Here is a 72,089-nt window from a genome sequence, read left to right as displayed (position 1 = left end):
ATTTGAAACTTTAATTAATAAGCACATTGTTAAACATCCTGAATCCAACAACTTAATTAGTGATAGACAATATGGTTTTCGCCACGAAAGATCCACCATTGACATACTCAATCTCTTAATTCATACCATCCATCAATCAGTTGATCTTTTTGGAGAAACTCATGCAGTAGCTCTTGATATCTCTAAAGCTTTCGACAGAATATGGCACCGTTCCCTGCTGTCCAAATTCCCTTGCTATGGACTAACATCTTTTGTTCCTTTGATTTCTTCATATCTTAGTGACAGGAAAATAAGAGTAAAAGTAGATGATGTATATTCCAATTTCCACTCAATTAACGCCGGCTTGCCACAGGGATCAGTTCTGGTGCCAACCCTATTTCTGGTTCATATTAATGATCTCTTATCTGTCACCCACAATCCCATTCACTCATATGCAGATGACTCAACACTACATAGTTCATTCACACTCAGACATCCATTTACAAAGTCTAATATCTCTACCTCTCAACTCAGTACAGCCATCTCCATAAATCAAGACCTATCTACAATCAGTGACTGGGGACAAAACAACCTGGTCTCTTTTAATGCTAGTAAAACTAAATATATACAGTTTTCTAATAGACAGATATTGCCAGATTCGTCCGTTACCTTCAGTGCTACTAATATTCCCATCTCCAAAAGTATTGGAATTCTTGGTGTCTCACTTAACAGTCCCCTCAGCTGGACCTCTCATGTCAGATCACTTGCTAAAACCGCCTCAAAGAAACTTGGATTATTGTACAGAGTCCGTAACTTCTTCACTGATGAGCAGTTAGCTATAATTTAAAGAGTCATGTGCGCTCTCAGCTTGAATACTGCTCACCCTTGTGGAATGGTTGTGGAGAGGTTGCATTAAGACAACTAGACAAAATTCAGAACAAAGCTGTTTGAATGATTAACAACCCTGCCATTACAAATAAACTACCTCCCTAGCAAGTAAGAAGGAATGTTGCCTCCCTTGCATTATTTTACAGATATTTTTTTGGCAAATGCTCAGACGAAATTGCGTCCATGGTGCCACCTCTCCATGCCTTCCCTCGTGCTACACGGGCATCTGGTATCGCTCATGACTGGAATGTCACTCAGCCATATTGCAGAACTTCTGCCTAACAGAATTCTTTCATTCCCCGAACTGCATCTCTCTGGAACTCGCTTCCCCAGAGTTGTTTCCCTCCAAATTTCAACCCACAACTGTTCAAGTCTAATTGTTACAGTTATTTTACGAACAGAGGACTCCAGCAATCTCGTGTATGGATTATTATTTTTTTTTTACTCATTTGTTTTTCCTTCCTCCGTTCTGTTATCAAAAAAAAAAAAAAAAAAAATCTTCCGGTAAGGGAAGATCGCACCCACATTCAATACGCCTTAGATCTTGTACAAATTTTCTTGCACGGATGGTCACCGGCAATAATACTCCCAGAGAGTCAAACACACCTGCAGTTATGCTCAACACCTCGCGTTTAGTCACTGTTGTGGGTCTACTTTCGTGTCCCTTCACCTGCAACCTGTCCTTGTGTGTTAGCCAGCTAATGCCATGTACCTTCACCTTGGCCTGAGCTTCAGAGGCCAATCCCTTAAGGGGGAGTATCTCCCGCAATTTCACACTATTTGTTACCCACTTTCTGAAAGACAAATTGTCACTTGAAGATACTCTCAGGGCATTCCAACACAGTTGTTGTAAAGCATCCTCATCTTCTTCAGTTCCTTGTAAAATGTCAATATACAACCCTTTCCTTAATTTATCAATCAAGGCCTTATCCTCCTGAACCACTGATAAATGTTTTTGTATGGTGGCATTCAAGAGGAATTGGGAACAAGTGGCTCCAAACAACACTGCCTTGAACCTATATATCAAGTAAGGGCTATTTAGATATAAAGGTTCAACAGGCCAAAGAAATCTTGTGGCATCCCTATCTTTTTCATATAACCCCACCATAAGAAATGCCTTCTCAGTGTCACTCACCCAGGCAAAACGATGACACCGAAAGCACAACGATATCTGTGTGAGATCATTGACCAAAGATGGGCCTGTGTATCAGCAGTCATTCAGACTATATACCCTCTCATGCTTTGTAGCTGAACAATCGAACACCACTCTAACTAGTGTTGTTAAGCTATCTTTAGTGACACTATGATGAGCTAGATAGTGTACAGGATGACCAACCAGACTCTTGTCCTCCACATTTTCTATGAATGCTCTTTCTAGCTGATCCTGGATGACTTTACTATACTGTTTGCAGTAGTTGGGATCCTTTATGAATTTATGTTGCAAACCTCTTAATCTGCCCAAGGCTAACTTAAAATTATCAGGTAACTTATCAACGTTTTCTTTCCACTGTAATTCCACAACATATTGTCCCTGTTCTTTGGAATATTACACCGTTTCATAGAAGTTACCTAATACCTTCTCTCCCTTTTGATCGGTCTCACTGGGTCTAATACCTATGTGACCTAAGTCCCATAGAGCTGTCAGATCCTTGATTTCTGTTGTAGTATTCCTGCCATCAGTAATTGCTAACTCCATTATTGGATCTACTGCGAGTTTCAGAACAGTTACCAGCTCTACGTGAGTACCTTCTTCTTCTGACCGATAAGTGCCACTCAGTGTATAACCATAAATTGTGGGTAACAAAATTATGCCTCCTTCCCTTATATAGCCAGCGTGTACAAAGTAATAATAAAAGTCCGCCCCAGGCAGCAGTTCGACCATATCCCCGCTAGTGACACTTGGATCTGCTAATTTGTAGCCCCGAAATCCCGCACATTATGTTGCAGCCCCTTCCCGGGTTTGTAGTTAGGTAGATCGTCTGCAACCACCGCCCTCAATTTGCGCACTTTTCTACGATGGCAGTACAACAACTCCACTACCTCATACACATCACTATCCATAGAGCCAGTAAATCCTTGCAGTTGTAAACGTTCCTTTCTCATCTTGTTTATCTTCAAGTTCGCTAAACTTGATCTTAGAACAAAGATACGTTGTGAACATTGATCTAATAAAGCCCTAACCTTGTTCTGCTGGCCCTTTGAGTAACCAATGGAATCTGAATCATTGGCAACAACACTGCATTACGACTTGAAGCCACAGCCATTGTCACGGTTGGTTCTTGGGTTACTGTTTCTTCATGGGGTTCAGAACGAGAAGTCGGACACAAATAGTTGTAGTGTCTCTGTCGGCAATGTCGGCACGGCATTACTTTGGGATTTGTACAACCCTGACTACCATGATCTGCCGACAAACACCCGACACACAGCTTCAGTTGCTTTGCTCTCTTTAATTTTGCCTTCTTTGTTTTATACTTTGCACACTTAGCCCAAAAATGTCAATTTACATCCATTCCTCTGCCTGGGTTCAGCATGTTTCACTTGCTTTACTGCATATGCTGCTGTAGTGGTCACACCCAAATGTTCCAAGGGATTCTGTCTACTTTCAGTATTACACACTTCCGTCTTTAGCACACGAACGTAATCATCCACATCCTACCACTTTTCTTTAAGTTCACGTTTCATCACTTCCAAAAGTGTACTAGGGAGTTTATTATGAAAAAAAAAAAAAAAAAATCACACAGTCACTTCCATTGCACGTAGAGATTCTAAAGCACATTCAAAGGATGCAGAAAAGTCTTTTAGTTCATTCACCTCATGAGCTGGAGGAGGTAAATTACATAATTTTGCAATGTGAGCAGCCTTAATGCGATCTTCTTGACCGTAAGTATTCTTCAAAACTGTGACTGCTGATTCATAACTAGCTGCTACAAAACTGAATCCACTAATAATTACGAGTGCTTCACACCTTAATTGTCCCTTAAGATATGTAAATTCCTGGATGTCTGTCAGATCTGTTCGGGAGTGCACACTACAGTCAGATAGCTCCCAAAAACCCAGCCACTAAAGCAGATCACCATCAAATATTGGCGATTTCAGAGAAGGCAATTTAATAATCCAGATCAATACAGGAGAGAGGTACTGTCACCATTTAGATCCTCTGACCACAGTCTCATCAACACCTCATTAGTTAACCCCCCAAGAACCTCCCCTTTCTGAACCTGTCAGGGTGACCCGATGGCACTTTGATAGGGCAAACTGAGATAGATTTAGAAATTATCTTGCTGACATTCCATGTCAATCTCTCTTCTCTAGTGATCCCAGTTCTACCCAGTCCCACATTTGCGACTTAATATTAGCTGGTATGGATTTATTCATACCTAGTCAACAGTTCACTAAAAGATCGAACACTCCAAAATGGTTTGATGGCAACTGTGCCAGAGCAACAGCCCAAAAGTCATTAGCATATAACTCTTACTTAAAATCAAAAACATCTGAATCACTCTCTCATTTTAAAATTGCTAGAAATCATGCAAAAGTTGTAATAAATCTAGCTAAATTAAACTTTTTTCAAAAGCAAGCATCAAAACTACTTAACAGCACTAATGACAATAGAATATTCTGGTCAACTTTTAATTCTTTTAATAATAACTTTAACACGTCATCATCCATTCCCCCACTAAAATCTTCAGATGGCAACATTACAAATGACCCGCGTGGGAAAGATGATATTTTTGCCAGTGCATTTGCCAGAAATTCTACCATAGATGATACCAGCCAGAATGTCCCAGTACTAGAACTTGACTCTCCCGAAATTGCCCCACTTAAATTACAGACAAGATACATAAAATCCATCCTAGACAATTTACCTACCAACAAAGCTCCAGGCCCGGATGGAATTCCACCAATTGTTTTGAAAAAGTGTTCTCCTGAACTTGCCTCTGTTCTAGCTAAATTATTCAGAATATGCATACGTACTTCTTTATTCCCAAATTCATGGAAAGAAGCCAATATCCACCCAGTTCCGAAGAAAGGAAGTTCCTCTGACCCCTCTGATTTCAGACCAATAGCTGTCACATCTCTTGGTAAGGTATTTGAAACTTTAATTAATAAGCACATTGTTAAACATCTTGAATCCAACAACTTAATTAGAGATAGACAATATGGTTTTCGCCACGAAAGATCCACCACTAACATACTCAATCTCCTAACTCATACCATCCATCAATCAATTGATCTACATGGAGAAACTCATGCAGTAGCCCTTGATATTTCTAAAGCTTTCGACAGAGTATGGCACCGTTCCCTGCTGTCCAAATTCCCTAGCTGTGGACTAACATCTTTTGTTCCTTTGATTTCTTCATATCTTAGAGACAGGAAAATAAAAGTAAAAGTAGATGATGTATATTTCAGTTTTCACTCAATTAACACCAGAGTGCCGCAGGGATCAGTCCTGGCACCAACCCTATTCCTGATTCATATTAATGATCTCAATCTGTCACTCACAATCCCATTCACTCATATGCAGATGACTCAACACTACATAGTTCATTCACACTCAGACATCCATTTACAAAGTCTAATATCTCTACCTCTCAACTTAGTACAGCCATCTCCATAAATCAAGACCTATCTACAATCAGTGAATGGGGACAAAACAACCTTGTCTCTTAATGCTAGTAAAACTAAATATATACAATTTACTAATACACAGATATTGCCAGATTCGTACATTACCTTCAGTGCTACTAATATTCCCATCTCCAAAAGTATTGGAATTCTTGGCATCTCACTTAACAATGCCCTTGGCTGGACCTCATGTTAGATCACTTGCCAAAACCACCTAAAAAAAAAACTTGGATTACTGTACAGAGTCCGTAACTTCTTCACTGACGAGCAGTTAGCTATAATTTATAAGAGTCATGTGTGCTCTCAGCTTGAATACTGCTCACCCTTGTGGAGTGGATGTGGAGAGGTTGCATTAACCCCTTAACCGCAGGGCATCACTTTCGTGATGCTCGGGCGCAATGGATCATACCACGGGGTGTCACTTTTGCGATTCTGCATTATTTTGAATTCTCCTGGGCTTTCAAGTGGTGGCTTGTTTCATCTATCAGTACTGCCAGTGTCCAACAATAGTCAGCACTGCTAATGTCATCTGTATTCCCATCCATTGTTGACAGTTTAGCTATTTATCCCCGTTCTTGACTCCCCTCCCTACCTCCCCTCCATTACCCTCTCCTCTCGCCTGCCCATCTAAGCAAATCTTCCCCGGAATTTTCCACTGATTTCACCCATTGAAATAAGCCCTATGCCCTACTCTTATACAAAATAATATATACCAAAAAAAATAAGGTAACTGATAGTGCCATGCACCTGGAGTTAGCTAATTATCACCTGGCAACACCCCATGTACACTTGTTCGCTAATTTTCCCTGGTAATTTCCCCTTGAAATATGCCGTATAATCTATTCTCGTAATAAAAATATATATAAGAAAGGAAGGGAGAAGCCTAAGAGATATTAACATTCACCTGGAACTACCAAATTTCCTGCCAATCATTTCACAGCATATAAATTAGCAGCTGTCACCTCGCTGACGTTGTCAACCTTGGCGGCCCCATATCCGCCTCGTCATTTAGTTCAGTGTTGTTTCTTGAGATGAAAGCACGTAGCATTCGCGCCCCTCCATTTCCGCCGCTTCTAGAGGGCTCTGTGACCCCTACCCTACTAAACCTCGTGTGGGAAGGGGTAAAGGACTAAATGACTCTGCTGTGGAGCGTGAACTGGCTAATTTATCCATGATAATGATGGACAGTGACTAAATCTTTCTGGTGAATCGTGTGATGAGCCAGTGGAGGAAATGGTGGTAAACTACGAGTGTTTCAGTGCCCCAAGTTCATCCTGGCTCCAAGGGAAAGGAGCCCTTATTTACTGGAAGTGACAGTGTATAACATAGTGTAAAAAAATAGAAATGTAAATAATTACTACTATAAGAATATGAGTACAAATACTTGGAGTAATGACAGTCAAAGCTTTGCTCTCTACGCTAGTTTACTGAACGAGAAAGTTAATGCCTGGAGTGAAAATAAACTACTATTACTGAGGGAAACTTATGGATAAATACTGTATATATATATATATATATATATATATATATATATATATATATATATATATATATATATATATATAAGTGTAATAAAGTAATAGTAATATAAAATGTGAGTGTGTTTATGAATAATAAATGACAGAACACCAGCAGGGTACGAGCGCAAGTGGGAAGCTCGTACGCGCTCGTAATTTTCATTGCTTTCACAGTGTTTTTTTTTTTTTGGGTGTATGGATTCCAAACTACTTGAAAGACATAGAATAGTGTTTCTAGTGATAATATCAGGCTGTGGTAATCATATTACGGGGTGTCAGGAAGTGTAAAGTGGAGAATTCGTTACCCAACTTCAGAAGTCTCCACAAGTCCTACGGTACTCGACGAAGGCTCTGCAAACACCCAAGGAGAAAGCTGAAGGTATGTGCCATAGGCACATATAATTATAATATTCTAGAGCTAATAACTGATTTTTGGCAAATATTTTTAAAAAGTCAGTCGGAGTGTGAATATCCTTGTGGGATGCACAATGAGCGCAAAAACATGCCCGCACTTAAGGGGTTAAAACAACTAGACAAAATTCAGAACAAAGCTGTTAGAATTATTAACAACCCTGCCATTACAAATAAACTGCCTCCCCTACAAGTAAGAAGGAATTTTGCCTCCCTTGCATTATTTTACAGATATTTTTATGGCAAATGCTCAGACGAAGTTACGTCCATGGTGCCACCTCTCCATGCCTTCCCTCGTGCTACACAGGCATCTGGTAGCGCTCATGACTGGACTGTCATTCAGCCATAGTGCAGAACTTCTGCCTATCAGAATTCTTTCATTCCCAGAGTTGCATCTCTGGAACTCGCTTCCCCAGAGTTGTTTTCCTCCAAACTTCCCACAGCTGTTCAAGTCTAACTGTTACAGACATTTAATGAACAGAGGACACCAGTAATCTGGTGTATGGATTATTATTTTTTTTTTACTCATTTGTTTTTCCTTCAGAATGAAAGACTGACTAAGAGGGTGTATGTAGGTGAGGTGGAGGGAGGGAGAGGGAGGGGTAGACCGAGGATGAGGTGGAGGGATGGAGTTGAGAGGTATATGAGGGAGGGGGGGGTGAGTTGGGGGGAGGGGAGTCAAATGGTGGGTGACAGAGTGACTTGGAGGCGTTTTGTCTGCAGCCACCCTTTGCGGGATTAGGGCGTCGGGCTATAGATAGATAGATAGATTTTCCTTCCTCTGTTCTGTTATTTAAAAAAAAAAAAATCTCGTTGCTTTCTGACTCTTTTCTTTCTCTTGCACTACAGAGTCCTTGGCGGGCAATTCTGCAGCACTTCCTAATTCGATCAAGTGTCTGTTGACCTTAATAACACACTCCATGTCACTGACCACATCTTCTAGGTCTTCATCAGGATATAATTCATATAATTCCTGATTGTAAGACTCAGTGTCAGCGAGGATCTTCTCAACCGTCACTTTCATACCTTTGACGTCATGAACGGTTACCGCATGTTCTATAAATTCTGTCAAGTTAGTGGTCAGTTTAGTGATAGCTCCCTTTTTGGCTGCTCTAAGACTCCTTAAAGTTTTTATTTTATCCATTTTTAACAATAGGCCAATTAAATGACAGGAGATGACAGCAGTTGCAAAATTTTAAGTTAAATGTAGTCTTTCCTGGGCAAAATCCAAATATAATAAAATGAAATAAAACTAGGCCGAAATTCTAAATTAAAATTTTGACAAATAATTTTGTTAAGCTTCCGTGAGGGTAGTATGTTGGGCAGTCCTGGAGATCAAGCCCTAACCCCCTCACGAGCAGCTTGTTGGCTAAGAAAGCAACATGCTCTATCCAAAAGACCATCCATCACCCTTTTGCTGCCTGGCGCATCCAGGTGTATCCCATCCCATGACATGTCAGACTGATTCATCCCCATAAAGCTAAACCGAGCCTTTGGGAAGGGAAAATTTCTCTTCAGACGCAGGTTAACTCCGTCTCTGGCCCGGTTATACTCTTCATAGGTCATGCCTCGGGGGTCTGTCCTTTTCTCGAGGCCGAGAATGAAACAGTGGCCCCCCGTCTTATCCTTGATTTCCATAGCCATGGATTCTATATCGAGGGCCAACTGATTCAAGTCCATATCTTGGGACAATTTCTTCCCCCTGACGATCAGGATAGTCAAGTCTGGCCTATATGTTATGAGGTCCTGGTACTCTTTACTATTTCTTATTGTGCTGACCTTGGCACCAGGCATGCCAAACTTGCAGACATAAAAGGCTGGACCATCATCTGGATACTGCACCGGACGACCTAGTGGGAATATCTGGACATATGAATGCCCAAAGAAGGCTACTTTCTTTAAAGGGGACGGATAATCTACTGGGGAGGGTTCAGACCCTACCCCGACACCCCCCCCCAACCACGCGCAATCTCTCCGGGGTGCCCCACGCAGCATATGGTTGATCACTGGTACAGCAACAAACAATGTTCCCGCTCTTACACTCGCAATAATCCCCTATTAATTACCACTAGATATATCCATCCTGGTCATGGCACCAATTTATGTTACTTGTCATTGCAAGAGGTCTTAATTACTAACATAAAGCGGAATAACAACTCACCATTATGTATGTGGAAATGGCGTTTTGATCAGTACTCAGTAAAAATATTTTAAGGCATAATAAATACAATGAGTACTTAGCTGTGGTATTGATGGTATACTGAAGTGGCAGAATGATGACTGAAGCTGATCGCGGGAGAAGCTTCAATTAATGTGTGTTAGCTGTCTGGTGGCAGGGAGAGAACTGAACTTCTTTGAGCAACTTCGTGTTCGAAGTAAATTAAATTAAACTCATCATAAATGAATGTATAACTAAATGTGTTGTTTTTTGCCATGACCATTTTTATCTCTAGTGATAAATAATATCTTATCCAAAATATATAACACGAGAATTTATTTACAAAGATATGTGCTGTCGTGGGCGGGAAATTCAAACCCGAAATCCAGGACAAGGGGATGGGGTAGACATGCTGACTGACTCGTAGTCATGGATTTTTTTTTACTTCGATTATGTTGACGACCCGGATGAAGATTACTTGGCAGAGATAATTGGTGTTGGTGATGACCTGGTCTTAGGGAGAGTTGCTGAGGCCAAGGAGGAGGAGGAGGACCAGCATGATGATATACTGAATGAAGAAGACTGAGTACCAGTTACACACAGGAAACCATTGGTGAAAAATAGATTAATCAGTTTTTTGGACAGTTGCTTGAACAAACATAGTTATGACGAATTTGCTCTGCCAGATGAGTTCAGGGAATATACTGGCATTAAGAACCAATCATGCAGAAGGTAGGCCTGTTGAGAATGTATTGCCTAGTCAAAGACGTTTGTTAGGAAAGGCAAGGTCAGCTAATACAGAAATAATGACATGGGGGTTGTTTATAACAACTACTGTAATATGACTGAAGATTTTGTAACCCATAATAAGATTCAGAGTAGAAATACCGAATCTTATAATACAGACAATGATGAAATACCAACACATGTCAGGGTGACTGATTCCATAAAATTAAAAAGCTTTTTTTTTTTTTTTGGCCTGCTCTGTGCAAGAAGCTTGTAGGGAAATATTGCTATAAACGTCTCTTCATGGAATGGTTTGGTAACCCAATATTTGGAGCTGTCATGTCAGTAAAACGATTTGATTTCTCACGTGCCAACATAACTTTCGACAACATTGATACAAGACACCTGAGATGGGTACATGATCGGTTTGCAGCATTCAGGGAGCTTTTGAACAGTTCAGTACTTGTTGCTCAGAGTTAGAGCCAGATGACTCCTTGACCACTTATGAAACGTTGTATGGGTGTAGAATAATTAGAGTTCAGACAGTACAATAAGATCAAACCCGTACGCTACGGCCTCTTATATAAATCTATTATGCTGTTAGATATCCATTTACTTTTAGGACAGTTGTATATTCATGTAAACCTTCTGGGGAGCCAGGACCACACTACAGACGAATACAGTCCCAACAATGAAAGCTCTAGCAAGTCAGGCACAAGCCTCTGTCGATATTTGAGGTAGGATTAGTAGTCTGGAAAGATTGTATGCCAGTATAGAGTTATTTGGGTGGCTTCAAACACAAGGTATCAATGCCTTAGGTATTATAAATTCTACCAGAAATAGCTTACTGCCAGAAATAAAGGCAGTCACTGAATGGGAGGATTGGAAATATCAAGTTTTCTAGAATAAACAGGGGGAGGAAATGAAACTGAACTATGTAGCACCCACCAAAAGCAAAGGTAAGAAAAATCCGTTACTTCTGAGTACAGTCCCCTATATTGGGTATTGCCAAGGATGATTTAAAAAAAAAAAAAAAAAAAAAAAAAAGGAGTTGTATTATTTCACTGAAGGAGGCGCTGACATTATGGATCAGAGGATGTTTTTATACAATACACACTAAATCTCGAAGATGGACAATGAATGCTCTGGGCTACATCCTCGACGCTGCTAGAGTAAATTCACAGTTTATTCGTTATATAACAATCAGTGCCCAAGAAGAATTCTCCCGTCACATATAGCAGGCAGGTAGTGAAGGCATTATGTAATCCTCAAACTGAAAGTAACTTCAGGCTTGTGGTCTGACCAGGAATACGATAGCAAAGATGAATTTGATGTTTGAACAGGGAGAGGTGGAGAAGACCGTCCCAGAAGTAGCATGAATAGGTCAGGCAAGCTGCGCAAACTTTGTCAGTCATGCCTGGAGTCGATCTGTGGTTCATGACACTCAGAATCGCCCTAAAGTAAAATTGTGCTCGAAACAATGTCAAATATGTCATAAGCACACATGCGATCAGCATTTAAATACAGTATGTGTGAAATGCTATGGTTGCATGTCAGTCTGAATGTCTTGTTTTGAAGACGGAGAATGAATATGCTCGTCTGTGAATGCGTATAGATTATGACTGTTTCCATTATTACGAATATAATTTTTATGTTTAAAAATTTCATTATATGATAGATATAAACATATATATTTTGACACGTTTCTGTATATAGATAGGCGTGGCTATATATATATATATATATATATATATATATATATATATATATATATATCATCATCAGCCGTTTGTGTGTCCACTGCAGGACCGGCCTATCCCAACCGAAGTGAGGACGATACAGCCAATGTATCTCTACCAAGTGGCTTAGGCTGTCTGGTAGAGACTGTATGTAGGGTGAGAAGTGCTTGTAAGTGTAATTGTTGTGTTTGAGTGGCTTTGGATGTGTGTGTAGTCTGTGAACCAAGTGTAATCGGCCCGCACAAGCCGACTGGGTGCAAGCATACTTTTGCAGTAAGCGACATTGGTTCAACCACAGCACCCTTGATGTCCGCCAAGCAGTACGTGGCCAGGAGAATGCTCCCAAAGTTTTTTACCCTGGCGGGGCACGAACCCTCGTTTTCCAGTGTACGAAAACGCATACTTTACCACTGTACTACAAAGGCTCATATATATATATATATATATATATATATATATATATATATATATATATATATATATAAAATTGTATCTATCTATCTATATCTATCTTGCACGTATCTGTGTATAGATAGGCCTGGTTTTATATATATATATATATATATATATATATATATATATACTGTATATATAAAACCCCCTACCCCTGGGGGTAGGGTTTTTTTTTTTCAAGAATCCTCCCTCAGTATCCCTGCTTGTCGTAAAAGGCGACTAAAAGGGTTGGCGGAGGGTTAGTGCCCCTCCCCGGAAAACAACTATAGTCCTCCTCGCACACGTTTGGTTCTGTGGTGTGGCTCGCGTCTGTGTACAGTGTTGCCACGTTTTCTATACCGTTATCTCTCTCTCTCTCTCTCTCTCTCTCTCTCTCTCTCTCTCCTGGCGGGAAATGTGAGCCACCCTGAGTACTTTTGATTCTTTTATAAGTTATTTATAATTGTGCTTTCATTTGTTAATTTGGTTTTGTTATATTTAGTGATGCCTACAATGCATTCAATGCATGCCTCTCTCTCTCTCTCTCTCTCTCTCTCTTTTATTGCAAGAGACATTTTTGATATTTTCTTTTACATAATATTGTATATATTGTAAATTTGACATCATTTCCACACCACCCTTGAGGTATTTGTCTTGGCGCGCTTTTTTTTAAGAGGTGTCCCCAATAGGCCTATTCCTCTATCTCTCACAGAAGGCAGAAAAACAGAAGAAAAAGAAGGGAGAGAAACATGAGGAAGAAAAGTGCGAAAAAGAGGATAGAAGAGTTATGATGTATCCTCATCAGAAGATGTGAGAATGATAGTGAAAGAATCGATGCAATGGTCAATCACCACATCTCTCTTTTCATCATCCTCTTGCAGTTTTTCTGCGTGCCTCACAGCATTCTTCCAGTTGTCTGCCGTGACGTTATTGAGTGACTCATGGACGAGTGGCTTCAGATATGCAATTCTGAACGTATTTCTCTTTGACACGTAGCCTTTTACCTGTGCCCAAATTAGCTCGATTGGGTTATATTGGCAGTGGTAAGGGGGTAGGCGTACAACCCTATGTCCATGTTCTGAGGCCGTCTTATCGATTACGTAGTTTGTATCGGCAGCTGCGATGTGGCGAGTCACAAGGTGCAGGAGTTGCGTTTTGAGGAGACCGTCTGGCACTGTAACACCCTTCTTCTCCAGCCATTCTCGGATCTCCGCTTTCTTCGTTGCAGTAGTTGGTGGTTTATTTATTTTTCTGGAGTGATAGGATGCATTATCCATCACTATAACAGAAGATGATGGAATGTTGGGTAACAGTTGATTCTTAAACCACTTTTCAAAGGTGTCCGCATTCATCTGTTCATGATAGTCTCCTACATTCTTTGCTTGGAAAACAAGGGTTGCTCCAGGAACAAATCCATCTTTGGTTCCTGCGTGCAGCAAAATCAAGCGGGAACCCTTCCCTGTGGGCACCCTCACTCCCATGGCCTTGTTTGCACTGCTGTCTACCCAGCATTTGGACACAGAGTAATTTTGATTGATCCATGTCTCGTCTAAGTAGACAATGGTTTGGCCTGAACTTCTAAGCTCCTTCATTTCTTTCAAGAAAATGCACCGTGCATAAGTTATGTCATCTCTTTCCATTAGGAATCTCCGTCCATCAACATTTGAATAACGAAAACCGATTTTCTTCAGAACTCTTCTTAATGTCTCACGGCTGCCAGGATACGAAAGATTGATCTTAATTTCTGCATAAATTTTTTCAAGTGTTGGGATTTCCTTCCTCTCATAAAAACTCAGAACTGTTCTTCGTAGCACGCTTTCATTAAAGTTATCAAAGAAATCGGTCATTGGTGCTACAGGTTTCCTTTTCTTGGGGGACTTAAACTTGGGACATTGCATCTCCTCATTCTCTCTTGCATCTTTAGAGATTTTTTCAACTGAACTCTCGCTAATCTTTGTTGCTGCAGCTGTACGAGAGACGACCTTTGATAGGCCATGAAGAACTACTCCCATCTCCTTCTCCTCCTGAAAATACTGCCTTACATTGAAGACAATTTCTTTAGCCTGGCTGTGTAGAGGCGAGGAATGGGCTGATTGAGCTGCCATGCTGTCTGTGCAGAGGACATAAAGGAAGTGACACGAGGTCACCCCCAGGTAGCTATCTGTCAACGCCACCGACTGGGTGTGGAAGTGTTGCCGCTCGCGAATGAATAATTTTTTTTTTTTTACTTGGGTATTGGCATATGCCTACTATTTTGTCCTACATATTAGCTTATGATTATAAATGTGATTATTCCTCGCCCTTAAAATTATGGTAAAAGCCAGTAAATGTGAGCATTTTTCCCAAGCAACACCTGTACAAGCTATGGTTGGGTCTACGGTACTTTATTTTAGGCCAGATGGGTGTGTAAGTATTGCCACTCACAAGAATTACATGAATTATTTCTTTTACTTTGGATATTGGCATATTTCTTCTTTTTTCAGGCTCATTATCTTATATCCATAACTGTGATATTATTACCCACCCTAAAACTACGCTAAAAACCATTAAAAGTGACCACAATATCTTTTAGCAACACTGGACAATATGTATGCCATGTTTCTGTGTGACTGTATAAATATTTTATGCATAATAAGATTACTGTTGATTCATCCATCAAAATACACAAGTGTAAGTTTTATTCATCTGAATTTATCGAATTTGTGATGCCTTGTACATAAATAGCTGCCGTTTCACATCGCAAGTTGGGGAAACGTGGCACCATTGTCCAAAGGTGTGGGCCACACCTAAGCCGCTAACCGGCGGGAATCAGACTATAACTAAAAAAACAAACAATAAGCCTCTGACAAGGATTGACCAAACGATGAAGACCAAGGACCGGACGAAGGACATGGTTATCGGAACGTGGAATGTAAGGGGAGCGAATGATGAGGTGAAAGAGAGAGAGATTGTCCAGGTGCTTGAGGGTGTGAGAGTGGACGTATGTGGAATAACTGAAACAAAATGGAGAGGAGAAAGTGTGAGAGAATGGGAGTATGGATGGGGTATATGTGCAGGAGTCGGTGAGAATGAGAGGGCAAAGGAAGGAGTATGTATAGTTGTGAGTAAAAGATGGAAGAAGAGCATAAGACAGTATGGATCAGTTGGGTCAAGGATTGTGTGGGTAAAGTTGAAAATTGGAATACAAATGTGGGCGATTGTGTGTGTGTATGCGCCAATGCAAGATCGTGCTAGAAGAGTGAGAGAAGAGTTCTGGACAAATGTAGAAGTGTGCATGGAAAAGTTTGGAGGGAATGAGAGAGTGTTTTTGATTGGTGATATGAATGGTAAAGTTGAGAATGTGAAGGTGGATGGAATAGTTGGCGAGTGGGGTGTGCCTGCTGAGATAGATGAGAATGGGAGTGCGTTAGTGGACATTTGTGCTGGGAGGGGGTTGGTGATAGCCAATACCCTCTTCAGGCATAAAATGATCCACAGGTATACATGGCGAGTGATGAGAAGGGTGGGTGGTGAACCGAATGAAAGGAAGACAATGATTGATTATGTGTGTGTGGATGAAAGGATGCGAAGATGTGTAATGGATGCAAGAGCTCATAGAGGTTGGGGGAGTGGACTTTCTGACCACTACTTGGTGGTGGCCAGAATTAGAATTCAAGTAAGATGGAGGAATAGAAGAAGGGAAAGACGAGAGGAAGGAGTAGTTGCAAGGAGAGTGGAAAGGTTACAAGAGGATGAGAAAAGGGCAGAGTATAAGAGAGAAGTGGAGGAACGATTGGGCAAATATGAATTGGAGCAGATGGGAGACGTGGAAGGTGTGTGTAGAATATTTACAGAAGAAATATGTGCAGCATGTGATGTGGTGTGTGGCAGGAAGAGAAGACGGAGGGGGGTGCAAGGAACAGCGTGGTGGACTGAAGAGGTGAGACAGACTGTGGCACAAAAGAATAAAGCATACAATGAATGAATGAGAAATAGGGGCGTCGAAGAAGTTGAGAGGCGGAAGAGAGAGTTATATGTAGAAAGAAAGAGAGAGGTGAAAAGATTAGTAAGAGAGAGTAAGAAGAGAGTGGATGAGGAATTTGGAAGGAATTTGAGTGTAAAGTGGAGGGACTGTAAGAAAATGTTCTGGAAAGAGGTGAAGAGAGTAAGACAGGGTGGTAGTGACGTTAGCAGGGGAGTGAAAGATAAAAATGGTAGATCACTAGTGGAGAAGGGAGAAAAAGTGAGCAGATGGAGAGAACACTTTAAGGAATTGTTGAACATAGAGGATGGAAGTAATGCGAGTATAAGTGGCTGGGGAATGGCTGGGAGAAGGAGGGAGGTGAGAAGACAGGAAGAAATCAGTAGGATAGAAGTTGTGGAAGCAATGAAGAAAGTTAAATCGGGGAAAGCCCCAGGAATTGATGGAGTGTGTGGTGAAATGCTGAAGCATGGGGGAGAGATAGTAGTAGAATGGATGTGGAAGATGTGCAGATTGGCCTGGTAGGAAGGTAGAGTCCCGGAGGATTGGAAGTCAGGTATAATTATTCCCTTGTACAAAGGAAAAGGGGAAAAAGAAGTGTGTGGTAATCATAGGGGCATTTGTCTTCTTAGTATAATAGGAAAAGTGTATGGTAGGATACTTATTGACAGAGTTAGAGAAAGAACAGAGAAATTAGTTGGAGAAGAACAGGGAAGCTTTAGGAAGGGAAGAGGATGTGTAGATCAGATATTCATTCTTAGACCTTTAGTGGAAAAGTTCCTAGAGAAGGGAAAGAAGTTGTATGCGGCCTTCATGGATTTGGAGAAAGCATATGACAGGGTGGATAGACAAGGATTGTGGAAAGTGTTAAGAATATATGGAGTAGATGGGAAGTTGTTGAATGCTGTGAAGAGTATGTACGATGGTGCGAAGGCTGCAGTGCGTGTGGATGGTGAACTAAGTGAATTTTTCTCTTTGAAAGTTGGGTTGAAACAGGGATGTGTCATGTCTCCATGGTTGTTCAATCTGTACATGGATGGGGTAATAAAAGAGGTACAAGGTAGGGTAGTGGATGTTGGAGTGGCCCTGGTGAGAGAGGATAGTGTTTGGAAACTCCCTGTACTGTTGTTTGCAGATGATACTGTGTTGTTGAATGAAGACGAAGGGGAGCTGCAGGGCTTGGTGGATGAGTTTAGGAGAGTGTGTAAGAAACGGAATCTAAAGGTGAATGTAGGGAAGAGTAAAGTGATGGTCTTTGAGAGAGGTGAAGTCAGTGAATGTACAGCGAGGTTGGATGGTGAGGAATTGGAAAGTGTGAGTACGTTTAAGTACTTGGGTAGTGTGATGAGTATGGATGGAGGTTTGGAGGGTGAAGTGCGTGAAAGGGTGCAGCAGGAAAGAAAGGTTGCTGGTTCTTTGAAAGCAATGATGGGAAACAGGGAAGTGAGCACGGAAGTGAAAAAGTTACTACATGACAGTATTGTGATACCAACTCTAGCGTGCGGAAGTGAAGCTTGGGCGTTGTTGGAAGGACACAAGTCAAGAGTGAGAGCAGTGGAAATGAGTTATTTAAGAGTAGCCTGTGGAGTCACATGGAGAGACAGGCTGGCGAATGAGGATATAAAGGAGCGTTGTGGTGTGGATGTGGATGTGATAGGAAGCGTTATGAGGAACACACTGAGGTGGTTTGGCCATGTGGAGAGGATGGAGGGTGAAAGACTGACGAAGAGAGTGTATGTGAGTGAGGTGGAGGGGGAAAGAGGGAGAGGGAGGCCGAGGATGAGATGGAGGGATGGGGTGGAGAGGTATGTGAGAGAGGGGGGTGTGAGTTGGGAGCAGGGCAGTGAAATGGCGGGGGACAGGGCGACGTGGAGGTGATTTGTTTGTGGCCACCCCAAACGGGATTGAGGCGTCTGGCAATATATATATATATATATATATATATATATATATATATATATATATATATATATATATATATCTCTGTCTCTCTGCCTGGCGGCTGACAAGGGCACTAAGCCTGCAAAGTATATTTAGATATCTATATCCCGGTATCGTTCTAGCATGTAGATAAAAAAAAATAATGTTTTCTTTATTCTGTGTGCATTAGCAAAATCATTCTCAAGTTATAAGCATAACTGAAAATTCTACTGCTTTACTCTTAGCTCATAATAACACATTTTACGCAATGTATGTGTAAATTTTCGTCGTCAATTTTCTTACGGTAGGGTATATGTTTATTGCGGATATCTACTTTTCCAATAATATAAACTTTTTTAACGTTTATATGACTTTATTGACACATTATTTTTAATGAAAAAAATAAATAAAAATAAAATACTGTCAGGGTTTGTTGATCGATATCGGGCCTGGTATCCTTGCTGTAACCTCACCTTTATGGTTGTAGGTCCCTTGAGGGCTTTGATGTCCTGTGATCATGTTCAGGAGTTTATTGTTTAGTACCAGTGATGCAGGCATCGGAGGGTAACCACGTGCGGCGTCCACAGGGAAAGTACGAATGCTACTGCTTTGTGAACGGAGCGCTGTGGCTGCAGTTTCCTTTTTACGGTGTCAGTGCTAGACGGCTGCCGCCCCTACCCAGCTACCTTCAACTGCTATCACATTGCTCAACACACTGACTCAAATTATCCTTAGAGTAAATAAAATAAAATGTTTAGGATTGATCTGCCAAACAGAATCCTTACTCTTCTAGCCATACATATACATCTCAGTGCAAGTATATATTTTGTTACGCCTTCAAGAAGTATTTGGCAATCGAGATCAGTGATAGAGAGGCGGTATAGAACTTTTGTTGGAGATCCTGCTAAAAAGGCCTGGCCTTCACATGTTATGTATGAACTGCCACGAAAGCCGCACTACGTAGCACAGCCAAGATTATAAACTGTCAAACAACGCTACGAGATGCTTCGTCTTTCAGTCCAGTTATTTTCCAAATTTCAAAGAGACCGAAAAATGTCATGGGGATAGGCCAGTGACTGACCAGTGGGAAATGACTAAGAAAATGACATCGAAAGGACAGTCTGCCGACAAATGTGTAGGTATTTAGGGGTTGATTGCTGTACTGAATAACCATTAATTTATTTTATAGCTTATATTTTGGATATAACTATACATAATTGAATATTTTTTATTGCATTGCTCTGGATACTCCTTGGGGCGTAGCATGAGCAGATAGGGCTACCATGCTGGCTAATTCGATATAACTGAATATTTAGGTGTGCTCTTTAGTTTAAATTTACAGTACTCAAATTTAGAAATATCTGCGTAATGTATTTGTGAGAACAACAGATTCGGCCTTCTCAAGGACCCTCTTTAGATGTAAGTAAGGAGTGAGAAGCAGGTACACCTTTATTATACAACTGAGGGGCGGGCAGAACAGGAGGTAGGTAATGCACAAAGCTGTAGATGTGAAATATTGCAACTGTTATGCAATACATCTGCCTCTTCAAGCATTTTTCTACTGTGCATCTACCGCCTTGTGATTTATGTACAGCTGCCGACATATGAAACGAGGACACCTAACCCAGAAACGTGGTGGTAAGGTGCTCGCCGCACTTGGTAACAACGTCGTGCAGACATGCATCTTTATCAAGGGGCTCACTCGTCAGACGGATCAAAACAAATCTCTATATTTGTCGTAATGAGAGTGCTTATATGCTTACTATGCCGTGTTACAAAACCAGTTGTGTATGCTTGCCTACTTAAATGCTATAAAGTGAATATGTGTCATAATATGGTATGGAAAGGGTAACATGAAATTACAAATGCCTGGTATGTCTTTCAGTTGTTGATTCTATTCGTACTGTAAAAAGTAGTACTATTCAGGAGTGCATTGTTGACATGCTGCAATGGCAGTCAGACATTATTTGCCACAGGATTTTATTAATGGCTTTCTAGCACCTATTTTTATAGTTGATAATGTTATGCCGTTGATAGCTGATTTATTACAGAGAGAGAGAGAGAGAGAGAGAGAGAGAGCTGGGGGAGGTGAAAAGACGAGCACTACAACCCAGAATCGTGTTGTGCACGACAATGGATTACACTCATGATGAATGTTATTTACAATTTGAGAATGCAGTTCAATACGGTATTAGTTTATTGTTAAATGCAGTCAAAACCTTGGCCATTGAAAGCGTGTGCAGTGACAGTTTAGCCATGTTTACAGGACATGAGAACATTTGTGGTTAATCATTAACTGGCAGCTGGAGGAAGAGGGTGGGGGAGTTGGGGGCCGAAGGTGGGGTAGACTTGATCCTGATCCCCCCTTCCCTCTCTCCAGGGTAGAGAGGGGGAGGTAGGAGTAACCCCTTAGTACAGATTAGTACGCGTGTGTTCATATTTGCTTTTAAATGACCTATATGTTAATGTGCATTTCAGTTTTGTTCAGTTATACATTATCTGTATTACACTGCGAGGATACACATACACCATGTGACAAGAAGTTCTCAACAACCCCTTTAAATATTAACAAATACAATGTTGTAAATAATGCATGTGCAGCAAGGCACTCCAAAAAGTCTCCTTCTTCAAATACACCCACACAATACTAAATGCAATTTATTAACAAGGAACATATGTAAAGAATCTTTACATTTATTGGATAACATAATATACAAACAAAATGTGGTTAATCTTTACAGTGTATACAAAAGTTTTCCATGAATTAGAGGCCACAAGCCTAAATCCAATCTGTGTATCAGTAACCACTCCAACCCCCTGCATTGTCGATAACAGCCTGCAGTCGTTCAGACATATTTGCTACATGTCTGTACACTAAGCGGGGATTGCACTGAAACAAGCGCCACTGTTCCATGGTGTGTTGCACCAATTGTTCGGACATCCTTTCCTGTCCTGGCTCCCAGGAGTTCACCATATTAGCCCATAGGTTTTCAGTTGGATTTACGTCACAGCCCTTACTGGGCCATTGCAGCAACTCCAGGTTGGGCTGGTTCGCAAACCACTGATGGACGACACCTTTGTAGCCATCTTTCCACTGTTGATTTAGATATCCCCAGTTGGTGAGCTATATCTCGTGTGGATGATCCACCTTCCCGTAATCTTCCAATTCTTCCTCGGAGATCTGTACGTTCTCGTTGCCTGTTCATGGTGACTCGTGGGGGTGACTATACCTGTACCTGAAAGCGCACCTCGGACATCGCATCGACTTGGAAAGTTTGGTAACACAGTACAGAAAACATATGAGCACTCTTCTCTCCACAAATTTCGAGATTTCTTTCTATCCTTCAGACGAGTTCACCGCAGCAAAATACATTGAAATATTAGAGGAACACTTTCTGCCATCCCTCTAAGAAATGAACTATCTTTTTACTGGTCCCATTCTCTTTGTCCAATACATACAGCCCGTGTCGTCCAGCAGTGGTTGCGAACCAGCCCAACCTGGAGTTGCTGCAATGGCCCAGTAAGGGCTGTGACGTAAATCCAACTGAAAACCTATGGGCTAATATGGTGAACTCCTGGGAGCCAGGACAGGAGGACGTCCGAACAACTGGCGCAACACACCATGGAACAGTGGCGCTTGTTTCAGTGCAATCTCCGCTTAGTGTACAGATATGTAGCAAATATATATATATATATATATATATATATATATATATATATATATATATATATTTTAATAGCTAATGAATGGAGGAAGGAAAAATAAAGGAAAAAAAATAAATCCATGTGCCTAAAGGCATCCTCCATTCATAAAATATTTATAACAACTCGATTTGAATTGAAGTGGATCAAATGTTTGTGGGAAACAACTCCCAGGAAGTGAATTCCAGAGAGTAGTAGTTCTGGGGATAAATGAAATTTGATAAGCAGAGGTTCTGCATTGTGGGGGAGAGAGTGTGAATTCATGGGCTCTCCCAGCTGCCCGAGTATTTCGGGAGAAAATGTGAAGGGGAGGAACAATTGAAGCCAGTTCGTTAGAGCACTTACGGTAAAAATATCGATAAAATAATGCTAAAGAAGCAACATCTCTACGTACTGATAACGGAGGAAGGTCTTGCGTGATGGCAAGATTATTGATTAATCTAATGGCTTTATTTTGAATTTTGTCCAACTGCCTCAATGCAACCGCTCCACATCCACTCCACAGTGGTGAACAGTATTCGATCTGAGAACGCACATGACTTTTGTATATTGTGGCCATCTGCTCGTCAGTGAAGAACTCACGAACTCTGTACATAAGTCCCAATTTTTTGGAAGCATTTTTAGCCAGGGATTTAACATAAGCTGTCCAGCTTAGGTTGGGGTTTAGAGTAACACCTAGGATATCAATTGTAGTGGATATGGGAATATTGACATCATTGAAAATTATGTGAAAGCCTGAGGAATTCTTTCTGTTGGAGAAATTAATGTATTTAGTTTTCTGAGTATTAAATGAGACCAGATTTGTTTGTCCCCATTGATTAATATTAGAAAGGTGCTGGTTCTGAGAATTTGCCATGTTTATTTGGGAATTTATAATATCATATTGTGTAAAGGAAGTACTAAATGTGAAAGAACTATGAAGGGTCGAGACATCAGCATTAGAGTGTATTGGGTTGTGAGTGACAGATAGGTCATTTATATGTATGAGAAAGAGGGTTGGCGCCAAAACTGATCCCTGAGGTATGCCAGCATTTATGGAATGAAACTGAGAATAAATTACATCTACCATGACCCGTATTTTTCTATTATGAGAGTAAGAAGAAATTAGAGGAACCAGTGATGCAAGGCCATAGTGTGATATCTTTGACAATTAGGCCCGGTGCCATACTCTGTCAAATGCTTTTGATATATCTAGTGCTATTGTGTGTGTTTCACCGTGTTGGTCTATTGTTTTGTAATCTGATGGGTAAGAAGGCGAAGAATGTCTACAGTTGAACGTTCTTGTCTAAATCCATACTGTCGATCATTGATTAATTTATTGATTTCTAGATGCTTGATTATGTGTTAGTTATTTAGCGTCTCAAAAACTTTGCCAGGAATGGAAGTTATTGCAATTGGTCTATAGTTTGATGGATCAGAAGTTGCCCCCTTGTTAGGAACAGGATGGATATTTGCTTCTTTCCAAGGGGCTGGCAAACTTGAGGTACGGATGCATAAGCGGAAAAATTTTGCCAATACAGGAGCCAACATTGAGGAGCAATTTTTAAGTACTATTGAAGGAATTTCATTTGGACCAGTGGCTTTGTCTGCTGAGAGATTCTGTAATACGGCTTGTATGTTTCTGGTGTGAATCATGAAAGGAGGTATTTGAGGGGAATCAAAATCAAGTACAGGAATATTGTGATTTTCTGTATTTAGGGTTGAGTTTGTTGAAAAAATGTCAACAAGAAGTTTGGCTTTTCCACGTGGGTCACTTACTAGATTTCCATTGGGGGACTGTAACGGTGGAATGGAAGAGGAGGTAGTGAAGTTAGTTTTGAATGAATTAAGGGTTAGAATATTTTGTTATCATTTGGGTTGTTTAGTAGTTTGTTAGCTTGTCTTTGTAGAAAGTTTGATTTAGAAAGACTGAAGATAGTTTTGGCATGGTTTCTGATATTTCCATAATAGTTAAAGGCTTCTTTGGTTTTGGTCCTTGTATAAGTGTTATAGGCTATTGTTTTATGTTCTGTTACTCTAGCACAATTGTGGTCAAACCATTTAGGAGAATTACATCTTTTTCTGTAACTATGATGGGGAATCAATGTTTCCATGCCGACTTTAATGAAATCCTGTATGTGGCCCAATGTGGAATTTGCATCATGGGAGAAAAAGGAGGTCCAAGGAACATCCAGGAGAAAATTTTGAAGTCCCTCTCAGTCTGCCCTGTCGTAGTGCCTTTCAGTCATCACGACAGGTTCAGAGCAGGAGGGTGTGGTAGGTGTGAAACTGGTGGCTTGAATCAGACAATGATCCGAGGATCCGAGGGGGGACTTCACTTCGACATTATAATTATCTGAATTAGTTGTTAGAAATAAGTCCAATAGGTGGGGATTTTGATCGGGGTTGTCTGGTACACGGGTGGGTTGACTGACTAACTGGGTGAGATTAAATGAGTCTGCAAATAGCTCACATTCAAGACCAGAGTCATCAGTTCTGGGTGAATAAGTGAGCCATTCGACATTATGGACATTAAAATCACCCAGAAGAGTAATTTCTGATGCAGTATTAATGTTGAGGACACTTAGTTGTGAAGACAGAGAGTTAAATAAACTCGGCTCTGATGGGGCATTAGGGGAACAATAAACACAACAGAAATATTTAATTTTACCAAAAGAAGGTAATTTGTATATGGAATAGTTGAAATAAGGACAATTAAATTTAGTAATTTCCTCCAGGGCAATTTCTGACTTAGCAAGGCAACATACGCCTCCCTTGGGTCTGAAATTTTGAATCAAGATATAACCAAGAAAATTAAATCTAGCTAAATCAGAGGTGGAGCTTACTTGTGTCTCTGTCAGAAATAGCAGATCAGGGGATTCAAACCGGAGGAAATTTTGAACAGAGCTGATGTTGGAGTGAAGTCCCCCAGTATTGCAAAAGAAAATTTTACTGCACTGACGAGCAGATTTAGGGCGCCCCAACACTGGAGGTGGCACAGTCGCTTGATGACGACCGTGAGGGCCCTGTGCAAACGACCCTGCCCTGCCGGTGGTGGTCACCCGAGAAACCACCGCACTGATTCCCAGTATAGCAGCAGCCATGGTTCTTTTTATGGTGGGGAGAGCAGGGATGTAGTCTGAACGACTGCAGGCTGTTATCGACAATGCAGGGGGTTGGAGTGGTTACTGATACACAGATTGGATTTAGGCTTGTGGCCTCTAATTCATGGAAAACTTTTGTATACACTGTAAAGATTAACCACATTTTGTTTGTATATTATGTTATCCAATAAATGTAAAGATTCTTTACATATGTTCCTTGTTAATAAATTGCATTTAGTATTGTGTGGGTGTATTTGAAGAAGGAGACTTTTTGGAGTGCCTTGCTGCACATGCATTATTTACAACATTGTATTTGTTAATATTTAAAGGGGTTGTTGAGAACTTCTTGTCACATGGTGTATGTGTATCCTCGCAGTGTAACACAGATAATGTATAACTGAACAAAACTGAAATGCACATTAACATATAGGTCATTTAAAAGCAAATATGAACACACGCGTACTAATCTGTACTAAGGGGTTACTCCTACCTCCCCCTCTCTACCCTGGAGAGAGGGAAGGGGGGATCAGGATCAAGTCTACCCCACCTTCGGCCCCCAACTCCCCCACCCTCTTCCTCCAGCTGCCAGTTAATGATTAACCACAAATGTTCTCATGTCCTGTAAACATGGCTAAACTGTCACTGCACACGCTTTCAATGGCCAAGGTTTTGACTGCATTTAACAATAAACTAATACCGTATTGAACTGCATTCTCAAATTGTAAATAACATTCATCATGAGTGTAATCCATTGTCGTGCACAACACGATTCTGGGTTGTAGTGCTCGTCTTTTCACCTCCCCCAGCTCTCTCTCTCTCTCTCTCTCTCTCTCTCTCTCTCTCTCTCTCTCTCTCTCTCTCTCTCTCTGTAATAAATCAGCTATCAACGGCATAACATTATCAACTATAAAAATAGGTGCTAGAAAGCCATTAATAAAATCCTGTGGCAAATAATGTCTGACTGCCATGTGCAGCATGTCAACAATGCACTCCTGAATAGTACTACTTTTTACAGTACGAATAGAATCAACAACTGAAAGACATACCAGGCATTTGTAATTTCATGTTACCCTTTCCATACCATATTATGACACATATTCACTTTATAGCATTTAAGTAGGCAAGCATACACAACTGGTTTTGTAACACGGCATAGTAAGCATATAAGCACTCTCATTACGACAAATATAGAGATTTGTTTTGATCCGTCTGACGAGTGAGCCCCTTGATAAAGATGCATGTCTGCACGACGTTGTTACCAAGTGCGGCGAGCACCTTACCACCACGTTTCTGGGTTAGGTGTCCTCGTTTCATATGTCGGCAGCTGTACCTCCTGTTCTCCCCACCCCTTCCTCACTTGCCGTCTATTTATATAATAAAGGTCTACCTGCTTCTCACTCCTTACACCTGAAGTGGGTCCATGAGAAGGTCGGATCTGGTTTGTTCTCACAGATAGATTATGTTTCACACACCAACACAATCCTTACACACCAACCCAGTCCTCACACACCAACACAGTCCTCACACACCAACGTAGTCCTTACACACCAACACAGTCCTCACACACCAACGTAGTCCTTACACACCAACACAGTCCTTACACACCAACATAATCCTTTCACACCAGCACAGTCCTCACACACCAACACAATCCTCTCACCAAGCAAGTGTATAATTAATTAATAAGAATAACCTCTTACTTATAGAAATCATTGTTATTATATAATGACATCTGAAAAATAAATATAGCCACTATCTAAAGAGCAGAGGTTGAGGGAAGTGGTTGGTGGGATAGCCTACACGTCTTCGTACGTCCCGTAGCCTGGTAACACACTTTTTTGGGTGTGGATGACACTCGCTTAGCCAAATATAATAATTCATTAGCAACAAATTTATGGTAGCATTATCATCATCGTCATCATGTAAGTCCATTTTTAGTCCACTGTAGGACCGGACTCTCCACTTAGGAACGTTTTATCCAGGAGCAGTGGCGTATATATGTCCGTGGAAAGGGGGGGGGGGCACAGGGGTGAATCCAGAATTTTGTTAAAGGGGGCGAGCGAAGCGAGCCTCTACAGCCGGGGGGTCTGGGGGGGCGGTGTACTGTCAGCCGCCCCAGGAAATTTTTTGGAAATCAAGCACTATTAGGGGCATTTTGAGGCCTCAGGAGGGATACATTGCACTTATTTGATATTCAGTGGCAAAACAATATAAAGAAGTTTAAGTATCTTGGCTGAAACAAAAATGAGCTGTTTGAAAAATATTTAAATAGGGAATTCTACAGTACCCGGTATGTATAAAAAAATAAATGGTAGATCATATGCAATTGTTGATTCCTACATTCCTGGAAGCTGCAATGTTCATTTTTATATGAAACATTTAAAAAATTAAACTAAAACTCGCATTAATGACTTAGAGAGAGAGAGAGAGAGAGAGTACTGTATATGAAACATTGAGCAAATTAAACTATAACTCGCATGAATGAAGTTGAGAGAGAGAGAGAGAGAGAGAGAGAGAGAGAGAGAGAGAGAGAGAGAGAGAGCATACTAAAGTCGTGTGAAAGTTGATCATTTGAAATCCAGCAGGCTATTTTTACGGCTGAATTCATTGATTACTTGTATATGTATTTACATCTGCAGATATGTAGGCCTACTGGGACAAAGGGGGGGGGCATGGCCGAGTGGCCCCCCCCCCATATACGCCACTGTCCAGGAGGTCCTAATCCATGCTGGCTGAGGATGGGTGGGGAGGGGGTATGATTTTTTTTTTTTTTTATGTGAGGAAGAAGGAACCAAAGGCCATGAACCCGCAGTAACAGTTCCCTCCAAGAGAGAAACAAAATACAATAGAGAGCCAAATTCAAGATCCGATCATTTTGAGATGCCTGGACACACTGCGTTTGAAAGACTGGAGATCATAGGCAGCAGGAAATACAGACTGAGGGAGACAGTTCCAGAGTTGACCTGTTGCGTAAATGAAAGACTGGGAGTAACGGTTAACTCTTGCATTAGAGAGTTGGACAGAAAAGGGATGAGAGTTTGCTGCCAGACGGGTGCTACGCGCCCGTCGTAGAGGTGGAGGAATGCAAGCAGACAGTTCAGAGGAGCAGTGACCATTGAAGTAGCGATAGAAAAGAGATAAAGATGCAACAGTGTGGCGAAGAGACAGAGGTTGAAGGGAGTCAGTAAGAGGAGGAGAGTTAATGAGACGAAAAGCCTTTGACTCCACCCTATTGAGAAGAGCTGTATGTGGGGAGCCTCCCCACACATGAGAGTTGTACTCCACAAAGGGGCGGATAAAACTCCTGTATAGAGTCAACAATTGTGCAGGGGTGAAGAAAGAGCGGAGTCGGCCTATCACACCCAATCTCTTGGAAGCAGATTTTACAAGAGATGTAATATGATCTTTCCAAGATAAGTCCCGAGTAAATGAAACCCCAAGCATGTTCAAGGATGATGCAGGATTAAGCTGAATATTATTAAACATTAGTGAGTATACCTGTGGAAGATTTTGTCGGGTTGATAGGTGTAAGAACTGAGTCTTAGATGCATTAAAAACAACCATATTATTTTTACCCCAGTCAGAGATATGAGCCAAGTCAGACATTAGGTGTGCCATAGCCTCATCCCTTGATTGTTGAAGTAACTGTTGAGATGGGCGTTGCGGGAACCGAATGGAAAGGTGAAGGGTGGAGTCATCAGCGTATGAGTGGATAGGGTTAGATGTACAGCTTAGAAGATCATTGATGAATAAAAGGAAGAGAGTTGGTGATAGGACAGAGCCCTGAGGAACACCACTGTTGATAAATCTAGAAGAACGATGTCCGTCTACAACAGCGGCTATAGAACGACCAGAAAGGAAGCTAGCGATGAAGGCACAGATAGAAGGATAGAAACTGTAGGAGGGCAGTTTGGAAATTAAAGATTTATGCCAGACTCGATCGAAAGCCTTTGAGATGTCAAGTGCAATGGCAAAGCTTTCGCCAAAGTCCCGAAAGGAGGATGACCAGGAGTCTGAAAGGTAGGTGAGAAGATCGCCAGTGGAGCGTCCCTGACGGAACCCGTACTGACGATCGGAAAGAAGGTTGTGATAGGAAAGATGCCCATTGACTCGAAAACTTTTGAAATACAGTATGTTAAAGCAATTGGACGATAGTTGGAGGGTTGGGAGTGGTCACCCTTCTTTGGGACTGGGTGAATGAGAGCAAACTTCCAGCAAAAAGGAAAGGTACAAGTTGACAGACAAAGGCGAAAGAGTTTGCCTAGGCAGGGTGTAAGCACAGAAGCACAGTTCTTGAGAACAACAGGAGGGACCCCATCAGGCCCATATGCCTTGTTAGTACTGAGGCCAGTGATGGCAGAAAATACATCAGCTGAAGAAATTTTAATGTCAGCCATGAGGAAGTCAGAGGGGGGAAGTGATGGAGGAACAGCACCGGAATCGTCTAGGGTGGAATTGGAGGAGAAAGTCTGTGCGAAGAGATCTGCTTTATTAGTAGAAGAAATAACTAACAGAACCATCAAAGTAGAAAAGAGGAGGGAAGGATGATGAGGTAAAGTTGTTAGAAAGATTTTTGGCAAGGTGCCACAAGAAGCGGGAAGAATTCGAGTTGGAGAGTTGAGAGCATTTAGTATGGATGAAATTATTTTTAGTAGAGCGAAGAACAGACTTAGCACGATTCCGGGCAGAAACGTAAGGATGATGTGATTCAGGGGTGGGTTGGCTCCGGTACCTTTTGTAGGCCCTGTCCTTGTTGCGGACAGCATTAGAACAAGCATGATTAAACCAAGGCTTTCTTGCATTAGGCAAAGGATATGAGAAAGGAATGTATGCTTCCATGCCCGAGAGAATAACCTCCGTAATGCACAAGGCACACTCAGATGGCTCACGGCCATGGAAGCAATAATCATTCCAGGGAAAATCAAAGAAGTACTGCCTGAGGGCCTCCCAGTCTGCGCTCCAAAATGCCACAGACGACGTTTCCCTGGAGGGTCCACAGGCCATACCGGAGTGATACGACAGGTTAAGGTGATAAGGTTGTGACCGGAGGAGCCCAACGGAGAGAAAAGATTAACAGAGTAAGCAGAAGGATTAGTTGTGAGGAAGAGGTCAAGTATGTTGGAGCTCTCTCCAAGGCGGTCAGGGATACGGGTAGGGTGCTGTACAAGCTGCTCTAGGTCATTAAGGATAGAAAAGATGTAGGCTTGTTCACCAGGTGGATCAGTGAAAGGAGAGGAGAGCCAAAGGTGGTGGTGAACATTGAAATCTCCTAGAATGGAGATTTCAGAGAAAGGAGAAATGGATAGAATGTGTTCCATCGTAGAAGTAAGATAGTCGAAGAATTTTTGATAGTCAGTAGAATTAGGGGATAAGTAAACAGCACAGATATATTTAGTCAGAGAATGACAGGAAAGCCGAAGCCAAAGTGTAGAGAATTCAGAAGAATCGAGTTCAGGAACACGAGAGCAAGATAAGTCGTTGCGTATATATACACAACAGCCACCTTTGGCTTTGAAATGAGTATAGAAAAAGTAGGAGGATACAGAAAAGGGTTTGCTGTCAGTTGCCTCAGACAGCTGAGTCTCAGTTAGAAAAAGAAGGTGAGGTTTAGAGGAGGAGAGGTGGTGCTCAGCAGAGCGAAAGTTAGAGGAAAGGCCGCGAATGTTGCAGAAATGAAGAAGAAGAGAGTCAGACAGTGGTTCCAGGCACCTCGAGTCGTCGCCGGGAGAGGGGCGGATGGTGGGGGCATTTATGGTCCCCCCTCCTGGGTACTCCGAGGCTTGATAATGAGACGCCATAATTTTTGACTTTTGGAAAAGGAAGTGTACTGTAGTGTGTACTGTGCATGTAGTTTGGTGTAGATAGAGAAATTTGTACTGGAGAGCATGCTGGCCTACCCTCTGTGCAACTGTGACACTGAAAAAGTTCAGCAAAGGGGGATGGTCGGGACCTAGTCCAGGGGGCTGATGAAACGGGAGCTCCAGCACTCCCTGTCATCAACTTTCCATCCACCTCGGGAGTACTGCCCTGCATGTAACACAGTTAGAAGTGTCCGGTGGTTGCGTGAGTTGGCAGTCTGTAATACGATGTTCTGCTAGTGTGTGTGTGTGTGTGTGTGTGTGTGCGCGGTATGATATGTTCGGCGTCGCTTGCCTGCTAGCGCGCCGACGGGTTTGAATGCGTTCGTCTGACTTTGTCATACCACAACATTACTTAATTTTTTTTTTTTTTTACCACACTAGGGTCATGAGTGTGGTTAATTGCCAAAGGATGCATCGAATAGGGTTAAGAGTACACAGAGCTTTTAGTACAGTTGTGACGTACAACTTAAGAGTCAACACAAATTTTAAACACTGAACACCGCCCTCCCCAGAATAGAACTTGGCCACCCTCCTTCCTCCCTCCCCCCTTCTCCCCTCCCTCCCCCTCCCCCATCCCTCCCCCCTTCTCCCCTCCCTCTCCCTCCCCCCTTCTCCCCTCCCTCTCCCTCCCCCATCCCACCCCTGGTGTGACGATCTCGGTACAGCCGTGAGAAAAAAGTTCAAGAATATTCTGTCTTGCCTTCCATATTTCTCCCTCCCCAAACGCCAGACAGTATCCCTTCTCTTCATACGCATTCATTACGTGCTTCATATTACGGTCCAGTCATAATACTTCATTTATCAGCCTCCACTGACACATCAAGCAGAGCAATGTCGGCGAACTCTTGGTCATGGTTGTATATCACGGAGGGTTTGGACTTTTAATATCAAAGACGATTTTCGTGATGTTTAAAAAATTATGACCATGGTTTCACCAATAATGTATTTGCATTTATTTCATGTATGTATGTATGTATGTATGTATGTATGCGTTTGTTTGTATGTATGGGTACGAATGTATGTACCGGGTATGCCATGATCTAAGTAAGGGAGGTCAGCCAGACAGTGTGCCGCGTAAGCCCAGGTGACGGCACATCAGCCCTCTGGCGAGCGGGTTCAGCTTGTCCCATTCCGTGCATTAACGAATGAATGGGGACACCATGATCTATACACCACAGCACCAAGCCCTGAGAGAGAGAGAGAGAGAGAATGAATATTATATACACCAATAATGATGGCTGTATTTTTTCACACTAATCAGTGATGGAAATTACATTGATCTATTCATTTATACATTAAGAGCCATCATAAACGTTGCTCGCATTATATATATATATATATATATATATATATATATATATATATATATATATATATATATATATAATATAGGTTGATAGATAGATAGATAATGAGTGTGAAAGTGATCGAATGTGTATATGTGTGTGGAGGTTTTTATTATTTTGTTATTTTTATTCCATAGTCGTATCGGTTCTCCACCGTGGTGGGAAGGTGCGATTAAGTATAAAACAAAAAATATAGATAGACAGATAGGAGAAGCATAAATTAAGTCCTGCTGTGGAATGTTACAGGCGGACGATAATGTAAATTATTGGCGTATTAACTATGGTCATGGTAAATGGTTATAAAGACAAAACATACTGTAGGAGAGATGAAGCTATGAATGAAGCAGTGTGGTCGAATCTCAGATAGCGCGTCCAGGCCGACGCCAGCCAGCCAGCCTTGAGAGCAAGGATTGGGAAGGCAGTGGGGTGCGTGTGACGTCATGCAGGCGGGGATTCCCCGCTGTCTGGCTGATCTCCCCTACTTAGATCATAGGGTATGCTTTCATTTATTTTCTGTCTTCGTGGAACTGGTGTTATACTGTCCGTTTTAATTTACTGTATGGATGTATGTACGAGTACATGTTTGTATGCATGTATGTATGTACAGTCTCCAGCAAAAGTCGAGCGACCGGCTCGACGAGCTGGTTGGTATTATGTGACACCGCCGTACCCCCAGTTCACCCCCCCTCCCTCGTTCCCATTCATTCGTCTACCCTCCACCCTCTCCACATTCAAGGGCAAGAGAGTAAGGCCTTGTCGCAGTCTCAACCACTCTTCCGTCATCCATTTGTCTTGGGAGATAATGGTTTTGTTATGATTACGAATAAAAACACATTACACAGTGTTCCATTGCATATTTATACACCACGATCTGAACGCAGGATGAAATAGTAATATATTCGTATGACAGTGAGGTCTGTAATCATACAATTTATAATTCTGACGTTTGTATCCACCCAGTGCGTAACATGAAACAGCCGGAAGCTATAAGTAGATGTTTGTAGTGGTCGATGGTGTGTGCGGGGGTAGCTGACCGTCACACGTTGTGGTGGGGGCATGGGGAGAGGGAAATGGGCCATGGGGAGAGGGAAATGGGTCATGGGGAGAGGGAAATGGGCCTTGGGTCGACGGCTCTGCCCGGGGTGGATAGTGTGTGAATGTGTGTGTGTGTGTGTGTGTGTGTGTGTGTGTGTGTGTGTGTGTGTGTTTTCCACCAGTGCTCATAAACACGTCTTTATTTTCACCATGAAGTGTGCATTACAATATTGTCCACTGCGCAATATAATAGTGATATTTATAGTGTAATAATATGGTAAATAAGTGTTTTTTTTTTTTTTATGCGAGGAAGAAGGAACCAAAGGCCATGAGCCCGCAGTAACAGTTCCCTCTAAGAGAAAAACAAAATACAATAGAGAGCCAAATTCAAGATCCGATCATTTTGAGATGCCTGGACACACTGCGTTTGAAAGACTGGAGATCATAGGCAGGAGGAAATACAGACAGAGGGAGACAGTTCCAGAGCTGACCTGTTGCATGAATGAAAGACTGGGAGTAACGGTTAACTCTTGCATTAGAGAGTTGGACAGAAAAGGGATGAGAGTTTGCTGCCAGACGGGTGCTACGCGCCCGTCGTAGAGGTGGAGGAATGCAAGCAGACAGTTCAGAGGAGCAGTGACCATTAAAGTAGCGATAGAAAAGAGATAAAGATGCAACAGTGCGGCGAAGAGACAGAGGTTGAAGGGAGTCAGTAAGAGGAGGAGAGTTAATGAGACGAAAAGCCTTTGACTCCACCCTATTGAGAAGAGCTGTATGTGGGGAGCCTCCCCACACATGAGAGTTGTACTCCACACAGGGGCGGATAAAACCCCTGTATAGAGTCAACAATTGTGCAGGGGTGAAGAAAGAGCGGAGTCGGCTTAGCACACCCAATCTCTTGGAAGCAGATTTTACAAGAGATGTAATATGATCTTTCCAAGATAAGTCCCGAGTAAATGAAACCCCAAGCATGTTCAAGGATGATGCAGGATTAATCTGAATATTATTAAACATTAGTGGGTATACCTGTGGAAGATTTTGTCGGGTTGATAGGTGTAAGAACTGAGTCTTAGAAGCATTAAAGACAACCATATTATTTTTACCCCAGTCAGAGATATGAGCCAAGTCAGACATTAGGTGTGCCATAGCCTCATCCCTTGTTTCTTGAAGTTACTGTTGAGATGGGCGTTGCGGGAACCGAATGGAAAGGTGAAGGGTGGAGTCATCAGCGTATGAGTGGATAGGGTTAGATGTACAGCTTAGAAGATCATTGATGAATAAAAGGAAGAGAGTTGGTGATAGGACAGAGCCCTGAGGAACACCACTGTTGATAGATCTAGGAGAAGAACGATGGATGTCTACGACAGCAGCTATAAAACGACCAGAAAGGAAGCTAGCGATGAAGGTACAGATAGAAGGATAGAAACCGTAGGAGGGCAGTTTGGAAATTAAAGATTTATGCCAGACTCGATCGAAAGCCTTTGAGATGTCAAGTGCAATGGCAAAGCTTTCGCCAAAGTCCCGAAAGGAGGATGACCAGGAATCTGAAAGGTAGGTGAGAAGATCGCCAGTGGAGCGTCCCTGACGGAACCCATACTGACGATCGGAAAGAAGGTTGTGATAGGAAAGATGCCTTAAAATTTTTTTATTAAGAATTGACTCGAAAACTTTTGAAATACAGGACGTTAAAGCAATTGGACGATAGTTGGAGGGTTGGGAGTGGTCACCCTTCTTTGGGACTGGCTGAATGAGATCAAACTTCCAGCAAGAAGGAAAGGTACAAGTTGACAGACAAAGGCGAAATAGTTTGCCTAGGCAGGGTGTAAGCACAGAAGCACAGTTTTTGAGAACAACAGGAGGGACCCCATCAGGCCCATATGCCTTGTTAGTACTGAGGCCAGTAATGGCAGAAAATACATCAACTGAAGAAATTTTAATGTCAGCCATGAGGAAGTCAGAGGGGGGAAGTGATGGAGGAACAGCACCGGAATCGTCTAAGGTGGAATTGGAGGAGAAAGTCTGTGCGAAGAGATCTGCTTTATCAGTAGAAGAAATAGCTACAGAACCATCAGAGTAGAAAAGAGGAGGGAAGGATGATGAGGTAAAGTTGTTAGAAAGATTTTTGGCAAGATGCCAGAAGGAGCGGGAAGAATTCGAGTTGGAGAGTTGAGAGCATTTAGTATGGATGAAATTATTTTTAGTAGGGCGAAGAACAGACTTAGCACGATTCCGGGCAGAAACGTAAAGATGATGTGATTCAGGGGTGGGTTGGCTTCAGTACCTTTTGTAGGCCTTCTCCTTGTTGCGGACAGCATTAGAACAAGCGTGATTAAACCAAGGCTTTCTTGCGTTAGTCAAAGGATATGAGAAAGGAATGTATGCTTCCATGCCCGAGAGAATAACCTCCGTAATGCGCAAGGCACACTCAGATGGCTCACGGCCATGGAAGCAATAATCATTCCAGGGAAAATCAAAGAAGTACTGCCTGAGGGCCTCCCAGTCCGCAGCTCCAAAATCCCAGAGACGACGTTTCCCTGGAGGGTCCGCAGGCCGTACTGGAGTGATAGGACAGGTTAAGGTAATAAGGTTGTGATCGGAGGAGCCCAACGGAGAGAAAAGATTAACAGAGTAAGCAGAAGGATTAGTTGTGAGGAAGAGGTCAAGTATGTTGGAGCTCTCTCCAAGGCGGTCAGGGATACGGGTAGGGTGCTGTACAAGCTGCTCTAGGTCATTAAGGATAGAAAAGATGTAGGCTTGTTCACCAGGTGGATCCGTGAAAGGAGAGGAGAGCCAAAGGTGGTGGTGAACATTGAAATCTCCTAGAATGGAGATTTCAGAGAAAGGAGAAATGGACAGAATGTGTTCCATCGTAGAAGTAAGATAGTCAAAGAATTTTTGATAGTCAGTAGAATTAGGGGATAAGTAAACAGCACAGATATATTTAGTCAGAGAATGACAGGAAAGCCGAAGCCAGAGAGTGGAGAATTCAGAAGAATCAAGTTCAGGAACACGAGAGCAAGATAAGTCGTTGCGTATGTATACACAACAGCCACCTTTGGCTTTGAAATGAGTATAGAGAAAGTAGGAGGATACAGAAAAGGGTTTGCTGTCAGTTGCCTCAGACAGCTGAGTCTCCGTTAGAAAAAGAAGGTGAGGTTTAGAGGAGGAGAGGTGGTGCTCAACAGAGCGAAAGTTAGATGAAAGGCCGCGAATGTTGCAGAAATGAAGAAGAAGAGAGTCAGACAGTGGTTCCAGGCACCTCGAGTCGTCACCGGGAGAGGGGCAGATGGCGGGGGCATTTATGGTCCCCCCCCCTGGGGACTCCGAGGCTGGGTGAATTGACGCCATTTTGGTAAATTTTGAACAGGAAGTGTAGTGTGTACTGTGCATGTAGTTTGGTGAAGATAGATAGAGAAATTTGTACTGGAGAGCATGCTGGCCTACTCTCTGTGTAACTGAGACACTGAAAAAGTTCAGCAAAGGGGGATGATCAGGAACTAGTCCTGAGGGCTGATGAAACGGGAGCTCCAGCACTCCCTGTCATCAGCTTTCCATCCACCTCGGGAGTACTGCCCTGCTCGACTGGTGCTACAGTCTTCTACTCCTGATTAATGATCAGTACACAGAAAGACCTTATTTTCTACATGTTATTCAGTCAGATATGCAGTGCAATAGCAGATTATAATACAGTAGTTTGAATGTAGTCATTAACTCTGCAGGGTATGTCAGGCTAAAACACCAGATCTCTAGTAAAACATTCACTATTGTCACTATACCACATGTTATTGTAGGGCAACTGGAACAGGGCGATAGCAAAGGTGGTGGGTGGCCCTACTCGGTGTTGACAGGGTTACCTTATCACTCCCTCAGTTACCCACAAGATTCCATTATCATATAAATCCAATGTCTGACCCCATTATTTCATAGCATTTTAAAATGTGTTCATAAGTATACCGGTAATCAGTTAGTCTTCCTTATTAAATATTTGCGTAACCAAAACCGTTTGTCCATTTTAACATCCTTCCCTCTCTGTGGCAATTGACGTTTCGGCTGATGATAGTTAATGGGAAAACCATGGCCACACAGAGATAGAGGAAAGTAGTAACAGACATGGGACACAAGTTGAAGAGCAAATAATCATAAGGTTAACCTGACCGCTACGTCTATTACGTTGCTATAAGTAACACTGACCAGTGTGAACTGTAACTCGTCAAAACTTTGTTGAAAACGTTCTCGCTGAAAACGAATAAACTGAATTATCTGTTGTATAGCACGATGATGCTGATTAGCGTAAGCTGCAATCGATACAAGTTTGTTTGGTTACTATGCAGTTCATCCATTTGGCCAGTATATTTATTGGTTACCTTTTTCGAAAAATTTGTCGTGTTATAAACGTGTGAATCGCAAATTACACCCTATTGCAGTTATAACTATATAAGGCAAGGTTATATTCCTGATATTGTTATCAGGTGGTGGCGGGTCTTTTGCTGGAGTGAGTGGCGATAAGTGGCTGAGGCAAGGGGTGGAGGGGGTTGGTTGTATGCAGCGCCGGATTAACCCTGCTGTGGCTTGGTAGGCAACGCAGACGGTTGGCCTGCAACATATAGATCTATTTTTTCCGTTATCTGTGGTGAACTGTTGGCATGACCTATAATGGCCTTTTTTGATGGCCTGATGGATGATGGCACTTATTTGGACCCCCAGAGCGTATATTTATTCCGCTCTGGAAGTCTGGATGGCCTGTGACAGGCCGTGGCCTGGTAGGCAGTTGCCCAATTTGCCTATAACTGGTAATCCGGCCCTGGTTGTATGGTGCGCGCGGGGTCAGCACACCAGGCGGCTCACTGTACTGTTGGCTGTCCAGTGTATGAAATTGACTTTCATACTTACAATACTGTCAGCAGCAATGAATGGCGTCTAAATATTGACTAACCTTTGGTAATGCCAGCAACAATGTCATGGCCTCGGCTTGACCAGCTTAGGCGGTTTAACCACCAGACGAACTGTCATCCAGTCCCTGTTGCCCATCGTTATCCGATATCATATATTAAGACATCAATGACCAAGATATTACTGATCATGTGTTTTACATATCAGCAACACTTTGCTATTATCACACATGGGGTATTAGTAGTAACTAATGATAATGACCTATAATACAGTTTGTAAAGTAACAATGATTACATACATCGAGTAAGGGAAGGAACACACCACCGACCACTACAAAAATCAGCTTATAGCTTCCGACTGTTTAATGTTACACACTGACTGGATACAACCGTCAAAATGGTAAATTGTATGATTACAGAGCTCACTGTCATACGACTATTTCATATCACCTTGCGTTCAGATCGTGCTGTATAAATTACTATGGAGTAAAACACTATGTAATGTGTTTTTATTCGTTATCATAACAAAACCATTATTTCCCAAGACAAATGAATGACGGAAGAGTGGTTGAGACAGCGCAAGCAGGCGTTACTCTGTTGCCCTTGAATGTGGGGGGGGTGGAGGGCAGATGAATGAATGGGAACGAGAAAGGGGGGGGGTGAAACTGGGGGTGCGGCGGTGCCACATATACCAACTGCTCGTCAAGCCGGTCACTTAACTTTTGCTGGAGACTGTATGTTTGTATGTGTGTATTTATGTATCTACTTATAATATTAACTTTCCTGTTCCTTTATTTTCTGTCCTGGTGGTACTAGTCCTATTCTGCCCGTACTGGCCACACGTGCTACAAGCCTGGAGGCAGAGAGACAACCCCAACCTTTACTTCACCACCTACGAGGACATGAAGGACGACATCATGGGGCAGCTGCGGAACATCAACAAATTCCTCGGCAAAAACTTGTCGGAGGAACAACTCAAGAAGGTAAGTAGGAGACACTCGTGCGGCTAGGAGGCTACCTCAACATCACTTCCTTACCGGTTTATTCCTGAGTCTGCTCCGTTACTGTATTCTAGAAGGTGAATAGGAGAAACTCGTATGGTTAGGAAGCTTACTCAACACCTCTTCCTTACAAGTTTATTCCTGAGTCTGCTCCTTTACTATATTCTTGTGTATTATTCATGTAATCTAGGTCGACGTTAAAATGATACAAGAAGCAAAAAAAAGAGGGTATGAATGGATAGTTTAGAAAATAAATCGTTAAGGAAGAGGTGGTAAGATGCCTCCTTACCTGACGAGAATACCGACCCCTGTTACTAAAAACTGAGTCCGCCAAGGTGTAAGGAAGCCACTTATGACTGACGGTCACTGATGGAACACGTGTAGTTGTTAGGTGGGATTAGCCTGCATCCCACATTATACAGTGCAGTCAGCAAGGATACGTAAATCTCAAAGATCTACCATTATCACATTCTCTCTCTCTCTCTCTCTCTCTCTCTCTCTCTCTCTCTTCACATGAGAGTCAACGGATTCATTCTGGATGGCGTTGTAACTGGTTCTGTACACTTGGTAACACACCTTCCTTCGAGATGTATTCAGAACACAACACCTCAACATCATCTTACAACCTACTGATGTCAACGATATTAACAGATACGGAAAACATACACAAGAATCTTAAACCATAATCGTCCAGATAAATAGCTGAGGAATAAATGCTACGAACCTTGATACTTCTCCCATCTACGTAATTTCTTTCTCAGTGTCTCTGGATCCTGACTCAACCGATCACTGGACCGGGGGGAAAAAAAAAAAAATGAAGACTATGATAATGATATATGGTGATGATGATGAGGAAGAGAAGGAGGATAGGGGTGGTGATGGTATTCGTGATGATGATGATGACCATGGTGATGATATCATCACCATCATCATCGTTATGTTTAAAGTCATTATTATTATTATTATTATTATATGATTGTAGCATATGCACCGTGTGAGGACAGGAGTGAGAGAGAGAAAGATTATGGGATGAGCTGGATGAAGTAGTGGGAGAAATGCCCAGGAGCTACAAGGTGATCATAATGGGGGATATGAATGGAAGAGTAGGCACTGGTCCTGAGGATGACATAATGGGTTGTTATGGAGTACCAGGAGGAAACGATAATAGGAAGTGACTAAAGGATATGTGTCAGGAGAGGAGGTTGTGCATTTGTAACTCGTATTTCAAACACAAAGATGCACATAAATATAGAGGAAACAGGGATCGTGTTGAAAGAAGCCTGATTGATTACGTGCTCGTAGAGAGGTCGATGATGGGAATGGTTGCTGATACGAGGGCTGTGAGAGGACGATGTGGAGGTCTGTCAGATCATATGATTGTGGTATGCAAGATCAAGCTGAGAGGAGTGATGTGGATCAGGAGGGAGAGGAGCAGTCAGGGAGAAAGACTGAAAGTTGAGAAGCTGAGGATCAAAGAAATGGCAGATGATTAATGGACCAAAGTAGAGGAGGAGTTAGAATTAGTGGAATGAAATGAATCTGGACAGCTGGTGGAATGCACGTAGGGATTGCTTGGTTAGGAATCCTAAAGCAGTGTGTGGTGTGGCAAGAGTAACAACAAAGAAGAAAGGTACAGCATGGTGGGATGAGGAGGTTAAGAGAGCAGTGGAGGAAAAGAAGAAGTGGCTAAAGTGGTTACAGGACAGGGGTTCAATTGAAATAAGAACTGAGTATATTGAGAGCAAGAAGCACGTAAAGAGACTAGTGAAGAGGAAAAAGAAGGAGGTAAATGATGATCTGGGAAGAAAAATGAATGCAAATTACCCTGAAAATAGGAAGTTATTCTGGAACGAGGTGCGGCAATGTAGTAGTGAAAGCGGAAAGAAATGGGATGGTGTGAAGGATGCAGGTGGTAGATTATTAACCCATGGAGATGAAGTAAGGACCAGATGGACAGAATATTTTGAAAGCCTGAAGAATGGGAATAGAGAGAGCAGAGCGGCTATAAATATGATTGGTTTGGGGGGGGGAGGGGTGCGAAGAAGGAATGGAGTGCCAGGAGACGTGACACTCCCACAGGTGAAGAGTGCTGTGAGGCAGCTGCAAAATGGGAGAGCAGTTGGGGTTGATGAGGTGTATAAGTGTAGTGGAGAGAGTGGAATGAAGTGCTTGTTGGAGATACGTAAGAAGGCATGGATAAGTGAAACTGTGCCTGCAGAGTGAAAAAAAGTTGTGATTGTACCCCTGTACAAAAATAAAGGTGAGCGAAGTGAACGCAAGAATTATCATGGCATAAGTTTATTGATTGTGGTAGGGAAGGCATATGGAAGAATTTTTATAAAGTAAGAGCGATATCAGAAGTCCTAGTGAGTGATGAACAGGGTGGCTTTAGGAGTGGCAGAGGATGTGTGGATCAAGTATTTGCATTGAGACAGATAGCAGAGAAGGCTTGTGACAAGGACCATAAGGTGTTTATGACAAACATAGATCTGGAAAAAGCATACGACAAAGTAGACAGAGGGATTGTGGAAAGTTTTGCGCATGTATGGTGTAAATGGTAAGCTGCTAAGTGCTGTCAAGAGTTTTTATGATGGTATCGAAGCATGTGTAAGGGTTAATGGACATCTAAGAGAATGGTTCATGATCAGTATGGGTGTGAAACAAGGTTGTGTGATGTCCCCATGGTTGTTCAATATATATATGGATGAGGTGATGAGAGAAGTAAAAACACGAGTAATGGAGAGAGGGATGGCGTTGACAATGAATGGTGATGAATTGAATATGTTAAATTTGTTGTATGCTGATTATGTAGTACTGTTGACAAGTACCGGACAAGAGCTTGGCAGGCAAGTGCAGAGTTTTATGTCTGTGAGCGTCGTGCCTTGAGAGTAAATGTAGGGAAGGGTAAAGTAATGGTTACTGAGAGAGAAGGTGACTCCCAGTGGGATGTTACAGTGAATGGAGAGACTGGAATTGGTGAGAGAGTTCAAATACCCGGGTACAGCGATAGAAAAAAGGAAAATGAGCAAAAGAAGTTGAAAGTAGAGTGACACAAGGAAGAAAGGTAGCAGGTGCAATGAAGGCCTTGATAAGAAACAGAGGCCTGAGTGTTGCAGCTACACAAGGCTTACATAAGGGTGTTAGTGCCAACTTTAACATGTGGGTGTGAGACTATGGTGTGGCATGAAAATGAAAAGTCAAGAGTAAGAGCAGTGGAGATGGGACTGCTGAGGAATGTATGTGGAGTACAGAGGGTGGATAGGATATGAAATAATGTGATTCGTGAAAGGTGTGGAGTGAGGAAGTCTGTGGACACCAGAATCGAAGAGAGTGTACTGAGATGGTATGGTCATGTGGAGAGAATGGATAATAATAGAGTGGTGAAAAAGGTATATCTAAGCGAATTTGAAGGAGAGAGGGAGCAAGGCAGGCCAAGGAGAAGGTGGAGAGATACAGTGGATGAGTGTGTGAGGAAGAGAGGTTTGGAAGTCGGTGAGGCTAGGGAACTGACAAGAGATCGAACTAGCTGGATGAATGTTGTGAGGGAAGTGCATGATCAGGGATTTTTGGCACCCCTTTTTAACGTGGTGGTGTCCGTATTGACTCAATCGGATATGTTTATGTGAAGCTACAGAATGTAATGAATGTTTTTGGCGTATCTGATAGAGCCAGGATTCCGGGGGCTTGAATGATGAGTGAATGGAAGCGTGGCCCATTAGATTGGGCAAATTTGGGCTGTCTGGACATTGCTACTCCTCACCCTGCCCTTGGGTGGGTAGGGGGGTTTCAAGAATACTTCCCCCAGTATCCCTGCTTGTCGTATGAGGCGACTAAAAGGGCTGGTGGTGGGTTAGTGCCCCACTCCATAAAAAGAACTAACAAAACAAGCGAATAAAGTGCCTCGGACCCGGACGGACCATACATTGACGACTAAAGAATGGACAAAGGACATTCTGAGGGTGGGGACATGGAATGTAAGAGGAGTGAATGACGAAGTGTGAGAGAGAGAGATTGTGCAGGTGCTTGAGGTTGCAAGAGTGGATATATGTGGATTGACTGAAACTAAATGGAAGGTGAAAGGGTGAAAGAATGGGAATATGGTTTAGGAATATGTGCAGGAGAGGGAGTATGTCTGATGGTAAGTAAGAAGTTGAAGGAGAATGTAAGAGAGTATGGAACAGTAGGTGCAAGGTTTGTATGGGTGAGGATGAAAGTAGGTATACAAGCATGGGCGTTTGTGTGTGTGTATGAGCTGACAGAGGACCGAGTGGCAAGAGTGAAAGATGAGTTTTGGGCGAGTGTAGAAGCATGTATGGACAAGTCTGAGAGGAGTGAGAGAGTGCTGTTGATTGGAGACATGAATGGCAAAGTTGGGAATGTACAAGTGGATGGAGTGGTTGGTCAGTGGGGTGTGCCAGCTGACGTAGATGGGAATGGTAGTGCTTTGGTGGACATCTGTGCTGGTAAGGGGTTAGCAATAGCCAACACCTACTTTCAGCATAAGATGATCCACAGGTCATGGTTGAGGAGACGAAGGGGAAGACAGGAGGAAACAGCTCCTGTGAGAATAGTGGAGAAATTGCAAGACAGTGAGAAAATGGCAGAGTATAAGAGCATAGTGGAAGAAAGATTGGGAAGGTATGAGTTACAGCAGATGGAAGGGGTGGAAGACGTATGTAAGATATTCACGGAAGAGATAGGCGCAGCGTGTGAGGTGGTTTGTGGAGTGAGGAGGAGATGCAGGGGCGTGCAGGGGACAGCATGGTGGAATGATGAGGTGAAACGAGCTGTGGAACAAAAGAAGAAGGCATATAGTGAATGGATAGCGAGTAGAGGTAGGGGAGAAGATGAGAGAAAGAAGAGAGAGGTATATGTGAGCAGGAGAAGGGATGTGAAGAGATTGGTGAAGGAGAGTAAGAAGAAAGTGGATGAAGAGTTTGGAAGGAATCTAAGTGTGAAATAGAGGGAGAGTAAGATATTGTTTTGGAAGGAGGTAAAGAAAGTAAGGCAGTGTGAAAGGGGAAATAGTAGGGGAGTGAAAGATAGGAATAATAGATTGTTGGTGGAGAAGAGAGAGAAATTGAGGAGATGGAAGGAGCACTTTGAGGATTTGTTGAATGTAGAGAGTGAGAGCAGTGACAGTAGAAGTGGTGGGGAATGGCTGGGAGAAGGAGAGATGAGAAGAGGAAGAGATTAGTAGGACGGAAATAGTGGAAGCAGTGAAGAAGATCAAGATGGGAAAGGTCCCAGGAATTGATGGAGTGTGTGGTGAAATGCTGAGGTATGGGGGTGAGATTGTTGTGGAGTGGATATGGAAGTTGTGTAGATTGGCTTGGGAAGAGGGAAGGGTTCCGGAGGACTGAAAATCAGGTATAATTGTCCCTTTATACAAAGGAAAAGGGGAGAGAGAAGTATGTGGTAACCATAGGGGTATTTGCCTTCTTAGTGTGACTGGTAAAATATATGGTAGAATACTCATTGATAGGGTTAGGCATATGACAGAGGAGCTAGTTGGAGAAGAACAAGGAGGATTTAGGAAGGGAAAAGGGTGTGTAGATCAGATATTTGTTATAAGATGTTTAGTGGAGAAGTATCTAGAGAAGGGAAAGAAAGTGTATGCTGCCTTCATGGACTTGGAGAAAGCTTATGACAGAATAGATAGAGAAGGTATGTGGAAGGTATTAAGAATATATGGAGTGGAGGGGAAATTGTTGAGTGCTGTGAAGAGTATGTACGAAGGAACTAGGACTACGGTGCAAGTGGATTGTGTGCTGAGTGAGTTCTTTGATCTCAGTGTGGGACTGAAACAGGGTTGTGTGATGTCTCCATGGCTGTTTAATGTATACATGGATGGGGTTGTAAAGGAGGTGCAAGGTAGGGCAGTGGATGTGGGGCTGGCTCTACTGAATGAGGGTGAGATTTGGAAGATTCCGGTGCTGTTGTTTGTTGATGATACAGTATTGTTGAGTGAAGATGAATGGGAGTTGCAAGGTTTGGTGAATGAATTTGGGACAGTGTGCAGGAGGAGGAATCTGAAAGTTAATGTAAACAAAAGTAATGTTATGGTGTTTGAGAGGAATGAAGTCACAGAATGCACGGTGTGGTTAGATGGCGAGAATATGGAGAATGTGAGTGCATTCAAGTACTTGGGTAGTGTGATGAGTAGGGATGGAACTTTGGGGGATGAAGTGCATGAAAGGGTACAGCAGGGAAGGAAGGTTGTTGGTTCACTGAAAGCAGTGATGAGGAATAGGGAGGTGAGTATGGAAGTTAAAGTCACTGCATGATAGTATTGTGATCCCTACCCTGACGTATGGAAGCGAGGCGTGGACCTTGCAAGAAGGGAACAAGTCAAGAGTGAGAGCAGTGGAAATGAGTTACTTGAGAGGAGCATGTGGAGTGACATGGAGGGACAGGTTGACGATGAAGAAGTGAAGGAACGTTGTGGGGTAGATGTGGATGTGGTTGAGAAGATTAGGAGAAATACACTGAGGTAGTTTGGACATGTGGAGAGAATGGAGAATGAAACACTGACTAAGAGGGTGTATGTAGGTGAGATGGAGAGAGGGAGAGGGAGGGGAAGACCGAGGATGAGGTGGAGGGATGGAATTGAGAGGTATATGAGGGAGGGGGGGAGTGAGTAGGGGGGAGGGTAGTCAAATGGTGGGTGACAGAGCGACTTGGAGGAGTTTTGTCTGCGGCCACCCTTTGCGGGATTAGGGCGTCGGGCTATAGATAGGTAGATAGATAGATTATTATTATTATTATTATTATTATTATTATTATTATTATTATTATTATTAACTTATTATCGTTAATATTACCATTCTTCTGCTTATTACTTTTATTATTATTATTATTATTATTATTATTATTATTATTATTATTAACTTATTATCGTTAATATTACCATTCTTCTGCTTATTACTTTTATTATTATTATTATTATTATTATTATTTACTTCCTTCTGCATTCCGCAGATTGCCGAGTTCACCAGCTTCTCGTCTATGAAAACCCGAGGGGAACCGATTGACAAAGCGTTCTACAACGAGGATGTGTGGAAGAAGCAAGGTGGCATGTTTAGGAAAGGTGAGAGAGAGAGAGAGAGAGAGAGAGAGAGAGAGAGGAGAGAGAGAGAGAGAGAGAGAGAGAGAGAGAGAGAGAAGTATGAACACTTTTTCTCTTTATTCTAGGGATAAAGGGCGACTGGAAGAACCACTTGTCTCCAGAACTGAACCAAGAGATGGACCAATGGATCAGGGACAACGTGAAGGACACTGGCCTTAAGTTCAAGTCTGGAATTAGTGAGCTAATTGCATAGAGGTGTATTGAGTGACTACTGAGCTTTGGTAACACCCATTCCTTACCTATTTTTTCTACACATTTTAATTCACTGTCCTCCTCTGTATAAGTGACACAAACTTTGTCAATATTAAGGTGAAATAAATAACACGCAAGGCAATGTTAAGGTTTGATATGCCAAATACATCGCTAAGGAAGAGGTGCTACCAAGCCTCTGCCACATAAGATATGGGCCTCACTAAGATACAAGTTTTAGTGTAGTCTTACTACCTCTAGACGATTTTATTCAGCTAGGAGAGCACCGTAGCAGTGAGGAGGTTAATGAAGCTGTATCCAACCCCTCCACTTCCAAAGGTCTCTTGTACCAGACACCACAGATCAGGCCTGGCTCATTTGTAGAAGATAACTGCGATGTGCGTCGTCTCGATGTTTGGGGTAGCTGGCTTGCCGATGATCATTCTGTGTCGCTTGCTGGTATTTCCCTCATTTCCCTCTCCTCCCTTAATCACTCACAGCACACTTGTATATTGGTATACCTTCACAAACTGTGTATCAATGAATAGCTTGGAGGTTAAATAAAGTCTGGTGTAACAAAATAATCTTTGACTATTCAAACACTATTATACAGTTAGGTACAAAGGGTTACACAGTATTAAGTCTGAGTGCTATATGGGTACGTCTTACTATCCCCACTCCCTGGCTATTACTGCCAGCTCTAAGCTCACAGTGGGGCGTGGGAAAGAAGGTGACAGTGCATCGAATGTTCGATGCTGATGCCTGTGAGGCAAGTTATGTGATGCTATGTTGCTATGTGAATCTTGAGATATGCTAAAAGTAAGTCTGACGTAAGTTATGATATATATACATATACACTGCGGGTAGATAAAATAACAGGTAATGAAAAATATAGTTAATAATTATATATCAATGCAAAAATATGGATACAACTTGTACACTCTTCTAGGCCTAATGAAATTGTCTGAAGCTGGCAAGAATAAATTGATGAGGGGTTGGTGAAGACTTAAGATGCCAAACCAAATGCGCTGATATCCTTGTAGAGTTTTTTCCTTCTTCTCTCTAGTTGGTGAATCTCTTGAGTGTGTGGAAGAGTTTTGTTATTTGGGAGACATGTTGTGTGCTGGAGGTGGGGCTGGAGCTAGCTCTGTGGCTAGGGTGAGAAGTGGTTGGAAGAAGTTCAGGGAGCTCTTGCCTCTCCTGACATTGAGAGGGCTCTCCCTACGTGCTAAGGGGTCTTTGTATGCAGCATGTGTTAGGAGTGTAATGCTGTATGGCAGTGAGACCTGGGCAGTGAAGGAGGAAGATATTCGCCGGCTCAGACGTACAGAAATGACAATGATTAGGTGGATGTGCAGTGCATCCCTGCGTCCAAGGCCTGGAGGGGCTGGGTTTACAATGGAAGAGTTGAGAGGTAGGATGGGACTGGAGTGTATTGGTGTTGTGATGAGGAGAGGTAGATTGAGGTGGTTTGGACATGTGGAGAGGATGGGGGATTATAATTGGGTGAGGAAGGTGAGAAGTGTTAATATTGGGGGTGGAGTTATGAGAGGTAGAACGAGAAAGACATGGGACGAGGTAATTAAGTGTGAACTTAGGGTTAAGGGACTGAACAGGGAGGCTGCAATGGATCGTGCAGCGTGGAGAGCCGCCATTAGATGACCAAGGCCGACACATGCAAGCATGTTGGAGCCTTTAAAAACGAACGAGAGAGAGAACGAGTTAGGTGCCAGCCAACAACATGTCCAACGTTTTTTTTTCTCACTACACACTGCTTCGCTTCACCTCCTACGTGGGAAAAAAAAGTCTTGATGATAATGATGATGATTTAGTTGTAGTTCTATGATAACAATGTATGCATTAAGCTAGGCTTTACTCCTTTTTTTTTTTTCTTATATAATTCTGGACTGCTTTGCTTCGACATTATCCCTATATTGGCCATGGCTGCCAAATTTGTAAGCAGTTTTATGATGTAAGTTAAAAGACAAAGAACTTTAGATATACTGATTGCTATCCTGAAGTCATATCAACCAAAAGGCGCTGGAGGGGAAGCCTTCACGTGGTGGCACTGGTTTAATCAAGTGGCTCCACTGGCCGGTTATGTAAAAGTTCCTCAGCTCCTTCTCTATCCCCTGAAAGAAGGATGATGGACTGCAGAGAACAATTTCAGCCTGCAGTCCACAGGGTTCACGTCCAGCTGAGTCCTGGGCCACAACAATAACAACAACGTCGGCCTAATACAGTCTGTATGTTTTCATCTGACACAAGCGGCCACTTCCATGGCTTGAAGATTAAATCATGGTTATGTGATATCAGATGAGCTTTAGTTATGAGGCGAGAATAAGCCTCCTTGGTTACTAGTCAAATTTATCCTCCAATCTGATTACACCTGGCCCATCAGGTGAACACAGACCAACTATAGCATGCTGATATTTAAGCTGTGACTATATTACATACGGATGTCACACACTGTGGCACTGTAATGTTCATCTGATGCACAATGCACTCTGTATATAGATCACTATACTGTGTAACATGTAAATATAAATACCAGTATAGTCTGAACACTGAAGTTTTATTATTATCATTACCATTATACCGGTGCTTTAATTCTGGCACTAGCAGGGGTACCCGGCGTTGCCCAGGTATATAGCTATGCATACCAACAGATCCCCAGACCCGCAGAGCACACCCCCTTAGCATGGGCAGCCCACGGGGGTCATGCCCTGCCTAAAACCTGATTCAGGCGGAGTTATACCACTTTGCAGTGTTGTTTTCCTTGCTAAAAATCTATCATACCACCACTATCATCACGGCCACCATAATTCCTACCACTATCATCACATCCACTATTATAGCTACCACTATCGTCACTACATTCCTCATCTTCCCCCCACTATCATCATTACATTCCTCATCTTCCTCCCACTATCATCACTACCAGTATCACCACTACCGGTACTGCTATTATCACTACCACTGTCACCACTACATTCCTCATCATCCCCTCACTATCATCACTACCACTATCACCACTACTACCATTATTGCTACCAGTATTATCACTACATTCCTCATCTTCCCCCCACTTTCATCACTACCACTATCACTACTACCGGTACTACTATCATCATTACAACTATCATCACTACTACTATCATCACTACCACTATCATCACTACGTTCCTCATCATCCCCTCACTGTCATCATTATCACTGTCACCACTAATACTATTGCCACAACCACTATCATCACTACATTCACCATTCCCCACTATCATCACTACCACACCGGTAATACTATTATCACTTAGTGTCATCACTACATTTCTCATCTTCCCTCACTATTATCACTCCCACTGTCACCACTACTACTATTATCACTACCACTATCATCACTACATTCCTCATCTTCCCCCACTATTATCACTGCCATTGTCACCACTACTACTAATATCACCACCACTGTCATTACTATTGTCAGGTCAGACACTGTTCTGCTACTGGTACCATGTAATCCAGTACTACCTGTTCCATGGTCGGATCGTCGGCTACTAAACCGGCAGCCCCACTGGTCTAGGCCAGTGAGGAGGGTGACTAGACACCCTACAGGATGAAAAACAAGACCTGTCAAAGGGCGGATGACCAATTTATGCCAACGACCATCTAGGGTGGGTGGAGCTGGTTAGCCTTGGTTGGCAATCCACCTGGGAGAAGGAAAACTCTGAGGTAAAACCTGGATAGCCATAGTCAGGGATTCCACACCCCTGTCCATAGGCTAGTGGTGAGCCCTCTCCTGACTTGGGAGGTTGGGTAGGGTTTGAATGCCCTCCCTGCAAAAAACAACCCCGTGCGAAATAAGAAAATGAAGAGGGACAGGGGTCAGTGCTTATTGCCCGACCCTGACCCAGTTTTGCTGGGAGGTCCTCCCTCAGGCGCCGGCCTGGTAGGATTTTTTGGGTCCTGTCATGCTGGCGCCCATCATGATGGTTGCTGGGTGAAGCCTACAGACCCCAGTGACCGAATGATGTTACTGTCTTTACCACTAAGCCACTTATGTCGTAAACCATTGAATTATTATGTTACTGTCTTTACCACTAAGCCACTTATGTCGTAAACCATTGAATTATTATGTTACTGTCTTTACCACTAAGCCACTTATGTCGTAAACCATTGAATTATTATGTTACTGTCTTTACCACTAAGCCACTTATGTCGTAAATCAAGCACACGCTCCCAAAACAGCAAATATTTTGTATGTCCCAGTTGAGTCTGCGTTTCCATGGAAACCACTCGTTTTCCCGCCAACAGAGCAACGCCCTGTCATCCTGTCTCCTCTGTGGCCAACATAAAACTGACGATATTTCCATTATTTTATCTTTTACGGCTGTTTCTTTGGGGCAGGAGGGTGGGTGTATGGATAGTACAATACTTACACCACTTATTTATTGCACACGTTGCTGATAAAGATTATTTACGGCAAAATAATATGCTACACAGTGTTCTCAAGTATAAGACCAGTAGCCTGCCGAGTCAATCTTAATTCATAGCAAAATTACTGAGGCTTCTTGTTTTTAGTCAACTTAGGGTTCATGAAAGTTTAATATTTTCAATAACGACTATTTTTATGCCACTTCCCTTAATTGTATAACTACTCATATCATAATAAAATCAAATTTCGTACATCGCCAGCACACCTAGATCTGGGAACTGCGTGGTGTTGTAAGACCTCGAGGTGTTGGTTGAACTGACAAATGTCTTTGGTCGAGCTGATTCATTGATTCAGTTCAACGAGGTTAGATAACCTGCGTGTTTGAACTACACTCTCCTATGACTTTATTTTCACACACACAGCCACAACAGCACATCAGTACGGTTAATTACCATATATTATCAGCGACAAACACCTCAAGCAGCGTTAAAAAACAACCCCTGTTGTGGATCTTGCTGCTGAAATTATGAAGCTAGAATCTGCAGTCATTGGCATCCATGTTGGGCCAGGGAGACCAACGCAACACAGAAATTACAAGAGTGATATCTTGGCGATTTCTTTCATTTAAGAGATAATTTTGTGCTATTGCTTGTATAGGCCAAGAGGCCAGTGTGTACCATCTTCAGGCGGACTACCAGCCTCCAGAATGACCTAATAATGATACAAGAGACAAACTTAGATCAGCCAATTAGTTACTTGCAAGGGTTTCTCTTCTTAGTGTTACAACTTGACACTCTCACCAACAACACCCTAAAAATGACGTCAGAATTAAACTAATTTTACCTTAGCGCCGTTGATCTATTTTGTATTATTATTATCAACTGATGTGACTGAGAAACTTGCCAATTTGGGTGTAGTTATGTAGTGAAATTAAGGCAGACATCAAGTGCACATTAGCGCCACATTAGCTGACGTGACACATTAAGTTCTAACAAAATATGACGTAATATTCATAACATTTCTCACCTTTACCTGTGTACAGGAGCCTTTTGTTTTCACTGGTATATCCCCCAAACACTTCACCACCAAACCAGGTTGAATATTTAGCTGGAAATACCTCCATACACACCGATATCTGATACCGATTTACTTCCGTAAAGGAATATTTATCGTAAGAAATGGTTAAGATCATTTACGACTACGGTGTTACAGCCATGGCAGCCTCGCATCACCCCACACAGTTGCCAGATCACAGGGTGTCTCCGGAAGTTGCATGTCAGTAATTCAGTTAACAGAGAGACACGAATATCTCACAGAATGGTTTTGAATTATGACCGCTAAGACAGCAAGGACGAAATATGTAAGAGAAACTAGCAGTCTTTATAATATCCCTTTAATCTGGAACCGACATCAGAGGCCAAGGGTACTTTTACTATTGGTAACATTGGTATGCACATCATTTTAGCTTTAAATACAATTATTCGACTATACAGGCGAGAACTAAGCTATGTCGGTATTGTAATATCGGTACAGCCACCCGTCTGCACCAAGGAAACAGTCCTACGCGATAAACTAGTGGAAATATCGTCATTTTTATGCTGGTCACCGCGGAGTGAGGATGGTAGGAAGGTCGCTGTTGTGAGGGGTAAGACCAGTGGTATCCATGGCAACGCAGACTCGCCCTTGTATTCCTGGTGGACCTGGAGATTCGTAACACGTTTTCCTTAGCTATTTATGGTGCACATTACACCCAGTAGCATCTTTTAAGTTACTGACGCCAACTATATCTATACTATAATGACATATAGCATATACTGTAATGTTTAGGTGTAATATAATTATTTTATAACACTTCCTCCGTACTGATGTACTCTGCTCATTATGCCTCATTATCTTCTCGTAATGGTAATACAAAAATTGCTGTCAAACGAGATAAATAACATACACAAGAAGGCTAACATGTAATATTGGAATAAGTTACTCTGTAAAATGTGCTACGAAACGCTAGATAAGACCAGCCCCAGTAACAAGTAAAATCGTGTGAAGGTAGCAGGAGTAAAATGAATGATGGGTTATGGTAGAGTTTGTATTACTTAGTTTTATTTGTATAATCTTAGAGCAGCCTGTTTTACTCCAGTGACTCTCTCTCTCTCTCTCTCTCTCTTTCTATCTGTATCGCTACACGCTGGATTGCCGTCAGGGTTGGCCACAAACGCATTAGCCTCTGCCATCTGACTGACCTCTCTCCAGCTCACATATCCCCTTCTCGTCTGTATGCCATCCCTCCGTCTCATCCTGGGTCTGCCCTTCCCTGTCCCTCCCGTGTCACCTTACTTACACACTCCTAGTCAGTGGCTTTTTCTCCATCCTCTCCACTTGGCCAAACCATCTCAAAATCTATCTTTTCATGTGCTTACCACCTCCACATCAAGACTCCTACGCTCCTTCACTTCTGCTTTATCTCTCACGTAATGGTGCTGTCAGATATTTTGGTGTTGCTATTTCCATCTATCTGTCTATCTATCTATCTATCTATCGCCAGACGCCCTAATCCCGTAAGGGGTGACCACAAACAAATCGCACCTCACCCTGTCTCCTGCCATTTCACTGTCTTCCCCCAAGCTCACCCCCCCCCTCCCTCATATACTGTACCTCTCATCTCCATCCCTCCACCTCATTTTCGGTCTCCCCCTCCCTCTCCCTCCCTCCATTTCACCTACTTACATCCTCTTAGTCTTTCATTCTCCATTCTCTCCACATGTCCAAACCACCTCAGTGTATTTCTCCTGCTTCTCTCATCACATCCACATCCACCCCACAACGTTCCTTCACTTCTTCATTCGTCAACCTGTCCCTCCACGTCACTCCACATGCTCACGTACTGGTGCTGTCAGATATTTTGTTATTGCTATATCCCTGACTTATTTAGTTTAGGCCAGACATTTGGTGCTGAAGGAGTGGCATACAGTCTACATCAACCCTTGTAATTTTCATGTGCTTACCACCTCCACATCAAGACCACCTCGCTCCTTCACTTCTCAATCGCCTCTCTCACGTAATGGTGCTGTCAGATATTTTGTTACTGCTATTTCTCTGACTTATTTAGGTTAGGCCAGACATTTGGTGCTGAAGGAGTGGCATACAGTCTACATTAATCCTTTTGCCCATCAGTGACTTATTGAATTGTGTGCTGGTAGGACGAGGCAGGTAACGAAATACATGATGAGGTATAAACAATATGCAATAGGATGTTAAGGTGTGTGTGTGTGTGTGTGTGTGTGTGTGTGTGTGTGTGTGTGTAATTAATAGGTATATAATTTACTATTGCCTCATTTCAGCACCCGCACTGCCACACCCACGCCCACACCAGCAGACTGAGCCCCTCCGCAACACAACACACCTCCAGGTGAGTTGCCTCCTTCCCCCTCAGTGCCAACTCCTCCTAATCCTATGCCACTGTTAGTGCCAACCTCCTAATTCTACATCCTCTCAGTGCCAACCTCCTTCTCCTAATCCTTATCCTTCTCAGTGCCAACCTCCTTCTCCTAATCCTTATCCTTCTCAGTGCCAACCTCCTTCTTCTAATCCTTATCCTTCTCAGTGCCAACCTCCTTCTCCTAATCCTTATCCTTCTCAGTGCCAACCTCCTTCTCCTAATCCTTATCCTTCTCAGTGCCAACTTCCTCTTCCTATTCCCACCCCCTTCAGTGCCAACCTCCTCCAAGTCTAACCCCCTCTCAGTGCCAACCTACTAATCCTAATCCTGATCCTTCTCAGTGCCAACCTCCTCCTCCTAATCCTACCCCCCTCTCAGTGCCAACTTCCCCCTCCTCTCCCTCAGTGCCAACCTCCTCCTCCTCCACCTCCCCCCTCAGTGCTAACCTCCTCCTCCACCTCCCCCTTCAGTGCCAACCTCCTCCTCCTCCACCTCCCCCCTCAGTGCTAACCTCCTCCTCCACCTCCCCCTTCAGTGCCAACCTCATCCTCCTCCACCTCCCCCCTCAGTGCTAACCTCCTTCTCCACCTCCCCCTTCAGTGCCAACCTCCTCCTCCACCTCCCCCCTCAGTGCTAACCTCCTCCTCCACCTCCCCCTTCAGTGCCAACCTCCTCCTTCACCTCCCCCTTCAGTGCCAACCTCCTCCTCCCCCCTTCAGTGCCAACCTCCTCCTCCCCCCTTCAGTGCCAACCTCCTCCTCCTCTTCTCCCTCAGTGCCAACCTCCTCCTCCTCTTCTCCCTCAGTGCCAACCTTCCTCCTCCTCCTCTTCCTCCACCTCTCAGTACCAACTTCCTCCCCCCCTACCCCTTCTCGTCTTCCCCCCTCCCCATCTCCTCCTCCTCCTCGTCTCCCCTCCCCCTTCTCTTCTTCCCCCCTTCCCCATCTCCTTGTCATCATACTCCCCCCTCCTCCTCCCCTACCCCCTCCTCCCCTCCCCCTCACCCACTCATCCTCTTCCCCCACCCCCTCATCCTTCTCTTCCCCACCCCCCCTTATCCTTCTCTTCCCCACCCCCCTCATCCTTCTCTCCCCCACCCCCTCATCCTTCTCTTCCCCACCCCCCTCATCCTCCTCTCCTCCACCCCCCTCATCCTTCTCTTCCCCCACCCCCCTCATCCTCCTCTTCCCCCACCCCCCTCATCCTCCTCTTCTCCCACCCCCCTCATCCTCCTCTTCCCCCACTCCCCTCATCCTTCTCTTCCCCCATCCCCTCATCCTCCTCTACCTCCACCCCCCTCATCCTTCTCCTCATCCTTCTCTTTCCCACCCCCTCATCCTCCTGTTCCCCCCACTCACTGTGATATGTATTTTATTCCAGCTTTTCCACGTTTTTTTTTTTTTTATGTAGTCTTTATTGAGTAATATTTTCCCCTGTGCAAATAAAGTCTTCTGTGTGTGTTTCAGTTCCAAAATATGCGAGAGCGAGAAATAAATTTGGTGAGCTGCGGGATTGAGCAACAGGGCATCATGAAGCCCGGGTGTTCAGCAGTGGTACAAGCTTGCAGTTTTCACCACCAGATGGCAGCACCAGTCTTGTCAGGAACAGCAAAATATAAGACCCCTTCCCTGTGTAACCAAAGATAGTTCAAAGGATGACCAATAGATGGCAGCACCATTGTTAGTGCTGCCATCTATTGGTCATTCTTTGAACTATCTTTGGCCGCACAGGGAAGGGGGCTTATGTTTTGCTGTTCCTGACAAGACTGGTGCTGCCATCTGGTAGAAAATATGTGAACTTTTTTACCAGTGGTGCCATCTGGTAGAAAATATGTGAACTAATTGTACCAGTGGTGAACACCAAGGCGTCATTCCCCCCTGTTCATCCCTGGGCCTGGTAAGTATTGTCTTGTACACTACTACAGAGGATACAGGAAACAGGGTAGGTAGTATTGCCACCACTTTATTTTGTACTCCAGTGTTCAACACGTTACATTCAAGGTACATTGTATATGAGGTTCAGGGCTGTGAAAAAGCATGGAAATAATGAAGGGAAAATGTTAATGGAGAGAGAGAGTCAGGGAGGGGGGGGGTTCTTTTCACAATTCCTTACCCAGAAACAAAGGTAAAGATGCTTCTGTGGACTCCGCCACGCCATATCAAAAAATCAGACTGGATGGTTGTAGTGGTGGTAGTAGTAGTAGTAGTTCTAGTCACAAGTTCAGCTGAAATGTGAACCCAGTGGACTGCAGGCTGAAATTGTGTAACTTACTTTTCCAGCCAATCTCGATAATGACAAAGGGAAGACGAAATGGCTAGGAGAAGGGGGGGGGGATGATAATGAGGAGGATGACGGGGGTATGGGATATGGGCAGGAAAGCTGAGACAAGTTAGTGATATATTACTGGTGATTGGTGGGAAAATGATAATAACCATTACACAATAATTCCAGCCTGCAGTCCACTGGGTTCACATTTCACATGAACTACTACTACTACCACTACTACTAAACTACCCATCTTTATGTGGCTTGGGTGAGTGAACGGAAAGCATTTTGTATTTTTTCTGGGCCATAAATTGAAAGAATTTCCCCCCCCCAAACCTGTAACGCTCTCTCTGTGACATCCCATCTGCCCTTATCACACCTGTCTCCCCTTAATACTCTCTCTCCTTATATGTATCCCCTCTCTCTCACCCCATCTCCCCTTATACGTACATTCCCCCCCCCTCTCTCTCTCTCTCTCACCCCATCTCCCCTTATACGTACATCCCCCCCTCTCTCACAGCCCATCTTTCCTCATATGTACCCTCTCTCTCTCTCATATTCCTTTATAATACATCTCCCCCTTAACACACACACACACGCACACATCCCATTTCCCCTTGTTGTTTGCACCCATCTCTCTCTCTCTCTCTCACACACACACACACACACACACACACAAAACCCCATCCTATCTCCCCTTCTATATACCCTGCCTCCCTGTCCTGCATAAGGTGTAGGGGGTAAACTTTGAACATACGGTAAAGGTCTGACTAAACAGTGTGGGGCAGCTATATACTGTTCCTACAATTTGTAATACTAAAGATGCCACTGCAATATACTGGTAATTATTTGGCCTCAAAATATACAGTATATATATTCTTGAGTGTAAACTCTGTAAGTTTTGATGTCTTTCCCTATGCTGCTGCTGTTATTATTTTGCTGCCAGCTTGAGTAGTGGCAGCTTTAGTGTTACATTATACACTAATACTGACATTATACTGTACAGTGGTAAAGAACAATGTTATAACTAACTGACAATACCAACATTACACAGGGCTGTGCTCCACAGTACTTAGCACAAGAATGAAAGACTGAAATTTAGGCCAAGTTAAGGTAAAAGGGGTATTGACAGGCAACTGAAACAAGATTTTTAAAATGTACATATAAGAGTTTATTTTTACAAAATGACATTCATTTACTATACATACAGTATATGGTACATGGATATACTCTCTTCACCTTAACTTGGCCCAATTTTCATAATTCTGTAGCACAATTTCTTGTAGTTCAGTGCCAGAAACACATCATTTTCATAGCACTTCCTCATGTCTAGCACAATATTCCAGGTAATCTCGTTACAACTACTGTACAAAGAATTTTAGGCCAAGTTAGAGTAAAAATAATATAGTAATATTACTTGTGCATTCAGACAAACTATTATTCTGACATTCTTTGAAGCCTTTGTGGATCTATTTTATATTAACTTATTCAGGCCATCACAAGAAACTAATGGCAAACTGACTGGCTTCCGCAGTGTTGTCTCTAAAAGCAAACATTTTATGTCCCAAACTGAATGACCTCTGTACAAGTTTAATGTGAAGTACAGTACTTAAAAGCTACTTTAATTTTTTGCCTGCATGCATCAGTCACTTAATATGAATTAACTGCTGGTAATAGCTTTAGAAAATTGTCCACCTGATGCAAAGTTTAATAGAAATTGACATAATGGAGCATTTAGAAAAAGGTCCACTGATCCAGCTCTACTCATGTGTGTCTAAGAAACATGTTAAGCTTTAAGCGCATTTGTTCTTTTTATATGTATTACAGGCCTAACCTGGGATTTAAAAAAAAAAAAATCTATCTATCTATTGCCAGACGCCTCAATCCCATACGGGGTGGCCACAAATCGCCTCCATGTCGCATTGTCCTCCGCCATTTCACTGCCCTGCTCCCAATTCACACACCCCTCTCTCATATACCTTTCCACCCCATCCCTCCATCTCATCCTCGGCCTCCCCCTCCACCTCACTCACCTACACTCTCCTCATCAGTCTCTCACCCTTCAATCTCTTCACATGGCCAAACCACCTCAGTATGTTCCTCCTGACGCTTCCTATCACATCCACACCACAACGCTCCTTTATATCCTCATTTGTCAGTCTGTTTCTCCATGTGACTCCACAGGCTCCTCTTAAATAACTCATTTCCACTGCTCTCACTACTGACTTGTGCCCTTCCAGCAACGTCCAAGCTTCACTTCCATACGTTAGAGTTGGTATCACAATACTGTCATGTAGTAACTTTTTCACTTCCATGCTCACTTCCCTGTTTCTTATCACTGCTTTCAAGGAACCAGCAACCTTTCTTCCTTGTTGCACCCTTTCAAGCACTTCACCCTCCAAACTTCCATCCTTACTCATCACACTACCCAAGTACCTAAACGTACTCACATTTTCCATTTCCTCCTCATCCAACCTCACTGTACATTCAATGTACTTCACCTGTCTCAAAGACCATCACTTTACTCTTCCCTACATTCACCTTTAGATTCCGTTTCTTACACACTCTCCCAAACTCATCCACCAAGCCTTGCAGCTCCCCTTCATCTTCACTCAATAACACAGTATCATCTGCAAACAACAGTACAAGGAGTTTCCAAACACTACCCTCTCTCACCAGGGCCACTCCAACATCCACTGCCCTACCTTGTACATCTTTTATTACCCCATCTATGTACAGATTGAACAACCATGGAGACATGACACATCCCTGTTTCAACCCAACTTTCAAAGAGAAAAACTCACTTAGTTCACCATCCACACGCACTGCAGCCTTCGCACCATCGTACATACTCTTCACAGCATTCAACAACTTCCCATCTACTCCATATATTCTTAACACTTTCCACAATCCTTGTCTATCCACCCTGTCATATGCTTTCTCCAAATCCATGAAAGCCGCATACAACTTCTTTCCCTTCTCTAGAAACTTTTCCACTAAAGATCTAAGAATGAATATCTGATCTAAACAACCTCTTCCCTTCCTAAAGCCTCCCTGTTCTTCTTCAACTAATTCCTCTGTTCTTTCTCTAACTCTGTCAATAAGTATCCTACCATACACTTTTCCTATTATACTAAGAAGACAAATGCCCCTATGATTACCACACACTTCTTTTTCCCCTTTTCCTTTGTACAAGGGAATAATTATACCTGACTTCCAATCCTCCGAGACTCTACCTTCCTCCCAGGCCAATCTGCACATCTTCCACATCCATTCTACTACTATCTCTCCCCCATGCTTCAGCATTTCACCACACACTCCATCAATTCCTGGGGCTTTCCCTGATTTAACTTTCTTCATTGCTTCCACAACTTCTATCCTACTGATGTCTTCCTGTCTTCTCACCTCCCTCCTTCTCCCAGCCATTTCCCAGCCACTTATACTCGCATTACTTCCATCCTCTACGTTCAACAATTCCTTAAAGTGTTCTCTCCATCTGCTCACTTTTTCTCCCTTCTCCACTAGTAATCTACCATTTTTATCTTTCACTCCCCTGCTAACTTCACTTCCACCCTGTCTTACTCTTTTCACCTCTTTCCAGAACATTTTCTTACAGTCCCTCCACTTTACACTCAAATTCCTTCCAAATTCCTCATCCACTTTCTTCATACTAATCTTTTCACCTCTCTCTTCCTTTCTACATATAACTCTCTCTTCCGCCTCTCAACTTCTTCCACACCCCTATTTCTCATCCATTCATTGTATGTTTTCTTCTTTTGTGCCACAGCCTGTCTCACCTCTTCATTCCACCACGCTGTTCCTTGCACCCACCTCCGTCTTCTCTTCACCCACACACCACATCACATGCTGCACATATTTCTTCTGTGAATATTTTGCACACACCTTCCACATCCCCCATCTGCTCCAATTTATATTTACCCCCCAAAAAATGCAGCACTGATAGTCCTGCCCACACACAAAACCTTCAATTTAAAATGTCCTGTACATAATTATTATAGTCCAGTTCAATCAATATACAACCATTTATATGTACAGCACACACCTACAGTACAGTAGGTGCATGACCACTGTCTACCTATGGTCAATAAATAAAACTTCGGCAAGTGATGTTATGACGGATGATAGGCACTGTGAGTTACGGAGCTTGGACAACAGGAACAGTGGATTGCTGCAGCCTACTAGGGAGAGAAAAACTGTGTTACTAGAGTAATAAGCAAAATAACTGCTTAGGAAGAGATACAGTATTAGTAAGTTTCCATAACTGATGACAACATGGGCCATAGTTTTTAGCCCCAGCCCAATCCTACATCACACCCATCTTTTTTTTTTTTTTTAATCAGCACAATAAGAAATATTATCATGGTTGGTGGGGACGCTCACCATCCATTCACTTGTTGTTGTGCTGCTCTAGGGTGACTGCCTATTCCAATCTTCCTTCCTTCCTCTTCTGTCTTTCATTCCATCATTCTTTCCTCTTCCTTCTGTCTATGGGTGATTCTACACTGAGTGACAAGCCAAATGGTTTCCTGTACACCAGGAAACCATTTACTATGCAGGGTGGAGTCTTTCTGTTTCTGGATCCTACCTAACCCAATCTCTTTTAGTGAAGATAGGGTAGTAAGGATGATTATTAAAAAAATAATAAATAAATAATCATCCATCCATCATCCAATCCTATGTTGTCCCATGAGAAGCATAGGAGCCTGGGGCTAGGCACATTGGTCCTGACATTTAAGATGAGAGTGACAAGCCTCACTTATCCCTGAGTAGCATTACATACACATTAAACCCCAACCATCCCTTGGATAATAAACCTGCACTGGATCAATCCAACTGAAGTGCCTTAACTACTCACTAAACCACCAGGCACCATAATTTGGTTATATGGTTACCACCCAGCGTAGTAAATGGTTTCCTGGTGTACAAACCATTTGGCTTGTCACTCAGTGTAGAGTTACCCATAGGCAGAAGGAAGAGGAAAGAAAGACTCTGGGTGAGTGGCAGTCTCCTCAGTTAAAGAAACTCCCTGGTATCTTTCCTAAATGATTATTCTGCTTATTACTCCTTACTATCCTCTTGTGTCATTTAAATCATTACAATACCTCCATACTCAGCATAAATAGCATACAAATTGATACCAACCAGCCCTATCCAAAAATAATTAGGTAAGAAAAAGATGCTAGGCAGCATCCTTAACTGATAAGAATACAGAACTAGGAGTTATGCTAATACAACAACTAATGCAATTTTGTGGCCTATTACACAGGCAGCTGGAGCTACTCGGTGCCAACGAGGCAACAGTTACCAGCCTCACTTGACCACCCCTCAGATGAAACAATTACAGCCTCCATCCAGCTGGAGCACCTTAACCCACTAAACCACCACCAGGACAGCAAATGACATGGGATGTAGCAAACCATTTCACTTGTCACTCAGGGACACTACATGAGAGAGAGACACTGCATCAAGGAGTCAAGAGGAGATGGGGACAACATCAAGCAGAGAGAGGAGGGATGGGGACTACAGCAAATAAGCAGGAGGGATGGGGACTACAACAAATAAGGAGGAGGGATGGGGGAGGGGGACTACAAGTAGAGAGAGGGGATGGGGACTACATCAAATAGAGAGGGGGGATGGGGGACTATATCAAGATGAGACACTGAATGGGGGAAGAGAGGGGGGGGTCACTATCAAGTGGGAGGGGAGAGGGGAGTGGATAAAGAAAAGGGATGAAGGGAGAGAGGATGACTGCACCCCCACCTTGCACTATTATTATAATTATTATTATAAGTGGGGCTGGGTAGAAGAGACTATGCTGAGTGGAGGAAGAGTCAAAAGGGAGATGTGATGACTGCTCCCCATCCTTCCACTATTATTATTTTAATAATAATAATAATTATTATTATCATCAGTGGGTGTGGGGACTACACTGAGTGGGGAAGAGATAAACAAAAGGGAGTGAGGATGATTCCTTCCACTATTATAAATATTATTTTTCATCCATCCATCATCCAATCCTACGTTGCCCCATGAGGAGCGTAGAAGCCCGGGTCTAGGCAGTTGGTCCTGACATTTAAGATTAGAGTGACCAGTCTCACTCATCACTGAGTGGCATTACATGAGCAATTAACCCCAATCACCCCTTGGATATAAACCTTCACCAGCTCAATCCGACTGGAGCACAATGATTATCCACTAAACCACCAGGCGCCAAAATTTGGTTATATGGTTACCACCCAGCGTAGTAAATGGTTTCCTGGTGTACAGGAAACCATTTGGCTTGTCACTCAGTGTAGAATCACCCACAGGCAGAAGGGAGAGGAAAGAATGAAGGAATGAAAGACAGAAGAGGGAGTGTAAAGTCACCCGTAGGCAGAAGAATGAGGAAAAAATGAAGGAAAAAAAGACAGAAGAAGATGGAAGGAAACAAGGATGGAGGAGAGGACAGGGCAGACACCCAAGAGCAGCATTACATTGAGTAAGTGGATGGTGGGTGCTTTTTGATAAAAACCACCACCATTACTATGAATTTTAGAACTTTCAAAAACAAGACAATTGATGAAGAAGGAATAAGATAATTTTTAATCAAGTGGACATTAAATGTATTTTACTTAAAATAAAAACAGCTGTAAACATCAATACATTAATTACCTTGGGTATCAGTGGCTGTAGGAAGATTAAAAAGGGTGACATGAAGGCACACGTAGGTGTCACCTGGCAATCCGTCTCGCCCTTAAGGTAGCTGATCACTTGCCCTCACACCTCTGTTGTGAATGGGATCAAATGAATAACTCTTGATTGGTAGGATAACTTTTGGAACAAAATGGGTTAAAAAAGAATAATCATATTGTTAAAAATTGCTCTTCCATCCATTATACAACCCTTCAGTGCCCCATCAGGAGCAAGGGTGTCTGGGTCTACTTAGTCCAGGCTGGATTATGAGGCAATTGACCAGTTGCTCTTTCTTCAGTAAGGAAAGTGTTGGCAATGAGGGGGTGAAGGGAGGAGGGAGAGGCTGGAACTGAGAGAGATGACCAGAATGAAGAGGAAGGAAGGGGCTGGCGCTATGAGAAAAGAGGGAGGGGGAGCTGGCATTGAGAGAGGAGAATGGAGGAGGAAGGGGCTGGCAATGTGATAGAAGGAAAGGATAAGGAGTATGAAGCTGGCACACACACACAACAGAGGAGGAAGAGGCTGGCACTGAGCTGGAGAGGAGAGAACGAGGAAGAGGCTGACACAGATGGAATGGAGGAGGAATAAGGAGCTGGCACAGAGAGATGGAGAGAAAATAAGGGGTGGGCACAGAAATGAGGGGGAGGAGTAGGAGGCTACAAATGAGGTGGGGGGGGGAGAAGAAAGAGTAAGGGAAGGGCACTGAGAAAGGGGTGGAGGGGAGAGTAAGGGAAGGGCACTGAGAAAGGATGGAGAGGAGAAGGTTGCAAATGAGAGAGGGGAGGGGGGAGGAGAAGGCTCTGTGACAGACAGGGGGTGATGGTGGTGGTGGTAGGGGGGGAGGGGGAAGAAACAGGGCTGGCACTGAGAAAAAAGGGGAGAAGGAAAATACTAACACTGAAGGATGAGAAAGAGACAGGAGACTGCCATTCTGAGAGGAGGAGGAGTAAGGGGTTGGCACTAAGGGAGGAAGAGTAATGAAAACTGTGTTTACTGAAAAGTTACCACTAGAGAAGTTTCAATCCTAAGAGCAGTAACAAAAATTCTTCATTATGTGGGTACCAATAAAACATTATACCTGACCCTTTCAGTATGATGTCTTTCAAAATATTTATTTTCATTATCCACAGACAATTTATGTTAACAGCAATTTACTCTGAAGAGTATACTAGCAGCGTCTTGGCTATGAGACATTCATCTCAGCTCAATTTGATAAAATTGTTAGAAGAATTAATTTTAAAAATATAAAATACATCATCATACTGAAAGGTTTATGTCCAAAGCACAAAAGCTTAAACTTTGGCAGTTTCTTTAAGTATATCATACACTCATTCTTGCCAGATTACTTACTTCAGCATTATATGAACCTCCAGTGATGAGGTGTCTGAAAGCCATATTTAACTCCTCCAGTTACGTCTCTAGAAATCTTGGCTGGAGTTAAAAAATAAAATAAAATAAATTATATATATACACCAATAAAGAAAAGATAATTTATATAATTTTTGGCTGGGTTAAGTGTCCCCCAGATTCTCCTATCTATCCATCTACCCATCATCTAATCCTGTGTCACCTCATGAGAAGTGTAGGGGCCCAGGGTTAGGCAAATTGGTCCTGACATTTAGGATAACCAGCCTCACTCATCCCTGAGTGGCATTACATGAGCAATAAACCCCAACCATCCCTTGGATATAAACCTGCACATGCTCAATCCAATTGGAGCACCTAAATTACCTACTACACCACCAGGTGCCATAATTTCATTAGATAGCTTCCTGTACATCAGGAAACCATTTACTACGCTGGGCGGTGTAACCATATAACCAAATTATGACACTTGGTGGTTTAGTGGGTAATGAAGGAGTTCCAGTCAGACTGAGCCTGTGCTGGTTTATATCCAAGGAGTGGTTGGGGTTTACTGCTCACATAATGCCACTCAGATGAGTGAGGCTGGTCACTCTCATCTTAAATATCAGGGCCAACTTGCCTAGCCCCGAGCTCCTACGCTCCTCATGGAGCAATTATATAATAATAAAAATTATGCCAAAAATGACACGCCAGATTTGTCAGTAATATAAATCCACCTGACAAACTGTGCATCATCCAGATATCAGTGGAGTTTTGTTACTTCGTGATAAATACACAGCTGGACACAGACAAACAAAGGTAATTACATACAATGACAGCAAACACAGGCAGATATGACTAACCTTGCATCATCCAGGTATCGGTGTGTGACTGGAGGTGTTTACCAAGAGACAGTGCTTGTTCGGGCAACACTCAGAGGCTTTGTGTTGCTGCTGCCCCTCCACCGTGGATGATGGGCAGGCCGGGGGATGAGGGGTGACTGGGTGGAGGAAGTGACCAGCTTGGCTGATCAGTTTCGATGCCACACTAACAATCTTGCTTGCAGGCTCAGATCTGATATTTGCCGAATGTCCTGTGGGATAACAAGTCACTTTAACCCCTTCTCTGCAATTACACTGATTTTCAGTACTGTATAATCCTGCTATATACAGATGACTATATTCTGCCTGGGTAAATATAACAAACTGGAGAGGCCAGACACACCACCAGAACTGCCTGTTCATACATAGCATCTCAATATTTCTCCCCCAATTCCCACCACAGAAACGGGATGAGATAGGATCCCCCTTCCTCCCCATCAGAGAGAGAGAGAGAGTATAACAATCAAACAGCATACCCAGTGACATATGCCACAGTCATTAACACATCACCCAACAATCTGAAGTAATGGTTCCACCTTATAAATACAAACTGGTTAATCATATTCCCTTTAGCACTTCTTAACTCCTACTGTAACACCTACACTTACTGTATAAGTATTAGAGGTACCACTCAACTTTTCCTCTACCATCCACACATGCACTACTCAATATGACAATATAGTTACACACACAGAACTCTAATACAAAAGAGATCCTGATGGTATGAGTAGTTATGTTTATGGAAATCTGTTCATATGAAAGAGTACCTAACCTATGGGGAAAAATAGGGACGGGGGGTTAACCACCAACTTACACCTATAGTACTATATGTACTGTATAGGGCAATTTTAAACAAGAGTAAAGGTTAGTTATATCTAAAACACACAAACACACTGAGGTGGTTTGGCCATGTGGAGAGGATGGAGGGTGAAAGACTGACGAAGAGAGTGTATGTGAGTGAGGTGGAGGGGGGAAGAGGGAGGGGGAGGTCAAGGATGAGATGGAGGGATGGGGTGGAGAGGTATATGAGAGAGAGGGGTGTGAGTTGGGAGCAGGGCAGTGAAATGGCGGGGGACAGGGCGACTTGGAGGTGATTTGTTTGTGGCCACCCCGAACGGGATTGAGGTGTCTGGCAATAGACAGATAGACAGACAAACAAAATTAACATATGCCTTACAATAATGCATATCTATTGTAATGGATGCATAAAGATCCCCAAGAAAAGCTACTGGAATTGCAACCACATCCTCAAACTCCTGACTCTGGCTACTGACTGCATACAACTATAAACACAAGTGAAGTAACCCTTAAAGGATTACTGCTGCTGGCAATACATAGGAATAATTTATATCACTATTGCCACAAGCCTTAATCCTGTATGGGGTGACCAGAAACAAACTGCTTCCACATAGCACTGTCCTTTGGCTGCCCTCCCTCCAACTCATATCCTCCTCTCTCATTTATCTTTCCAGTTCATCCTCGCATCTTACCCCCAGTCTCCCCCTCCACCTCATGCATACACACTTTCCTAGCCAGTCTCTCGTTCTTCATCTTCCCCCTCATGGCTAGTAATTTATGCCCTTGATTAACCCACCAATTCACAGAAAATTATTCCCAACATGTTACCAAACTCCAGGATACTTGATATCTTAATCTTGTACCAAACACCAGGCTACTTGATATCTTAATCTTGTACCAAACTCCAGGATACTTGATATCTTAATCTTGTCCCGACTGTTGTAATGTCAGGTATACACTGGCATGTATTTATAATGGTTCCTACCCAAATAACAGCATGAACAAAGCTCCATAAGTTTACATGACTTTATTATATAGTGTTTGTTAACACAAAGTAAAGACAGATGTAGCACAGAAGCCATTTTACAAACAATTTAAGCTTTGTAAAGTATATAAAGAGAGATGCCTTCATGTGGTGTACTGGTCAGCTCCACTGCCAGGTTTGACAAACATTCCTCAGCTGCCTCCCTATCCCCAGAAAAGTGGATGGTGAACTGCAGGAGGAGGGCAGCTTTGGCCCACAGTTCACTGGGTTCACATTTCAGATGTGTTTTTGGACACTACTACATGTGTTGTGTGGTGCTGGTGCAGGATTTGTGCATTACACTGACAAAATATAATAAATGTGTTGTGTGGTGCTGGGGCATGAGTTGTGCATTACATTGACAAATAATAAATATTACCTGTAGTGCTGCCAGGGGGTTGGGTATGGCCGGGCATTCCAACAGACAGGTACTTGTATTGTCATAAGTTCTGCAGTGAACCCATTTTCATTGTCCTCTTCTCTCCTCTCATTGCTGCAGCCTTCAGATGACCCCAGTGACCTGGATGATGCAGAAGATGGTTTGGTTGATGACCAGAATGACGTATTGGTTGACGCTGCTGAAGATGAGGGTCATGTTCCACAAAATGCCACATGTACCAGCTGAGCAGAGCAGCCACTGACCTCAGTAAGTACACAGCTCTGGAAGTGTTGGGCAAGATGCAGTGTTTGACAAATAAATAACTACATCAATTCATCCCAACTCTTATTCAACCATCAAGTTAATTAAGTAGACTGATGTGTCAAAGAAAGTGTAAAGTGATGCATACAAGTATGTAAAGGATTTTCACATTAGGAAAAACATGAATGGACACCAAGATTATTAACATGAATGAACACCAAGATTATTAACAGGAATGAACACCAAGATTATTAATAAAGTATACATACAAGTACATTAGATATTTTCACATAAGGAAATGAAATGGATGGTGAACTGTACAGACTGAATATGCAAGGGAGAATCTGTGTGGGAAGACCAAATGTGTCTGTCACAATTTACCAACCAACATACCTTAATGGTCCAACAAGCAGCTGGATCAGTTGTAAATAAAGGTGCTGGCAGGGTAGCAGCAGCAGCAGGATGAGGGGTGGTGGTTCTGATAATAGAGGTGTTGGGTCTGGTATAGGGGTGTTGGTTCTGGTATAAGGGTGGCAGCCATCGCAAAGTTTAACCACTACACCTGCCCCAGATCTCAGCAGCCAGGCCAGGAAGTCCCAGCTAGCGTGGCCTCAGGTCAAGTTGATAGGCCAGGAGTAGTGGTCAGGGATGTCTGCTTCCAGGGTCACCGTGGATAGTTTACTCAAAGGAAGCAGCGTTGGCACCACCACCTCGTACTGTACTTCACTCCAGGATACATGTTCCTTGAAATCTGGATGGGATGGTAGTGGAGTTTGAATGTTATATACAGTACAGTAGGCTGTTTGTGTGTCAACTTTCCTGACAGTATAACATCAAAGGTCACTGCTAGTGTGTTTTTCAAAAAAAATCATACATGACTCCTTGAAAAGCCAACTGTCACAATGAAATCTTCAGATTCTGAGGTAAATTGAGAGGAGAAAAAGTTTTGGCATAAAAATAAATTGCACAGTTTCCTCTCATGTTTTTTATTTTTTACCTCTAGAATGTAAACCTATCCAGACAACCAAGTCATCACCAAAACACCACCAGCACTAACCCTCTCTGCCAATGTTGTCAGTTCCAGGCACTTTGGCCAAGAGGACAATACAGACAGTCCTCAGCAAATAGGGGTAAGGTAGGGTCCAGAAATATGGAAAATAGCAAATAGGGGTAAGGTAGGGTCCAGAAATATGGAAAATAGCAAATAGGGGTTAGGTAGGGTCCAGAAATATGGAAAATTGCAAATGGGGGTTAGGTTGGATCCAGAAATATGGAAAATTGCAAATGGGGGCAAGATGGGGTCCAGAATTATGGAGAAAGAAAAGTACAACAGGTAATGTGGGATTCAGAAACATGGAAAGAGGGAATATGAAAGTGGCGTGATGGTGTGTCTTACCAAGCATCACCTTGACATGACAGAGGCGACTGGTGTTAACGTCTACCAGCATGGCCTTGGGCTCAGCAGCCAACACACACAGATAACACAACACCCGTTAGTACACATATATTACACCACAAAGAATCACCAGCATCATCATCATTTATACCTCTTTCCCACTCCTGAATGGCATGAGTAAAAAATAAATGAATAAAGAGTCTGGCCACATGCATGAAACAAACATTCATTCAGGCACTATTCAAGACCTCGGAATCCTGACTAAACCTCACAGACATAGGCATTCGCACATACATTAAAGGTGGGCCATGGTACAGGTAATGTTTTCAATGGACTGAAAGCACAGTCATTTGCCAAAACCTGCTAACTGCTTCAGAAGAGTAGTTAGACAATGCTGACAGAAAAATCTGAGATTGCTTCTGCATACTCCCTCTTCTGTCTTTCCTTCATTCTTTCCTCTTCCTTCTCCCTACTGATGATTCTACACTGAGTGACAAGGCAAATGGTTTCCTGTACAACAGGAAACTATTTACTATGCCGGGTGGTAACCATATAACCAAACTATGGTGCCTGGTGGTTAACTGGGTAATTATTGTGCTCCAATCAGATTGAGCCTAAGTAGATTTATATCTATGGGGTGGTTGGGGTTTATTGTTCATGTAATGCCACTCAGGGATGAGTGAGGTTGGTCACTCTCATCTTAAATGTCAGAACCAACTTGCCTAGCCCCGGGCTCCTACACTCCTCATAGGGCGACATAGGACTGAATGATGGATGGCTTCTGCATATTACACCTCTTCTGCATATTACATCCCAATATCCTCGTGTTACTGATACAATTACATCAATATAATGTAAGTATCATAAAAGAGAATGTTAAGGTAGTGTAGCAGCAGCCCCAATTTCATCTAAAATGTTAACTTGTGGACTGCAGGCTAAAGTACCCCTTCTTCAGTAGTCCACCATCCACCTTTTGGGAAACAGGGAGGGAGGTGAGGGAAGTTTGCCTAACCAGGCAGTGTAGCAGACCAGTTATATCAGTGCTACCACACGAAGGCATCCCTCTACAGCACCTGTATTAATATGGAGTATGTAACCAACTGTTACAGATGAGGTGCTAACAATGCCATCCACAACACTGCCATTAATTCACACATCAATCAAGCCTTTGAAATATGTAACAAAGTCAGTGGTGTTACCTGGAGGCGGTAGTAGGCGGTTGCTGGAGTGTGTGGCCAACTTGGGAAGGCAGGCCATGAGGAGGGAAGCCACAGCCATGATGGTGGTGGCCAGGCTGAACCTCCCACCACCCAGGAACAGGAACTCCAGGGCCAGGTGAATTACCAGGTGGCAGCTGTACCTGGAAAGAGGAGAAGAATGGGTTTGCAAGTTAACCCTTTGACTGTCAGGGTTAAATTTACTGGTAGCCAAAATACTGTATATCTAAACAAGGCTCAATGTGTTAGCCAAAATACTGTACATCTCAACAAGGCTCTATCCTGTAATAAATCAACTGAGTGCACCTAAGTTGGATTAGGCATCAACTCTTCCAAGATTTCACATTTTCTGGCCCCAACCCACTACTGATGCCAACCACATATACAAATCATACTTATACTTTCAAAACATATTCCATTCTTGCCTTGGTCAGCCTTGTTTACCAGATTGCTGCTCTTTGGCAATGTCTCCTAATCGTTTTCGTTTTTAAAGGCTCCAACATGCTTGCATGCGTCGGCCTTGGTCACCTAATGGCGGCTCTCCATGCTGAATGATCCATTGCAGCCTCCCTGTTCAGTCCCTTAACCCTGAGGTCACACTAATGACCTCGTCCCATGTCTTTCTCGGTCTACCCCTCATAACCCCACCCCCAATATTAACACTTCTCACCTTCCTCACCCAATTATCATCCCCCATCCTCTCCACATGTCCAAACCATCTCAATCTACCTCTCCTCATCACAACACCAATACACTCCACTCCCATCCTACCTCTCAACTCTTCCATCGTAAACCCAGCCCCTCCAGACCTTGCATGCGGGGACGCACTACACATCCACCTAATCATTGTCATTTCTGTACATCTGAGCCGGCGAATATCCTCCTCCTTTAGTGCCCAGGTCTCACTACCATACAGCATTACACTAACATGAATAAAATTATCCAGCAGTAGACAAAATATCCTCAAGACCAAGGGGTTAAGGCAACACATATAACCCAACAGTAGAAGCAGCAGGACCAACGCATGACCAGAGATGTTGGACGATACACACAACATCCAGATCAGCCTCACCAGCCATCACCAGGGACAGTGCCAGTAGGGATGTGTCCAGACAGGGACAGTGCCAGCCATCACCAGGGACAGTACCAGCCATCACCAGGGACAGTACCAGTCATCACCAGGGACAGTACCAGCCATCACCAGGGACAGTACCAGTCATCACCAAGGACAGTACCAGCCATCACCAGGGACAGTGCCAGCCATCACCAGGGACAGTGCCAGCCATCACCAGGGACAGTACCAGCCATCACCAGGGACAGTACCAGCCATCACCAGGGACAGTGCCAGCCATCACCAGGGACAGTGCCAGC

General features: G+C 42.9%; 1 protein-coding gene across 1 annotated transcript; it reads left to right on the top strand.

Annotated features, from left to right (window-relative positions):
• The first annotated feature begins 38,670 nt into the window (after positions 1–38,670).
• Positions 38,671–62,146, top strand: LOC145411040 (sulfotransferase 1E1-like). Its single transcript, XM_080281101.1, has 6 exons — positions 38,671–38,680; positions 39,090–39,256; positions 46,256–46,364; positions 46,469–46,579; positions 46,854–47,051; positions 62,013–62,146. The coding sequence occupies exons 1-6, from the start codon at positions 38,671–38,673 to the stop codon at positions 62,144–62,146; spliced, it is 729 nt and encodes a 242-aa protein (XP_080137227.1).
• Positions 62,147–72,089: the final 9,943 nt, after the last annotated feature.

This window comes from Coenobita brevimanus, chromosome 87 (genome assembly GCF_032717465.1).
Source record: "Coenobita brevimanus isolate Jiangsu-jjx chromosome 87, ASM3271746v2, whole genome shotgun sequence".
Lineage (NCBI taxonomy): Eukaryota > Metazoa > Arthropoda > Malacostraca > Decapoda > Coenobitidae > Coenobita > Coenobita brevimanus.
This window is presented reverse-complemented; position numbering and strand designations above follow the sequence as displayed.

Excerpts from the sequence above, each read along its gene's own strand:
- LOC145411040 (XM_080281101.1), top strand. Across the intron at positions 39,257-46,255 it reads CGGAGGAACAACTCAAGAAG|ATTGCCGAGTTCACCAGCTT; the intron begins GTAAGTAGGAGA and ends TGCATTCCGCAG. Across the intron at positions 47,052-62,012 it reads TCATTCTGTGTCGCTTGCTG|GCAGCTGGAGCTACTCGGTG; the intron begins GTATTTCCCTCA and ends CCTATTACACAG.